Genomic DNA, 72,089 nt, shown 5'->3' with positions numbered 1-72,089 from the left:
TTTGCTCCACCTCCTTCCAGCCCCCATTGGTCAAATATTGCTGTCGGGCACACTAGCCTCCATACACATTTGTGGTTGAAACAGATCCTCACTGCATCTCACCATTCAGTATCAAGAAAGGAGCCTTAGCCGAGCGGTGGTGCTTGCCTTTAATCCCAGCACTCAGGAGGCACAGGGCAATGGATCTCTGTGAGTTCAAGGCCAGCCTGGTCTACAAGAGTTAGTTCTAGGACAGGCTCCAAAACCACAGAGAAACCCTGTCTCAAAGAAAAAAAGAAAGAAAAGAAGAAAAAGAGGAAAAGGAAAAGAAATAGAAAGGAGCCTTATACGAAAAAGTCTGCCCAGGTGAGCTTGTATTGGGCTACTATGTCTAGTGATCAGACACACTAACAAAAAGTGACTTGGGGAAAGAAAGGGGTTGGCTTACACTTCTGAGTCATAGTACATTACTGGGGTGTGGGGAAGGTCAAGGCAGGCACCCAAGCCAGGAACCATGAATGAATGCCACTTAACTGTTTTGTTCTCTGGCTCATGCCCTTATATAACCTTCCTTATATAACCTAAGCCAGCTGCATAAGGATAGTGCCTACCAGCATGGTCTGGGCCCTCCCACAATAATCAACCAAGACAACCTCTCACATACGTAGGCCATAGGCCAATCTGATTTTTAATTGAGGTTCCCTCTTCCCAGGTGACTCTAGCTGTGTCAAGTTAACAATAAGAACTAACCAGCGCAGTGACCTCTGAGTGTGAGCTGAGGTGCTCCTATGGACTGGTGGACTGATATGCCGAAAGAAGAAGCGCTCTTGCTCTCTTGTTCTGGCTCTTGCTTAGCATGAGAGAAGACCCAGGACGGCAGAGAGAGTGAGAGAGCGTGAGACCAGTGATGGCTTCAGCCTTTCTCTCTATTTGTGAGTTCGTCCCTTTTCGTTGCAAACCCTTAATAAATCAGCTTTATTTACCTCGGGGTGTTTATGCTACAGTGATCATCTCAGTGGAGTCTGGGGAAAAGCCAAAAAGCAACAGCCACCAAATCTACTTTGCAGCATAGAGAGGAATTCCCTTACCTATCCATTCCGGTCTCAGACTGAGGATATGAAGATTAAATGCCCTCTTCCTGCCTTTCAAGGAATTAAAATATGATAGAGTAGCAGAAATGTGATAACAAATTTGTCTAGTACTAAATGGGAAGCAGAAATAAAAGAAACCAATGAGTCTGCCTGCTTGGATGGGCCTTGAATTGAAGGAAAGTATTCACTGGCCAGAGAGGTCACCAAATGATTAAGGATAACCCTGGCATGGTGGTTGGGAAGAAAACCTTGCAGGACGACTTTGTAAAGAGACTATGACAAACATGGGACGAAGGAAGAGTAGTTGTTAGAACTGTATATGATGGGGGAAGGGACAGAAGATTAGATGAGGCGTGTTCATAGAGACATCTTTCACCTTATGAAGAAGGTGATGTTCATGTTAAATATAATGCAGGGCATTTGGGAAAATAACTGACCATGAATAGTATTAGTAAATATAAATGTTCAATAAAGTACTTTCCCAGAAGTTTGGAATATGAATCAGAGATGTGAACCAGAGGATAAATGAACTAAAATAAAAAAAGGCTATTAAAATTCTGGACCAATTATTCTCCTTCATATGACTGTTAGAAGGATTAAATGACAACACAGATGTAGATGCCAGAGAAAACTCCAGAACATCAGACAAACATTATAGAGAAGAGGAATGAGAGGGTCATGCTACCATTGAGCAGCAGCCATCCTCAGCCTATGGAGAATCCTCGCCGCCTCCAGAAGGTCTAGGATACACGTCTATATTTAGAGGACACTGCTTGATTGATTCTAGTGAACACAGCTTCCCTCTCTCTCACACACACACTCTGTGTGTGTGTTCGTGTGTGTAAGCAAGTCTACATGCATATGCAAGTCCTCTCATTCTCTCCCTCCATTTTATTGATATAAGGTTTCTCATTGATTTGGCTAGACTGGCGGAAGCAGTGTGAACTCCAGTGTGCCTCCCTTCTCTACCTCCCTGGTACTGGAATTAGAGGTGTACACTGCTATTCCCTACTTTTATGTGTGAGTTCCTGGGTTTCAAACTCACCTCTTCATGTTTGAGTATCAGGCACCTTGCCAACTGAGCCATCTCCCTAGCCCAATCACTCCTTTACTTCTTAGAGATTTGACATTCTTTACAACCAGTACAGAAACAAGGGATAGATTCTCTTCATAGAACTGGACCATCAAAGCTTAGGTGTTCTCTGTGCAGAATACAACAAGAAAAGATGGCCGAAAAATTTACTTGCATAAAGTGTCTGCTTCCTCTGGGAGCTGGCAGCAAGTATTGTACATGAGTTTCTCAATTGTTGTGGTTTAAAATCTTAAGTATGCTGAGAAATAATGTCATTTTCCCCAACCCAGATGGATTTTATTCCTGAGGAGAATGTTTATTTGCTTTTCTTCAAAGGCCCCAAGGAATGAAGAAGATTGGCAGGAAGCAAGCAATTAGTGCTGACATTCCCACTCAGGTGTGTCCTGTACCTTAGTGGAATGGCAGACCCAGCGCAGAGGAGAGCCAGATGGACTTCTCCCTCTCCCAGTTTCACTGCACTGCTTCAGGAATGCAAGGACCACTCTTTGGTATGTTTTCACGTTCATCCGTTAAGATTCCTGCAGGTTCAAAGCCACAGTTTCTGAATGACAATTAGAAATTCAAATTTAAATAGAGTTAAATGCGAAGCTTTATAAACTGCTCCATCTCTCCCTGAGTCTCTCTCTGTCTCTGTGTGTGTGTTGTGCCTATGTCCCTCTCTGTGTCTCTCTGTGTCTCTCTGTTCCTGTCTGTCTGTCTGTCTGTCTATCTATCTATCTATCTATCTATCTATCTATCTATCTATCTATCTATCCATATATATATATATATCATCTCTACCTCCCAGAGTAAAGGACACATTGAATCTATGGAAACTATAGTGCTCCCATTGCTTTTTCTCATCACTGTGACCAAAGGTACTAACATTTCTTTTTACTCTGTTCACAGTGCCCAGACCATGGCAGAGGGCATGGAAAAGCATTGAAGTTCATATCATGAGTCAAGAAAAGAAAGAAGAATGACAACATTGTGCTCAATTTCTTATTTTTCCCTTTTTATTCTGTTTCTGCCCCAGTTCTTGGATAGAGCTACCCACCTTCAGGGTAAAATATTTTGTCTCAGTCAATTAATGTCCCCACAAACACACCCAGAAGTATGCCACACCAATCACCTCGGTGAATTAAGTCCAGGCAGGTTGGCAGTGAAGATTAACCTTATTATAAATTCTCCACTGATCTTTAAAAATTGCATGGAGGATTGCCAATCTTTAAGAAAGTTATCCTCAAAAGTGATGACCCTGTCTCAAAAGAAAATGTGGAAAATGCTGAGGAAAGTCTGACCTTGACTTCCAGTTTCTATGTGCATAGACCCATGAACATGCTCACACACACACACACACACACACACACAAACACACATGCACATGCACACACACACGCACACAAAGGGATGCACCTGAATTATTGGTTTGATTAATTCTGTGTGTATCTTCCTATGCTTCAAAAGGGCCTTGAAAAGACAGAAAAGGGAAGCTGATCAGCTTTACTCCATTCCTTCTCTGCTGTGTGGCCACAACCTAGTTTCATTATAGCCCAAACCAGAAGTCATCTAAATGTTTGTTGAATCTAGTCACTCACCATAGAACAATGATATTATCAAAATTAAAAATCTCATATCAATTATCCATTCATCCATTGTTTGCTCTCTACTTAGTCATGCCAACAAATAATAAGTTCATGTCCACCAATACAGACTCATTCATTTATTTATTTAATCATCTCATATAGAACTAGACACAATTTTCTGATAAAAGTATTATTTTTTCTGTCTTCAGCCATTTATATTCTTATAAGTAATTTTTATTGAAGGCATTACTTCCCAAATTTAATAATTATTTTGAAGCATGCCTTTTCTGAGTACTACTGTGTTTGGGTATCCTTCTGCTTGCCCCTCTAGACCTGATCTTCCCTTTTCTCCAACAGCACACTTCCTGAGTACTGATGGGTGTGACTATAAAGCATTTCTCTGCTCTCTACTCTTTGATGGTTTGGTCAGTAGAAGCCCTAACAGTGGCTTGAAGAGAAAGAAACGTGAAACTGATCTACTTTTTTTCTATCTCTGCCAGTGGCCACAACTTAGTTTCATCACTTAACTAACTCAGTTCTATCCGTAAGTCCCTGAAGACTGATCGCTTGCTAGCACGATTTGTTCCACTCTCTCTAGTTCCTCTTTCTCTCATTGTCTCCTTCTGGATTTCGGTAGCCACACCCTCCTTTGGTCCCTCTTTCAGTACTTAGAGAGAAAAACCTCATCCCTCACGAGGACCCGCCAAGGTTCCTTGTTATCAGATTTCCCTCGTGTTGCCTTTTTCATTGTGAATACCTCCTTTATTCAACCTTCCTATATCATTCACTTTGAATATATTTTCTTCATGCCCTGCTTCTCACTGTGTACCCACCACAGAAAAGCAATGGATGGCCCAAAATACAATTAAAACTTAACAATTTATCCTTCTCTTAAGAAGTTTGTTTTTGGAGGGTTGGCCAAAACAAGCAGCTTAGTCTTCAGACTCAGAGATAGAGATGAAGAAAGCATGTGAGAGTTTCCCAGCACTTACAAAACACAAGAACTATGTTATAGTGAAAGAGCAGAACATAAGGGAAGGAAGAGTATTACCTTCCTATTGTTCCTGTAATAATTTACCGCTAGTTGAAACTTGGTGGCTTAAAACAATACCAATGAGTCATTGATTTGAAGTGGTGTCTCGAGAAGAAACCCTTGCCTTCTATGGCTCCTGGAAGCCACTTACACTCTGTGCTTCATGGCCCTGCTCATCTTCTTCCAAACCAACAGTGCAGCATCTTCAACTTGGTCTCTGATTCTGACCTCAGCCTTTTCTATATTTAAATATGTTGCACTTACCCACCTAATCTAGCATTCTCTCCTCATTCCCGACGTAGATATTTAATGGCCTTGATGTTGTCTTTTGTGTATGGAGACACATTTATAGACTCTGAAGTTTATGTGGATAATTGGGGAAGAGGGCTGCCATTATTTTGTCAACCAAAATTCAACTTAAATAATTAAACTATTGTCATGCTAGAACAAGACTTTAAAGGTATTAACACAATATCTATACAAACTACAACTGAAGAAAGAAGGTGATCATTCTTGAAGAGAAAAGACCTAACAAAACACTGCAGTGCCCAGTGCTCTATGAAAAAAAGAAGAGGGGAGGCAGGCACCTAAAATTTGGTACAAATAACCCATAATGTCATTAAAGGAAAGTAATTTTATATCTAGATTAGTATTCTGTAGCTCATAATCACGCAGCAATTTTCCTGAGGTCACACTGTTACAAAGAGACAGAAGTTGGGAAATTTCCAGATCTTTCTGGCTCCACAATCTACCAGAAGATGCAAATTTCTCCAAGGTGAGATGGCATATGGTACAGCTCTGTAATTATTTTAAACCTTTGTTTTAATAAATCTTCATTAAATTATGCCAGTCCCCTGAGAAGGTAGATACTGTTCGCATAGTCAGAGTTATGAAAGCCACTCTGTTACAGAAATCCTGCAGCAAGAAGCTAGGGCTAAAACATCAGCTGGACCACTCTGCAGATAACGCCTTGTATAATCCAGTCATTACTATATCCTGATAGTCCAAATGCCATAAGTGAAACAGGACAAAATATTAGAATGTTCCTAGCTTGATTTTTTTTAATATATATACACACACTGGCATACATCTCAATTAAAAGAGAAAAAACTGATGGATATCATAAGTTAAGACAGACACATTGTGTTGTAGTAAGAAACGTTGTCTAAAAGTTGAACAATATGGTTCAATCTTGGTATGAGAGACTCTGGACATGGCAGAAGAGGAGTTCTCAATAGAGAGATTTGTTGTAGCCAAATACCCTTGAAAGAATGGGATCTATCAAATCATTTTGTTTTTTTCTCTGTACCAACTGTGTTCTTATCTTAACTATACCTTTGGGCTGTCAGAAGAATTCTGCAATAACCTTAGGGCACACTTAATCTTGGGTTACGCAATTGTTCATGAATCTGAAAACACCACTTCTAGATGGCTCAGTACTTAATGCTCTTGCGAAGGATCCAGACTTGATTTCTAGCACCCACTTCAAGTGGCTCTTGTGGGCCTATAACCCCAGTTCATAAAAATCTAACAGCCTCTTCTAGCCTTTACAGGCATCTATGTGAACAAGGTACACATGAATTCCTAAAGGCAAACACACATATACACATGTAATTAATTAACTGATTGATTGATTGATTGATTGATTGATTAAGCCATAATTCCAGGAAATATGTAGGTGTTTAGCAGTTCACCCAGGCTAGTCCTATTCAAAAAGACCCACTCTCCCTGTCCAGACGAACTGTTCAGATCTCCAAGTCTGCTGTTCTGTCTTGAGATTCCACTTGCTCGATTGTCTTCCTGGATGCTATGTATGGGCTACCTCCCACATATCACACATATACAAGCCTTGGAAAATAGCTTTCATAGCTGACATATAAATCGTTTCAAACATTTTATTGGAATTGATCGTGATTCGCTGTTAAATTGTCCTTTTGAATAGAAAGAAAAAAAAGCATGATGCTCATTATAAAACTATTGACTAAATGTCATTGTTTTCAAAGTCTGAATTTCCTGTCAAATTTGTTTTTCTTAAGGCTGGCATATGTCCTGAAGGTGGCAATGAGAGATTTAGTTATAAACCAGCATCAAGTCAGAAAGGGACCTTCTCTGTATGCTGTCCTTTGAGTCCTTGTTGTCTTCCTCTGAGGTTTTTCTTTTTTATTTTGAACTCTTTATTTTTATTATTATTAATGCATATGAGTTGCAGGTTTGAATAAAAATGGCCTGGTTGGGTGCGACCTTGTTGAAGGAGGTGTGTCACTGGGGGTGGACCTTGATGTCTCACATGCATAAGGCATGCCCAGTGCGGCAGTCACTTCTTGCTGCCTCTGGATCCAGATGTAGAACTTTCAGCTACCTCTCTAGCACCATGCTGCCATGCTTACTGCCATGATGATAGTGGACTAAACCTCTGAATTGTAAGCCAGAAACAATTGTTTTCTTTTATAAGAGTTGCCATGGCTTTGATGTCTCTTTACAGCAATAAAGCCCTAACTGAGACATGTGTGCTTTGTCTGCATGTATGTTTGCATGTGTCATGTGCACGCCTGGTACCTGCAGATGACACAAGAAAGTAATAGATTCCCTTAGAACCGTAGTTACAGATGATTGTGAGGCTCCTGTGGGTACTGAAAATCCAGCCTAGGTTCTCCAGGAAAACATCCAGTGCTCTTGACTGATGAGCCACCTCTCTAGCCCCATTCAGCAAGATTGTATTCCCTGCTTACTGAGTGTTGCTGCCCTCTCAGGTCTCATCATTCTCATCTGGTCAGGTGGCTGTCTATTGGCCTCAGCTGCTGCAATATATAGACCAAGGAAAATTCTTCAGAGTTGAAGTCTCCAAACGAGACCTCATTATGTAACTCTAGAAACCTTTACCTACTGGCTTAAGAAATTCTGTAACGCCTTGAGATTCAAGGTGTTCTGGCTGTTGGAAAGAATAAAATTCTATGAAGCCAAATCCAGTACTATACATCTGGATGTCTTCTATGGGAAGAAATCAGGTTCCTACCAAGAAAAAGTATTTCTGAAAAGGTTTTCTAAATACTACTGAGTTAAAGCAATATTTGAAATAGTATCTGGTCTAATACTTAACAGAGTTCCTATCTCCTCCTTATTAAAAGAAAAAAGGTTGCACGCATCTCCGCTGAGGTCTCTAATTCTGTATTCATTGCTTACACATTCTGTGCCAATGTGTAACCTAAAAAAAATCCAGGTTTGTAAATGTCCATGTCAAGAACATTTCCATCAGAAAACACACACTAAGCACAGAAAAAAAAAATCATTAGTGTGAGAGGCCATGAAATCTAATGAAGAAAGCTCTTAGGAGAGCTATCAGAAAAGGCAGAAGTCAAATAGGAAGAGATGACCCTGGAGACAGAGAGAGTATGGGTCAAAAGTTCTGTTGAGGTGGAAGCAAGAACCCTCACAAGGATAGGACTTAGGTAAAAGATGTCCATCACTAAGGAAGCAAGGAAAGATGGGTCAGAGACAGGCTGAGTTCCAGGACCACAAAGAAAAGAATCTGTGACAAATCTCAGTCAGAAAGAAATTGAGGCCAAAAAATAAGTATAAAGTTTTCAGAACTGGGGCATGTGATCTGAGCAAGACTCTAAATCCCAATATATTAGATTCAGGCTCCTTAGAAAGTCAAGAGGCTTTGACAGACTATTATCAGAAAATAAAGTCAGGCAACCTAGCTGTGAGCAGAACAAGCTACCGTAGACTGGGATCCAGACAAGCTCTGATTTCAGTCTGAAATATATTTGGAAATACCCATTATTAACTTTAATAAAAGAGGTTAAGAAAGATCTTTGGCCTTATTTAGAGTAAGAAATGGAATTGAGGTTATAGTTCAATGGTAGAGCAACTACCTAACACATGTGAGGCCCTGAGCTCAATACTCAGTTGAGAAAATGGGAGCTAGGGTGGAGAGAACAAGAAGAAAAAAATATGGAAAAACACAATGGTACATGCTTATAATCTCCCCCATAACTGCAGGTAGCTATTTGGGGAGATTGCAGGTTCAAGGCTTTGCTGAATTGTGGAGTGGATCGAAGGCCAGTTTGTGTAGTTACTCTAATTACTTATTGCTGTGATAAATCACTGAAGAAAATCAACTTAGAGAGCAAAGGGTCTATCTGGCCTCCATCACAGTCTGTCATTGAGGGCTGGAGAGATGGCTCAGAGGTTAAGAGCACTGACTGCTCTTCCTAGATGTCCTGAGTTCAATTCCCAGGAACCATATGGTGGCTCACAACCATCTATAATAAGAGCCGGTGCCCTCTTCTGGCCTGTAGGCATATCACTGAGGGAAATCAGGGCAAGAACTTAAGCAGGAGCAGAGGGAGGAACTATGAAGGAAAGTGGCTTATTGTTTGGATCAACTGCTTTTTTGTATACTGTCCAGACCTTGTTGCTTAGAAATGGCATGACCCACAGTGGTCCAGGTCCTCCTACATCCATTAACAATAAAGGAAAATGCCTAAAGACCAATCTGATGGGGGTAAATTTCAGCTGATGTTCCCTCATTTCAGGTAACTCTAATTCATGTCAAGTTGTCAGAAATTAAGTGACACAGCAAATTTGTGAAACTCTTAAAATTAGTAGTACAAAAGAGATGGGGTTTGCAGTTCAGTAGTAAATCACTTGTCTAGCATGTGAGGCACGTGCACACAAAGAGAGAGACAGAGACACAGTCAGAGATAGACAAACAGATAGAAACAAAGAAAGACATGACATGTTTGTCAAAGCTCCAGGAGACTTATTTATATCATAGTCTGTATTATATAAAGTTTAAATAGTGTCATTCAAAATATGTTCTACTCAACATTTTTCCTTTATAAACTTTTGAAAGTTACAATGTATCATACATGTGAAAGATGAACGAACACATTACAAGTGAATTATTGCAATGTGATCATACCTAAGAAACTTTCACTCAGGTCAAGATTAAAACATGGTCAATAACCAGAAAACTTCCCTCCTGCATCCACCCACTCACGTTAAGGGCAATCATGAGGTGTGATTTGGAAAAGAGAATGCTTCCATTTAAGGTTTAGAAGCACATTTTAAAATGCTTGAAGAGCAGAAATCATTAAAGAGACTAATGTGAGGCCAATTATAAATTAACTGTTCTGCCAACTCCAGGCTTTCAAGGGAAAAAGCTGGATACAGAGTGGAGTGAAGGGAAAGAAAAATATTATCTTTCAGGTGTGCATAGGAGAGGCACAATATGGCATAATTTGAAGATGTACTTGGGTTAGTAAAAAATGTATATTGCAAACTTAGATCAACAATAAAAAATGAACAAACAGGGAAGCTAGCATAATTGTGCCCACAGTTCATGGAAGAGAAAAAAAAAAAACCTCACACATAGTAAGTAATGGCCAATGTTATACATTCTAGATATTATTACTCATTTATGTTCTTCAAATAAAATTCAAAGACTCTTCAGAGACTGAGCAGGCTATAAATAAATTAAGCAACTGGGTTGACTTGCAAAGAAACATACACACAACATGGCTACCCACTGTTGTCATGGGATGTAAATGTAACTAGGCTTTGTGTGAAACACAAACTTTCACATGTAAGTATAGGATGCAATCACATCAGGAGGGAACGTTCTTTGTCTGTAAAAGCAGGACTGTCTGCACAGTGTAAGTATAACCAGATAGGAACTCTACATTTGTAAGGCTCCATCTCAGTGTTGTATATTGTTTGTATGTATATAGTACTCTAAATTTTTATTCTTAAAATAAAACCCTCCAGTCTCAACCATAACTTCAAACAACAATTGCCCTAGACAGCATGCTGACCTAAAATACTTTGAGTAGACCATGAGTGACAATTCCTCATCATTGTTGACTTGCTTTCTTAGTATCTTATTGTGGGATATGTGTACAATATGTGAAAAGATGCTGCCGTGATTGTTGTAATAAAAAGATGAGTGGCCAATAGCTAGGCAGGAGAGAATAGGCAGAATTTGGGGGGGGGAGAAAAGGAGAAAGAATCTAGGCATGCAGGAGATGCCAGGAAGAATGTGAAAGCAGTTTGACATAGAGTATAGAGGAGACTTAACTGAGCCACATGATAGAAAGGAGATTGATTAGAAGCAGGCTAATTTGAGTTGTATGAGCTAGGTGGGAGAAACGCCTAAACTAAGGCCAAGTTTTTAAAACTAATGCTAAGTCTCCATGTCATTATTTGGGGGCTGCCAATGCAAAGACAGTCCAACAAGAAGCTTGCTACAGTATCTGTATGACAATAAATGTTCCTTGCTTTGAGATATTTGAGGTGTGGTATAATTTCTTGAGGAGAATTAATTTGCATCAGACATTATAAAAATAAGTGTTTAGACATGAGGGACTTCAAGGATTTATGTCATTAAACTACTGTCATCAGATGGATCCATCTCAAGAATGTAATGTGCAACATATATGAATAATAATATTATTTTTACTCTGAAAAATGGATTTTATTTATCTTGAAATTTTTTATTATTTATTTATTAAGGATTTCTGTCTCCTCCCCACCACCATTCCTCCTCCCCCATTCAACTCCCCCTCCCTCATCAGCCCGAAGAGCAGTCAGGGTTTCCTGCCCTGTGGGAAGTCCAAGGACCTCCCACCTCCTTCCAGGTCTAGTAAGGTGAGCATCCAAACAACCTAGGCTCCCACAAAGCCAGTACGTGCAGTAGGATCAAAACCCATTGCCATTGTTCTTGACTTCTCAGCAGTCCTCATTGTCTGCTATGTTCAGCGAGTCTGGTTTTATCCCATGCTTTTTCAGACCCAGTCCAGCTGGCCTTGGTGAGTTCCCGATAGAACATCCCCATTGTCAACCCAATTATAAAATGGGGCACTGAGCTGAACAGAGAATTCTCAAGAGAAGAAGTTCAAATGGCCAAAAGGCACTTAAGGTCATGCTCAACTTCCTTAGCGATCAGGGAAATGCAAATCAAGACAACTTTAAGATACCATCTTAGACCTGTCAGAATGGCTAAAACAAAAACACCAAATTTTGATAGCCTTTGCTGGAGAGGTTGTGGAGAATGGGGTACACTCATCCATTGCTGGTGGGAATGCAAACTTGTGCAACCACTTTGGAAAGCAATGTGGCGGTTTCTCAGGAAATTCGGGATTAACCTACCCCTGGACCCAGCAATACCACTCTTGGGAATATACCCAAGAGATGCCCTATCATACAACAAAAGTATATGCTCAACTATGTTCATAGCAGCATTGTTTGTAATAGCCAGAACCTGGAAATAAATAATAATATTAATTAAAACATCTCCATGGATTTTTGTCTTGAGAAGAGGAACTCTGTATTTTCTTACATACTATAGGAAATACTTAATATTCATAGCAAAATTTATTTATGTCATCAGTTATTACATCAGACCATCTTGAAGATAATGCCAAGGTCTTTGATAATTATTTCCTGTGTATACACATATGCATATGTGTGTACAGGTACATGGAGGCTTACACACTTATGTGTGTCAGCACATGTGAAGGCCAAATGTCAACACTTTTCCTCAGACACTGTCCACCTTATTTTTTGAGACAGAAGCTCTCACTGGCCCGGAATCTACCAAGTAGGATAGATTGTCTGGCCACCAATCTCCAGTTTTCATCCAATTTCTATTTCCCCACTGTTGAATATGCAAGTGTATGCCACCTTACCCAGTTTTTTCACATGGGTTCTGAGCACCAAACTTAGCTTCTTATGTTTGCACAGCCAAAGCACTGCCAACTCTACTATCTCTTCAGCCCAAAGTTAATATATTTCTTTGACCAGAATGCCTAGAACTTGGTGGGAAAACTTCAGTTTCCTAAGGGTTCTGTTCTAAATAACTAATTGTAAATTCTTCTTCTCTAGCCTAAGTAAGAAACTAGTACCTAAAACCTCTGATGGCCAAGCAATACATCTTACTAGAGGAATATGAGAAAACATCCTACCATGGATATTCTATATATCATAGTCTCAGTCAACCTGGAAGGTAAAAACAAGCTATTAGAACAATAAATAAATCCCAGAGGTTACAAGCTAAACTTTTAACTCCAAATTACCAACAGAACCCAAAGATTGCAGAAAATTATATATTTGACCTGTTGATTAATTAATATAGCCAGTAGCAAGTTCATATCACATACACTCACACACACACACACACACACACACACATGCACAAAGCAAATTATTGATACTTTACTACATATTCTGCCATCTAATAGAGAAAAATAATAATAAAGGGACCAAGCATGTAAAAGTAAAAGAAAAGGCAATGTTTTGAGAAACCCCTGGAGATTCTGGAAATCAGTGCTTCTGCTTTGAAATGTTTGAAAGCACCTGTTCCCAGTGCAATCTGTCCAGATGTAAGATGATGTTATAGTTCATTCTGGGACTAAAGAGATAATATCTGCTCATTCTATGTCTATGAAGTCTTGGTTTATGCTTCTGTCATTCAAAGTCACACAAAGAAAATATAATTTGTGTGCATCCATGCACTACTTAGGCAGATGGTGGCACAGCAGGTAGGTAAACACTGACATTCTCTTCCCAGAATGCCTTCAAAGGAGAGGTCAGACAGGATAGTAAGGAAAATGAATGCATATTAGACAGAACAGCTGCTTAAATGGGGAGACAGAAGAAATGGTCATGGCTTTTACAAACGGAATTTACTCTTGCAGGTTATCAACAAGCTTGTGGTTAATTCTCTATTCCTTGCAGCTTACCTCATTAAGCTTTCTGGTTAAAAATTAAGAGCTTGATATACAATTAACCACAAGGAATGATGTCTTTTTTTATTAGAATTTGCTAACCATGCAAGTATAGGAGAAGTCATCACTGTTATTAGAGAAGGCCTAATTCTAGAGCAGAGAAACTTGTGATTGAACTAGGGGCCTTGTGCAATGCTAGGTGCTTTCTCACCGCAATGCTAGGTGCTTCCTCACCACTGAGTTGTATACCCAGCAAAAGAGGAAGACATTGTAAGGAAAGTCTTCTCAAACTACCATAGTATTCTTTCTATCATAGTTAGGATTTCTGTTGCTGTATAATACATCATGACTAAAATCTACTTGGGGAGGAAAGTGTTTGTTTCATTTTACAACTTGTAATCATCACTCTGGGAATTCACAGTAGGGATTCAAGACAGGACCTGATGCAGTGGCCATGGCATGGAGCAGGGCTGTTTACTGGCTTGTGGTTCATGCCTTTGTCAGCCTGCTCTCTTATGGCACCCAGGACCCTGCCCAGGCGTGACACCAACCACAGTGATCTTGTATTAATCATTAATTAACAAACTCTTCTATTGGCTTGCCCATAGACCAATATGATGGGGTTGTTCTCTCAATTAAGGTTCCCTCTTCCGCAATGACTCAAGCTTGTGTCAAGTTGACATTAAACTAGCCAAAACACTTTCAAATATGCAACTGTGAAGCAGAACTCCCATAGCTGGTTCCAATGTTTGTCAACACATTGACCAAACGCCACTCCTATTTGTTTTTTTTTCAGCCTTTAGTAGGTTTAATTTAGTTTGTCTTCAGTCAGTTTTGTAACACAAGACACTATTATGAATCAAAAATTAATATACAAGCACAATACTCACACAAATAGATGTGTAACATTTAGATATAAAACAAGACATTCACATTCAACAAGGTAGCTCTGGAGAGATGTGAATTGATTTTTCCTGTGCAAGTTTCTATTTACGGGGTAAGGGGAGACAGTTGTCGTATTAGATCTCAAATCTTATGATTGTATGAACACTTGGACATTCCTCTGAAGCATAACCACTCCCTGAGAACATTTTGAATTTTGAATTTTGAATCTCAACAGAACTTGAAAAAACTTACTGCAGGAAAAAGCCATATTCAGACTCAGTGTCAGTTTCAAAGTAGATAAAAAAAATATGAGAACAAACATCTGGATCCAACATCTGGGGGTGCACAGCTGGATCGAACATCTGGAATGCACATCTGGATCGACCATCTGGAATGCACATCTGGATCGACCATCTGGAATGCACATCTGGATCGACCATCTGGAATGCACATCTGGATCCAACATCTGGATCCAACATCTGGATCGCGCATCTGCTGGACTCTCTCCTTTCTGCTATTTTCTTTCTTTTCTGTCACAGACTAACCATCCACTGCTGCAATCTTTCCCAAGCAGTACTTGTACACATTCAGATTTGGATAGTCTTGGTGGCAGCCAGGCACAAGTCTGTGTTTCTCCAAATGTCTTGCAATATTTTTATCCAGACAGAATAACCAGGCACTTCCCTCAGGTGTGACTCTCTCCGTTTTTATTAAGGACCCCATTCTTCCTTGCTCTCTCTTAAACTTGGTTAATGAAAACTTCCTTGTTGTTTTTTTCCAAAACATCATAGAAAAACACGATTTCTCTATTTGTTTTCTTCCTTGTTACCAGGGTAACAGTTCCTTTTTGCAATTGGAAGCAAAAATCTGTTCCTAACAAAGATGCTGATTCATCAACCTATGGACCTTACTTTGAGAAATCTAACTTAGAGTCATAACTAGATCTAGTTAGAGAGAAAACTAGGGATGCTTATATATTTGCCATAGCCTGAGGCATGTACATAAGCCAAGTAAGAAAGTTTTTCTTATGTAATCAAACTATTGGCGATCCCAGTTGTAGGAATCCTTGTCTATATCAGCTCTATCTGATACATTTTAAATTACCTCCAATTTTACTTTTTAAAGATTTATTTATGTCAGAGTATGGGTGTGTGTGTGTGTGTGTGAGAGAGAGAGAGAGAGAGAGAGAGAGAGAGAGAGAGAGAGAGAGAGAGAAAGCAGGTGTGTTAAAACAAAACTTGTTCTCAAAAAGTGCATTCCTTGTTTTCTCCCGGAAAGTTACATAGACATTGAGATTATTGTTTATGTATACATGAAAATACGCACTGTCTACAGCACTTCCTAGAACAATGAATATTCAACAAACGTGATCGTCGACTGTTGGTGATACTCTGACTCACCCCACTTGTTTTCATTCTGTTTCTTAACTTCCCCAGCTGTGACCTCCGCACATCCTCGCCAGAATTAATCATCCTTTTCATGTCTATGTTTTTAATTTAAGTATCTCATTCACTGTTTCTGCCTGTATTCTAAATTCCCAATTTAACTACGAAAATGTTCCCATGGTGGAGCCTCCAACTGTGTTTCTAGTTTCATTCTTTGCATGAACCTCGTGTCTCAATCAAACTAGAAGTAAATTCTCTTGGTTTCCGGCACTTAGGCCCTGGTCGTCCATCTCTAATCATTATGTATGGTGGAGGTTATCTCTTATTCATCGTCCTCTTACTGTAGAGCGAATCCCTGTGCACCCTTCAGTAGCCACTTCAAATGCCACTGCCACATCAAAACTGGACATGGTCCCTCACTCCTTATGCGTGCACCAAATGAAGCTTGCTCATCATCAGCTTAATTTTGTTTTGCAGCAGTAGCGGCTTGTTTTAGTAACTAGACTGTGAACTCACAGAGGACAGGAGCTCTGCTTACTCAGGCCTCTTCCATGTTTCTCTAACAATCTCATTGCACTCTGAAAGTAGCATGTATGATACAAATAATGCTTTTTAAACTGAAAACTTTACATTTGTAAAGATACCTCACTTATTTCATACACCATATTGGGCCGCAGAAAGCTTACTAAATTTGGGTGAATTTCATCAAATTTGAGCAAACCCAAGTATGAGATGCTAAAGTGACACCATGTTAAGAAAGCCTGGGCACGATTTAAATAAGAGAAAATAAGCCCCGCCATGTCTTACTGCTTCCCAGGTGATGTTTGAATTCACCACCCTGGAATGTTCCACTTTAATTCGGCTGTGAGTGAAATATTCTTAAAAGAGACAGTAGAGAGAAATTTTTATTCATGCTAATGAGTCCCTGGGGTATAAATGTAAAGTTTATAGAGGACTGATGTGGCTAGGTTATTTCAAAATTGACATTATTATGCAGCTATGCATCTTAAAGTAGTCATCACTTTTATATATTCTCATTCTAGTTCCTTCAGATAGTTTAAAAACATTAATTCACCCATTAAAATGAATGAAAAACTTGCATTCTGAATCCATTGTATAATATGCTGACCTGCTTCCATGCAGTCAGATGGTATTGTTCATGCAACAAAAGCTTGCATTTAGGTCTCTTTGAGGTCTTTCTTCAAGAAGTGTCAACGCTTTGTACAGGATGTGCAGAAGAAGCCAAAACGTGGCAAAGACTGGACAAATGGTGGGAAGCTGCTCATCACACAGCTTCCCTGTATATTTCTTGCCTTGTGGCAAATGTATCCATAAGGCCCACTTCAGAAGTAGAGCCTGTGAACAATGATAAATGATTTACCTCCAACTCTACTTTTTATTCAGCTACAGATGCTCTAAAGCTGTTCTTTTGTCTTGTACTGCAGCCTGGAATTCATCTGAGACAACCAAGACCAGCATAAAAGAAAAGGAAAAAAAAAAGGATCAATATCCCTGCTGAGTATCAGTTCCCTAATCACCTAGTCACTGCCAAGCTTCTCCTGGGTCAGCACATGCCTTTTCCAACAGGATGGATAACATGTATCACATGTTTATATGTGTATTCAAGGGCAAGCAGTATCTAGTTAGATATTAGATATCTGAATTAGATATATGAATTAGAATATTGGTGCTATCACTTTTGCGAAAGAGAATAAATATAGGTGTAGAAGGTATCATAAATCCCTAACTCTGATTAACTATTGACAACTGATAACTGGGGACATGGGGTTCAGTTTCCGTGGGACATGGCTTATAACAGGCTGCCTGTGTTCCAGTGGATGGCCTTACACCATTACACATATTGGCAGCACTAAATGGATTCAGTGGATTCACAAATGAGTACATGAAGTTGGGAGGGAAATTTGGTAAGGGTATTTTAAAGTGGGAAGTTGAAGGGAAGTTACTGGGGATAGATTTTATCAGAACATACTACATTTACGCACAAAATTCTCAATTAAAGAGAGAAAAAAATGAAAACATTACACTGAAAACATTAACAAGTTCTATTGCTGAAGACACCATGTGCATCAAACAAGGCCTAGAGGCCTTTGAGCTAGAACTGATCTGGTTGCTTCCTCCCTGAAGGCTAGCTTTCGTGGTACCAGAATGCACCATGCAAGATTCCAAAGGAGTGAGGCAACAAGAGTCCTACCCAGCTATGCTGCCTATGAACTGTATCAATGGCCACCATGGTACAATCACCCTACGTGTGTAGTAGTGGCACATATACCTTGGCTATCAGTAACCACTCCTCTCTAGTTTGATTTAAGAACTACTTAACAAGAGTGATACCTGGTGCTGGAAACCTAGGTAACTAACCAGTGCAAGTAAAGCCATGATTATTAGAGAAGACGATGCAATTATAATTAATAAACCAGCATAATCCCTATCAACAATCTCTTAACATTTGTCCTTGTATCCACAGGTAAATGTCATCTTCGTCTCTCATCAAGGAAATCTCTCTTTGCAACACGCAGAGATGACAAGAACACCCCCCAACCAATCAATATGCAGAATTGTGGAGTCCAGTCCCAATGAGTACATCTAGAAAATACTCCCAAGCCTAAGACTCGGGGGAACATTTGCACTAGAGGCAGGAAAAATTGTAAAGGCCAGAGAATCAGGGAGTTCTCTGTGAGACTGTGTCTCCTAGTAGTACCAGAACCTACACCCATAAAGTCTCTCCAAAATGACTATCAAAAAGTGAATTCAACAAGGATGATACCAGTAAGCATGCCAAGTTTCATGTGGAAAAACTCAGGAGGCGTCAAACCTACACAATGCACTACAATCCACTGAACAAAGGTGGGAGTAGAAGAGGCGGTCCTCACCAGGGATGAGCACACCAACTGGTTCACCAGTGCCAAATTGTTAGGTCTGAAGTCATATATGCAGGTAATATTATATGGACTCAGAAGATTGTTCCTTTCATCCAAATACAGAAAGGAGGTAAAAAAAAAAGCATTGATAAATTTAAGAAACTAAAATCATATCAAGTATTTTTCAATCACAGTTAAACAAAACCAGGAACCAATAAAACAGAAGAAAACTGTAAAAACAAACAAACAACAAAAACAAACAAGTATTTACAACTCAACACATTCCTGAACATATTCTTGGGCAACCAAGAAGCCAAGGGAGAAATATTTGTAAAAAGCTTGATATAAATGAAAATTGAAGAACATGGTAAACTGGTGGTATGCACCCCAAACAGTTCTTACACATTTTATTTATTTGTGCATTTATGTATTGATGTATTATTTATTTATATATTTAATGTATATGGGTGTTTGTGTTTTGATTTTATATCTGTGCATAGTTCCTGTGGATGAGAGAAGGTACCAGATCACCTGGAATTGGAGTGACAGGCAGTAGAAGTTGCCGTGTGTGTGCTTGGAATCAAACCCATATCCTTGGAAGATTAGCCAGTGCTCTAAACCAGGGAGCCATCTCTCCAGTCCAAAGAGTAGTTTTAAAAATAAAGCTTATAGCAATAAATATGATAAAAGAAAAATTTCCCACAAACACAGCCTAAGTCTTCTTAACTCAAGTAACTGGGGAAGGGAGCTCTTTTTTTTTTCCCTCAAGGAAAAAGAGAAGAAGAAACTCAGTGTTAACAGACAGCAGTGATGGAAAGGGCCATTACCAAGGGAAATGCTTGGGAAATCCTGCTACTGAGAAGCAGCTGTAGAGGAGTCCTCCTTCCCTGTCAGGCTAGTGCTCCCCTTCCTCACCTGGATCATAGGACAGCCTAGAAGCACCAGTAAGAGGACTCTGCCACCACAGGTCCCAATAAGTCCCATTATTGGCCTGAGTTTCATTGTGCACTGAAATACTGAAGTGGCCCTGAAACCCTGTCAGCATCTCAGCAGCAAGGAGAACCCAACAGGATCAGATAAACAAAGAGGCCAAAGCAATAATACAATGGCTGAACATTAAGTCTTCTCTGGAACCACAGGCCATGAGCAGAGTCAGCTCATGTGAAAACTACAGGGTGCTATCTGCAAGACCAAGTTAGATAGATCCTAAAGTAATTGAATATAATATGAGAGATGCCTGTAGTACAATCACAATACCTCGATAATTCCAAAACTATAAAATTCAGAACATCATTGAGAAGAGATAACCAACAGATATCAACATCAAGATGAAGAAGATACTAGAATTACAAGAATTTTGAACTTGCTGTGTCTGTGCACACATGGAATCCCAGTTACTCAGGACCTGAGGCAGGAGGATCACTCACTGAGCCCAAAAGTTCAAGGCCAATTTGAGCAGCCCACTTAGACTCTGTCTCAGTCAATCGTTCAGCCATTTTAGAATGGTCAGCATAAGAACTTTCATTGACAACTAGTTATAAAATTCTGCTGAATTAAATAAAAAGAGCAAATAACTAACAATAAATGAGTTTTTAAATGACCAAATGCAAATTAATGGAACTAGAACAGTGGAAACAGAATATTGAGCGATAGTGTAATGGAGGTGATCAAAGTCATAGCCCATGAACTGATGGCAGATCAAGAATTAATCCAAAGAGAAGACTGAGAGAAAAGGAAAGGTCAGAAACCTGTGGGGAAGTTTTGAAATACTAATGTAGTATTGTTGGAAGACCATGCTACTGAAGGTCACAGTTCACATGTCCTGAGAGCTCTCTGAGCTCGGGTAATATGGAGGACTCCCATCTACTCTAGGAGTAGGGTTGAGATGCCAAACACAAATTAGGAGAAAGCCCAGCTGCTCTCCCCATCCTAGATCTTCCTTTCACCTTGTAATAAAGAAGAACTGTCTCCTTGAAGCTAACTTCCGGAAGGCTATTTCCATCATACTCATAGGCCGGCCAAGCCCTGCCTGCTGCCTCTGTTCCCTTTGTCCCAAGCCTGGTGGTCAACAGAACACAAAGAAAAGAGACGCCCCACAAAGTATCATTGGAGATCCTTAAAGAATAGAAAAAGAATAAGACTGACAGAATAATTAAGTAAATAGTAGCTTTGAGTCCTTCCTTGTTTCCTGAGGAAAAAAGCGTTCAAACAGCCCAGTCTCCTTTACTCCTAGAAACACCTGGGAAGTAACAACAAAGAACAGGACTGGATTCTCTCTTCAGTACTGTGCTTAGTAAGGTATAACCCAGGTATAGCATAAGTCACCATGGCTTATGTGGCTTTCATTTTCTCACTTATAAACTTAACTTGGGAGTAGGACCAGTTACAATTCCTGAGCTCTCTCCACACTACAAGATCAATGTTACTTTTATTATTATTATTATTATTATTATTATTATTATTATTATTATTATTATTTATTAAATAGACAGTGTTCTGCCTGCATTTATGCCTACAGGCCAGGAAAGAGCAACAGATCTCATTACAAATGGTTGTGACCCATCAGGTCGTTGCTGGGAATTGAACTCAGAGCCTCTGGAAGAGCAGTCAGTGCTCTTAATCTCTGAGCGATCACTCCAGTCCCAATGTTACTTTTTAATTACATTACATTTGATTTATTTATTTATTATTTATTTATTGGTGTGTGTGCGTGTGTATGTGCATACGTTTATACCAGAGGATAACATGTAGAAGTCAGTTCTCTCCTTTCAGCATGTGTATCCTAGAGATGGAACTTGAGTTGGGAGGCTGGACTGCCTGGGGCTTTTACGTACTGAGCTATCTCAATAGTCTTGTTTTATATTTCATAGTTCTCAATGTCCTAGGGTGGGGACTAGATCTCTGAATTTTTTCTTCTTCATTTCTTGGCTCTTTTTTGACTATCCACTCAAACCTGACTTTAAAAAAAAAATAAGCCTATAAGATAAATGCTGCTGGTGAACCCGAGGCTTCAATATCAATACACACACACACACACACACACACACACACACACACACACTACTTCTTTTAATGCCCCACTAAACATTTCCACCTCAATTCGACTGTTCGTCTCTTACAGTACCCTATGTTACCGTGCCCAATTAATCTATACCTACAGGCGTTTTGACATTTATGACAGCATAAGTATCATCATAACTTCTTTAATTGAGGAGAAGAGGGCAAAAATATGGTAGGGTTCCTCCTGGGCAGCTTTATAAGTATAATGCCAGACTCTTCCATACATCCGGCTTACCAGAAGACAGTAGAAAATAACTTAACCTCTGCTGCTCCATTTTACTAATTTAAACAAGGAAGAATAGGGCAGCCTTTGGAAGCATTTTGAGGTCCTCAGATAAATGAAAACCCACTCAGCACGGAGGACTATTATTATCCCATTTGTGGAGCCTTTCATCTCCCTGTCTGAAGGAGAGCTGCAGCCTGCACTGAGTTTCAGCATGTCTACATGCTGCCAATGCTCTGAATTAAGTATTTCCTGTCATCTGGGCTTGCCAGAGATTAGTTTGCAGACATTTTGCAAAAACCATGCATAATACATATTGCTGAATACAATATTTATCATGAAACAGCTCCGGGAATTGAAAACCATGACCCAGCAGCATTGTCTATCCTGTGGTTTCTTTTCCATCAACGCCTCCTAAAGAGGCTGTACATCCCCCCCTCCCCAATCCCTCAGTCTCATCAAATCTAATTCCAAAGCCAAAGCTGGGTGTTGACACAACCTTTCAGGAAAATCATAGCTCTCTCTGAAGGTGTTTGTCTGTTATGAGATAAAGAGTGCCTGCGTGCTTGTGTGTGTGTGTGCATATATGTATATATACATGTATGTAGACTTCATTTACCCCATGAAGAAAGATCAAGAACTGAGAAAATTTTCAACTCAAAAAGTGCTTGCCGTGCAAATATAAGGACTGGGGTTTGCTCCCCAGAACCCATGTGCATAGGCAGGCACAGCAGTTGCTGCTGCAGCGCTGTGAAGGCAGAGGGTTTGATCCCCAGAACCCACGTGCACAGGCAGGCATGGCAGTGTACATTTGTTGCTGCAGCGCTGCAAAAGCAGAGACAAACAGACCCTGAGCTTGCTAGTTTAGTTAGCAATCCCAAGCCAGTGAGGATGACTTCAGGAGATAATTTTTGAGACAGAAAGTTATCCTCTGACTTCCAGATATGCACTGTGGCATGCATGTAAGCATATGCACACACATGCAGACACGCACACGTACACAGAAATGCACACGTCACCTTACTTACTCATTCATTTGAAAACCAGCTCCTTTCTTTTGGCCATGCGTTAGAATGAGACTGAGTTACAAGGAACATTAAGCAGCATCTCATCTTCTTCCCTGATATACATGCTCCTGGGATAATAAGATTTTGAATAAATTACGCTCTTTATTTCATGAGCACCATGAATCCTGGCAGGTTTACTTTGACAGCTATTTTAATGGCACTGTTAACTCAAATATCAGTCAGACCAAGTTTGTCTCTTCCCCTACTAGTGACATTCTTGCCAGGAGTCTAAGGAGATCCTGGGACCAGACCAACCTGGGAAGCTAGGGAGGGGCTCTGGAGAGAGATTGAGTTCTTCACTGGAGAGAACTCCTTAGATTGTTTTATTTTTCCTCAGGAAAAAAATGCTTCAAGCCAGTTTATCACCAAGCACCAGCCTCATTCCTTATTATACCCAAGACTCAAAGTGACAAACACAGGGTAAATCCTATCTCGGCTGTGACTTAAAGTCAGTGGTCACTTCTGTTAGCTTAGCAACATTGCTCTTGGTGTGGAGATCTTGAGTTCCTTTTTTATAATCCCTCTGAGGAGGCCAGTATGTGATGTAGGAGGGTCGGTCATCTGTCTGTTACTTTCATTGGTTAATAAAGAAACTGCCTTGGCCTTTTTATAGGCCAGACCTTAGGTGGGTTGAGTAGGCAGAACAGAATGCTGGGAGGAAGAATGCAGTGAGCCAGATGTCATGGAGCCAGCCACCAGGTCAGACATGCTGAATCTTCCCTGGTAAGCCACCACCTCATGGTGCTACACAGATTATTAGAAATGGGTTAATCAAGATGTGAGAATTAGACAATAAGAGGCTGAAACTAATGGGCCAAGCAGTGTTTAAATGAATACAGTTCCATGTTATTATTTCGGGTGTAAAGCTAGCCGGGTAGTGGGACGCAGCCCGCCGCTCCTACTACAAGTACATAACTACAGGAATACACTGCAGAGAGATTCCTGAGTGAAAATAAGACCCAAAACTTGATGTTAAAACAACAGGCATGAGTTGGTTGACACTGGGCAAGAAAAAATAGGAAGGAACCCAAGGAAAAGCTTTCTTTCCTAAAGTAATAGTAGAAGTTAAGTCTAAGTAAAAGTGAGTGAGGAGATTAGAATTATTCATACGATATGTGTAATATAGTCTCCTTCTAACCACTATTTGACACATACACAAAATATTTTGGAATTATATTCAGCTCAAAGATTTTAATATCTCAATCATATTTAATTGTAAGCATTCACTATAATTTATTTGAAAATATAACCTGGACATTTAGGTTGTGCACAGACATGAGGCAAAAGGACAGAAAGAATGAGAGGACTTAAAAATGTCACCAAACATCAGAAAAGGAACCAGACACTGTTATCAGTTTTTGATTTTCACTGGATGATTCAACATATTTTAACACAGTATTTTGCCTACTGTAGTCTAAGAAGAACTTTCCTAGTAAGGCAAATGCCCACTTAATTATTATTCCTCTTCAAAACTTAGAAGTTCTTTCATGTGTCTATTGAGGTTGTTACTATACACACACACACACACACACACACACAACAACAACAACAACATAGCCCAAATTGGTAAAAATCCTTCAGACATAACTAATTTATATTTAATGGGAGTGGTGTGTGTTTGTTGCAGGTGGGCCTTCTTGTTCATCCCGGCTGCCCAGAACTGAAATAACCACACAGAAACTGTATTAATCAATCAAATCATTGCTTAGCCCATTAGCTCTAGCTTCTTATTGGCTAACTCTTATATTAATTTAACCCATTTCTATTAATCTGTGTATCACCACATGGCAGTAAAATTCCCAGGGTCTGTCTCCAGTGGATCTATGGCATCTCTCCCTCCAACATCCTTCTTCCAGCATTTAGCTCCATCTTCCCTATCTACCCATGTTCTGCCCTATCAACAGGCCAAGGCAGTTTCTTTATTCATTAGCCAAGAAAAGCAACACACAGACAGAAGGACCTCCTACACCAGTGTGTGTGTGTGTGTGTGTGTGTGTGTGTATCCATGAAAGGTGTACGGTTGAGATTTAAAATATTGATCTTCTTACCTACTCTTATCAAATTTTATTATAATTGACTTTGAGCACAGATGATATCCAGCTTTGAAGTAGTCTCCACTGATTCTCATATCTTGGCACTGATTAAGTAGTATTTGACTACATTCTTTCATAATTGTTCTAAATTATCACCAGGAAACAAAAGTCACAACATATGACTTCAAGTCTATCTTTTATTCCTGACTTTTCTTGGAATAACTCATTGGGAGATGACAGTCACAATGTTAAAGAAACTCTGTCTCGCTTATGGAAAAGTCTAGCTAAAGAGTTGCTGTAGCATTTCATCAACAACCAAACTCACTTGTCAGTCATGAAAAATGTACCATCTTGAAATCTAATATTTTAGCACCAGTTAATTCTTCAAATAACTATGACCCTGACCAAAATCATAACTATAATCCCATAAGAAAATTCATGCTGGAAATACCAGCTAAATTTTTTCTAAGTTCTGGCCTTTAGAAAATGTGCTAAAACATAGATTTTTTTTTAGATGGCACACAACACACACACACACACACACACACACACACACGGACAACCTCAAGGACTACTAACAATGCCATAGAAAGGTGGATTTGGAGATAAGCGGAAGTGTAATACTTCTTGCTGTGAAATAATCCTTCTGTACACTGTGAATATGTATTACTCTCATTGGTTAATAAAGAACTGACTGTCAAACTGTCTGGTAGTCATGCAGGAAGTAATGGCAGGACAGCCAAACTGAGAATGCTGGGAGGAAGGAGGCCAGTGTCAGTGGAGTCACCAGGAGACACAGAGAGAGCAAGACATGCTGGAAGACAGGTAAAGCCAAGTGGCAATACAAATAGAAATGGGTTAAGTTTTAAGAGCTAGTTAATAATAAACTTGAGCTATGAACAGAGCATTATAGTTATATTAAATCTCTTGTGGTATTTGGGAGCGACTATTGTTACAGAAGGAAAGGCTTTCTACAATATTTTCTCTGAATCTCAATGATATGCCAATGGTTGAGAAATAGCAAACAAACCTTTAGAAAAACAAAAGTCAAACTGTAGTTTGCTGGAGTTCTACCTGAAATTGGAAATTCAGTATACTTCCTCTTAGTTCCCTCTTGCTATCCCTAATAAGTCTTCAGAACACTGATATATTCATTTCATGGACAAAGTGCCTAGCAGGTCCAAGAGTGTGTACACACCATTTTTTTTAACCAGCCTCCACAATCTGCAATGCTCTGACAGAGAGAAAGCAATGAAGTTCTAGGCTCTTAAGAGACTAAAATTCTCTGAAAATAAAGGCTCCCTTGAAAGACCAAATTATTTTTATTGCAAATTTTATTTTTCTTTCACTTCATTTGATCCTGACAAATTTAATACATTGGCATAGATGCAATAAAAAAAGGGGGGAATAATTGCAAATTTCTGACCCCTGGGGAGCAGCCTTAGGCCCCTCTATTTACACTCTGTAAACTGCTGACCTATCAGGAAAGAAATCCAAGCAATTTCTATTGCTAGTTAGAGAATGCACCCAGGATGTGTTTTTTACCTGCAGGGTATTAGAACTGCTTTAGGGGACACATTCTTACTTCTTTCTTACCACTACTTGAGTTTTCGGCATAATAAGCAATTTAATCAGCACAGCTCCACTAGAATGCTCCAGACATTTGCATATCAACATGGCTTCTCTTCTTTTGCTCCTTATTAAAATTGGCATCTACCATGTCACAGTACAAGACTAAAGAGCCAGGTCCATGTAGCTAATAATGGCACAAATATAGTCACATACTCAGCAGCCTTAGCTCAGAATTGGACTCTGAATCCCGTCCTTTAACAACTGCAGAATAAAAAAAAAAAAAAATCTGTTTTTTCCTCTCACAAAAATAAACCTGGAGAGAAAAGAGGTATATCCTGCTGTTGCTATTGGAACTGCTTAGATAAAAATTCGTCAACATCTCTTGCATGATAAACATATAAGCCAAGAAAAAGGTGAGAACATTTCCAGTAATTGCATCAGGGATGTGACACTTGGAGAATTTATGGGACTGTGTTTGTACATCATGTTCACACAGACAGTAAGAAACTTGCCTAACAATAGGTTAGAAGTTAGACTAGAAACTGCAGTATAGCTCCCACACAAGACACAGCAATCCAAGCGACTTAGTCATCACGCAGCCATCTCCCTTGGCGGCCCAGTTTCACTATACCTCAACCCAGCATAACTACTAAAATGCTGAATTAATGTTTAAAATATAGGAGTACGGTTCATGAAATTCAGCGTTTTCCTCACAGTCTGCCTTGCATTGAGGAAGGTAGATGCTGAGCAGCTCTTAATATTGTCTGTGGAATAAGGCCTAACTAAGTCTCTGTAACCTCCTTATTTTTTCCTCTTCTCTCCCCAGTTCTACAGAAGACTGCATAGTCTTTGAGTGGAAGCATCACACCAGCTCCTGGCATCCATATACCCAAAGAGTCTTGAATGTTTAGGTGTAAGTTCCATCCCAAGCCCCATCCCTGGGAGTTGCCTCAGTCCAGACTCCACCTCTGAGAAAGCCTGCCAAATGATGACCCCCTCACCCCAGGGATTCTTGGGACCACTCCCATGCGGTATTTGAATTGTACCCAAGAGAAAAAAACATGTGGTTTTCTCATCTACCTTCCCTGGCTTCTCTCTGGAGGGGGGTTGGAAGGCCCCCCGAGAGCGTTGGTATTCATTAAACCTGGGCTTTTTCTAATTTGGTTTGATTTGGATTATTGCATCAGTGGAGAGGTTTATCAGGGTGCAGAAACTTTTCATCTGGAGGTCCCATCGAGATGGGCTGTTTTTCTCACCAGCCCAGGGCCACAAGGTGGAAAAACACCCTCCCTTGCACCTGCTCTCTGCCAGGCTAAGATCAGCTTCAGCTGGGTAAGTTCTTAGTTCCAAGTAATTGCCTTAGAGGCTCAGGGCTTCATTCAATTTTTGTGCTGTCCTGCAGAAGACAAGGCCCCACCAGTCACCTGCCCTGAGCAGGAGAAGGACCTGCCTGTCCCATGGTACAAGAGTCTGCCTTGTCCCTGTGGGATTCCTTTTTCAGGAAACGTCTTGTTCTAGGTGTTTCTCACACCTCTCTGTTCTTTCTGACCCAAAGTCTACCACAATGGACACATCACGCCAGGCTATGGGTCCTGGCATAGACTTGCAAAACTGGTACCTACAATTTGAGGCCTAATCCTCAAACGCCCTTGGGCTGCCTTGTACAAAATCATTTTACATTGGAACTATCTGACACCATATGTCCCTAACGCCTAAAAATTTTTGCCAGCGTGAGAACAAGTAAACAAACCCCACATATGCCCATGTTTTCTGGATGCTGTGCTCCTGCTCCCCCTCCTCACTGCCCTCCCCACTTTTCCTCGCTGTTTGCTGTTTGTCTACATTCCTGGCATGTGATCTGGTCATACTGGGATTCTCCCTACAAAGGATCCATTTGCCCGTGTCCTCTCACTCTGAGCTGCATAGGTATTCCATCCTTAAGTTTCTGTTCTCTCTTACAGCATCTACTGAACTGGCCCTCAATGGAACCATCTGTATTCTTGCATAGGCTTCTACAGCCTATTCCAGGATTCTTAAGTTAGTCAGCTGACAGTTTCTTGAAAAAAAAAAAAAACACCTGTTCATCTGTCTGTTAATACAGTGTGTAAATAATGTGGCCACAGTATGCTTGTTTCATTCCTGTATGTTTGTTTTAAGATCTGTAAAACTTGTAACTCCAGATTATAACAGCTCTGAAAAAAATACAAACATGTGGATAGCTGCCATTAGGTTGAGGTCAAAATAAAAACCTCAGCACCATCGCCCTACCAAGAAGACATTCTGCCTCCAATATACTTTAGCTTACTAAAATATTCCTTTTAGTCTTCTTGCCTTTACTGACTTTGGTAAACTGTAACTGATTGGGTAATCTATATGTCTAAATTTAACCTATAATTCTAATTTAAATATACCTGACAGGTAATGGCACCCTGGTTCTCAAATGCCTTACAGATGCCTTTCCAGAGAGTATGACATTTAACAAAAGAGCTCCTTATGACAGAGAGACATGCCAGCTCCTGCGGCATCCTTTAGCTTCTTCAAGAAGATACATGGTTGCAGAAGACCTTCTGCCTGGAGGCTTGCCTTTGGGTATGGCAAAGCCACCCACACAGCAAAATACTCATCAGCTTCCTGGACACTATACGGGGGACCAATTGTCTCATTCCTGCCAAGACAGGTAGACTAAACCCTACTCGTACAGGAAAATCTGCCAGGCCTCCTGGGCTCAGCAGCTAAAGGCAAGTACTTAATCTAAGTAAGACTGGTATTCACCAAAGACCACGGAGAGCATAGGACTGCTTGTGTAGCTGAAAAAAGCTGCCTCGCTTCTGCTCATTTAACTTATCCCTCTTAGCTCTGTCTGATGGCATTGATGACTTAAGGTACTGGTAGCGCATCACTTCATTTGTTAAGTTTCCTGCTGAAAATACAGACAGGTGTGCCTCTTTTGCAGGCTTCATAGTTCAAAATTAACAGGTTTCAGTTGTATCTGTAGAGGCTCAGAGTTTCCAATTTCCTTTAATTGTTTTCTAAAATGTTCATGCCTTTTAACCTAAAGCCATGGTTTTTTGCTATGATACCAAGATGTAAATCTGTTCCAGTTGTCTTAAAGATACGTGCAAGCTTCTGGGAGAAGTTCTGCTTTTCTATCAAAAAATCTGGTCCAGTGAAAACAGTTTCCAGAGCCTATTTTGACCCCATCCATTTTCAATCATATTTTACAGGTGACTCCCACTGTCTGGGCCAAGACCAACTTGCAGAAGGCCATTCGGATAATGCTAGCACCTGCACCAGCTCTTGGGACTTCATCAATGGTACCACCTCTCCAGGCTCAAATGAACACCTACCCAGCAACTAAAATTTGTTTTTAATGGGCATATCTGCTTTCATCTTATTCATTTACCCTTGCCTCTCCTGCACAACCAGGACACTTCTGGCAATCAATCACCCTTCCCATGGCTAGTCCCATTCATAGTGCTGATAATAATAATCTGTTTTTTTTTGTTTGTTTGTTTTTCTCCTAGCAAACTGCCTTCTCATCTCTGTCAGGAACAGATGCCTGAGGTCTCCAGGATGGCAGTTAACTGGATGCCTCTCCATGCACACCTCCTGCTGAGCATGAGCCCACCAACTCCCTCCTCTCCCCTACCCCACATTGCCCCATGCCCGCAGGAAGTAGCCAGACTTGACCCAGTGCCCCATTCCAAAGAGTCTGGGGTGTTTGAGTAGAAGTGTCCCCCCAGCCTCTGGCATCCATATACCCAAAGAGTCTGGAATGTTTGGATTCAGGCTTCATGCCAGCCCTGGGCATCCATATATCCAAAAAGTCTGAAATGTTTGGGTAGAAGTTCCATCCCAAGTCCCATCCCTTGGGAGTTGCCTCAGTCCAGACTCCAACTCCGAGAAAGCCTGCCAAATGATGACCCCTCTCCCCAGAGATACTCGAGACCACTCTCACATGGTATTTAAGTTGTACCCCAGAGAAAAAACGTGTGGTATTTCAGTTTTCCTTCCCTGGCTCCTCTCTGCAAGGCTGGTAAGCCACCCAGGAGCATTGGTAACCACTAAACCTGGGCTTTTTCTAATTCGGTTTAATTTGGTCTGATTTGGATTGTTGCGTCGGCAGAGAGGTTCGGGCTGCAGAAACTTTTCACACAGGTTTGAGAGGTGCAGATAGAAAGAATCACAGTGTTAAAGCATCTTGGGTCCCTGATCAGGGTGTAAGAAAATGACCCCACTGGACAAGCTTACTTCCTTGAACCTGTTCAATGAGGTAAAACAGATAAACAGGTAATAGGTTTGAGCCATTATACATTTTAAGGTCTCTAAGTATGGTACATTTCTTTATAATTATCAAAATATAGGAATATTTTGAGGCCAATTAAAAGGTTTGAGTGGTAGCTCATGCCTGCAATCCCAGTATCCTGAAGGCTAAAACAGAAGGATCGCTGTGAATCTGAAGCAAGTCTGGGCTAACTAGTTAGTTCCAGTCCAGACTGAGCTACATAAAAAGATCCAGATTTAGAAAACAGATAGTCAATGCACAAAAAAGTTCAAGTGTATTTCTCTTATCAAATGCTATTTCATTCTAACCAAGACTTCCAGTCATTCTAGCCTTTATTTTGTTGCACAAGAATGTATGTTTATTAGACAGTTATGTAGAAAACACCTTATAAAACATTTAAAGTACATTTTAAAAATATGCCCAACACTTGTTGCAGTCAAAAAATAAATACTGCATGTTTTGAGGCCTTTTTAAGAGGCATTAGATGACATGGCTTTTATTATATTTGGGCTTTTGACACATTCTGATATTTATTGAAAGTGACTAGTGACCTACAAAGCAACCAAAATATCTGTCAGAAGCACCCAAACATTGTATTTTCAACTATAAACATTTTATAGTAACCTAGATGGCACGTTTACAACTCAGAACTTTCACAGCAGTGAACACCTCGTTTCAGACGCAGAACACACACACATTGATTGTAACTAGACACCTAAGATGGAGCTTCCTTTTCTCCTAACTTAGATGTGATTGCTTTACAGCCTTCCGTAGACAGATTTCATCTCCCTCTGCAGCTCAGCGGATTGTGCATCTTAGACATTCCTGCCACTGCAACCAATACTGGGATAAACTAAGCAGGGGAAGAAAGAGCCATTGTCATCAGTCTCAAAGGCATCAGTCCCCTACACACACCCTGGTTGGGAGTGCAGAGCTGAACAGAGCAGTGGGCAGGACACACAGAGAGAAGGCTAAAAGCTCAAGTGTTTCTTCCCTTTTTCCTTTCCCTCCATCTGCCCCAGGCTAAGGATGGCATTGCCCATATCCAGGTGGGTCTTGTGCTCTTGGTGAGTCTTCTCCGGAAACTGCTCCCACAGATATATCCAGACATATTTTTTGCTCATCCCTTATGCATGTCTCAATCAGCTCCTACTGCTTGACACTAAAGTCTAACCATTGTGCAATGAACCGTCATTATGCAAACCTATTTTATTCTTTTTTACCTACTCGCATGGGAGTTTAATTTCTTCTGGTTTTGAACCTAAAAAAACCTCTTTCTCAATTATATTTTCTTTTGATTATAGCTTCCTCCTTCCTATGATTTCACCTTCCTTTCCTTCCCTGGTCACTGTTGCCTCTCTTCTCTCCCGGCTTTTGTAGTCTACCCGAGCTGCTGTAACAAAATGCCACATACTGGGTGGATGATGAACAGCAGGGGTCTATTTTTCACCGGTCGTGTGACAGGAGATTCGAAATTAATACCTCTGCACATTTGAGGTGTAGTAAGAGCCTGCTTCCTTGGTGGTAATCTTATAGCTGTAACTTTACCTGGTAGAAAAGTAGAGATCTCTTTAGGGACTTGTGCGTGCATGTGTGTGTGAGAGAGTATGATCCCACCACGTCTTGCTTTTTGTATTGTTCTGGGAATCAAACTTGGGTCCTTGTGATTGCTTGGCAAGCACTTTCCTGACAGAGTCGTCTCTCCAGACCTCTTTAGGAGCTTCTATGAAATCACTAATACCCTTTACCAGGGCTTCACCCTCATGACCTAGTTATTTTCCACAGATTCCCAATTCCTCATAACATACCTCTGAAGAGCAGAATGTACGACTTTCAAAGGAACACACACACTGAAGTTTTTTTTTTCTTCTCTTTCTTTTGTATTTTATCTTTGGGGTGGTGATGTTATCACTTTCGTTCACAGCGATGACAACTTTCCTAAAGTCTCAAGTGCTGATCAGTCATCAGTTAGTGAGGATTGTGCATGTTTTTCTCACAATCACAGCAGTCCTATATATCCACATCTTTTCTTCCACTCACCCGCTTAACTGCCACCCTAGATGCTTTTGAAAGCCTTTGAATTCAGCTTATTCTTCACTCTTCCACGTCTCACTTGTTGACAAGCCTTTCCATGCTGCCTGTGAAGTGCATATTGAATTTACCACCTTTGGTTGCTCTCATCAACATCAAAAGTCAGGTGCTGAGTACCCAAGTATGGGCTCGATGATCGGGGCCTAAATGATTATAGATCAATGTGTTCCCCACTCCACTCCAAAGTGTAGCTACCAATGGTTTGCAAGTTTGGCTGCTCTTAAAATCTTAGCGAGCCTTTAAGAACGTGCTAATGGCAAAGCTCTGCCCTAGAAATTCCAAATTAACTTGTCTGTGATACAGTGTGGGCATCAGCATTTTTTAATTCTTCCTAATTTCATGCACATATAGATTGAATGTTGATCATTTTCACCCTACCCCCCATCACCTCCTATTACCAACTCTTGCCCGCTGAAGCCTGTCTTCTCCCAAAGCACCTACCCACTTTCATATCCTGTGTGCGTGTGAAAACCTGCTGAATTCGATTGGGATTTCTAATATGAGCATGGATGGGGCATTTTTCACTGCAACTCGGGCAGCTTACCAGTGGTTGTATGACTGAAGAGAATTATACCACCTCTTTCAGCAATTATTAACTGCCTGTAACTCCTCAGGGATGGGCAGGGTTTTGTGAGCCTCTCTACTATCCATGATAGAATGTTGACAGACCCACATCTTCTGTACATCTTCTGAGAGCAACCATAGATTCTGTGACACAGTTAACAAGTACAATGGTCACATCATATCCCTGAAGACATCAGTTACAGCACCCTTCTCTACCCTCTGACTTTTACATTCTGTCTACCCCTTCTTGCATAATATCCTCTAAGCATTGTGGAGATTGACATGGTTGTCCCACTTAGGCTGAGTACTCAACAGTCATTATTCTCACCACTTTTTTTAACTAGTTATGAATCTGACTATTCAGTGAAGTCCATTGCAGAATCAGCATTTCTCTGGCCAGGTCTGTGAGCATCATTAACCAATGCATGTAACAGTAGGTATTTAGGAAGTAGTTTGGCCATGTCTGTTTAAGAAAACAACAGTGGCAGATTGGTTCTCTGACTGTCCTGGTTTCATTCTGTTGCTGTGATAAAATGTTCTTATAGAATAAAATAATTGGAGGAGAAAAGCATTTGTTTGGATTACACTGCAGGTCACAATGAATCATTGAGGCAAATCAGGGTATTTGAAGTGTGACAAAATGAGAGGGGACAGAAAGGCAGGGCTTGTATTGTGTGGGCCTAGCAGGACACAGTAAGTAGTTTGTATTTTATTTTCAGAAAGATAAAAGTGTCACAGGTATTTTTAGCAGGAGAGCTCTGTGTTCTCACGTATGTTTTCAAGCATCACCATGGTTACCTTAGGTGGTTCTGCTGCAGTTTGATTAGGCTTTTTTCCACACATTCACACCAAAATTTAATCCCTGCTGTGAGACATTAGGGGACAGGGTGAATGAAGCCTTTAAGAGATGGCTAAGATTAGATTAGGTCTTCATGTTGAGAACTCCATGATTAAATATTGATGGGTTTAGATTTTCAAAAGATGAAAAGTGAAGAGCACACATTTGCTCTTCTTATCTCTCAGCCATACCAATGCCCTATAGCAGCCCAGGACTCGACTAGTGAAGGTCCATCATCAGATCCAGTCCCTTGACATTATTCCAGTATCATGAGCCAGTATCCTGTAAACATTTATTCTCTATAATTCACCAAGTTTATGGGAGTATAGTCTTAGGAAGTGTTGTATAACAGTTTCCTCTGAGACTGAAACATTCCATCCTGTAGGGAAGTGATGTGGGATTCCCCTCTGTGTGCTGTGAATACCAGTGGAAAATAAAGAAACTGCCTTGGCCTGTTGATAGAGCAGAACTTAGGTAGGTGGGGGGAGGGCGACTAAACTGAATTCTGGGAGAAAGGAGGAAGAGTCAGAGAGAAGCCATGGAGCCACTGCCTGAGCCAGACGCACGGAAACTTTGCTGGTAGGCCCAACTTCGTGGTAATACACAGACTTCTATAAATGGGTTAAATTAAGATGTAAAAAATTAGCCTGTAAAAAGCTAGAGCTAATGGGCCAAGCAGTGATTTAAATAATACGGTTTCTGTGTAATTATTTTGGGACTGAGCAGCCAGGAACCAACAAGCAGCCTCTTCCTCCAACAGGGAAGCTCCGTAAGTAGGAAAGTAAAGAACACAAAATAGTTCCTGAAATAGTTTCAGGAAGTCTCTGAAACTAATCATATTCACTAACCTCACCTCAGTCTTTGCCATAGTAAGCAATATAAACTGTGAAGAAGACTCTGAGACTAGACAAGCTACCTGCAAGAAACAGAAACAGCAGCTAGGAGGAAGACAAGAAGGAGGTGGAGCTGCCTAAAGAGGTTTAAACCAACTAAGGTTCCTGAAAATGACATTCTCCAACCCATTGAGCAGCATGTAGGCTGTGCAGTGTGCTCCAGGTTCCCAGCTTTGTGAGCTGTCACCCATGCTGGAGTGGACTTTGGTGATGCAGATATCTTTGAGTAATATCTGCTTTTGTAATTAATCCCTCACCCATATTCCTATAAATATCCCTAATGAAACTCTTTAGTTTTCCAAGCTGGACTTTGATGATATCTGTACTTTGATCTACAGTGAGTTTCCTTTATGGACTATGTAGACATGTGTTATATCTCCCCAGGAAAAGTTTTGTCACACAAGAATAGAACATAGATTTTAGGGACTGAGAAAGAATTGTAGGCAAAACAGGGGGGATATGGATAGAACTGATGTTACTATAAAATTCAAACAGGAGATGATGGCAGAATAGGGTAAGATAGGATCTGTGACATTCAAAAGAAGTAAATATATTAGATATGTTATCTTGGAGACAAAAAGAGGAGAGGATTGGAGAAGAAGGGAGGAGAGGGGATGAGAAGAGAGAGGGGGAGAAGGAAGGAGAGGGATGGGGAGGGGAAATTTTTTTCCAGAAGATTTTTGAGAATAATAAAAAAGAAATAAGAATGGTTGGCGATATGTTTGAGATCCAAGGCTATGGGATACAGTATTAGCATTAACCGCTCATGTGCTAACTGGACTTATCACAAAGCAAAGACATGTCGGAGGAAAAAGAAGAAACAGCTCTTGAATTCTTTAGCATTCTTCTGAGAAGACAGAAGTGACCCTTTTAGATAGAACAGAGTACAACTGGAGGAGCTGAATTTTCTGAGAGAGATTAGTAATAGATTAATTTAAAGTCGTCTCTAGACATACTTCCATGTGGGGTTGAGCACTACTTTTGAACTGCGTACCATATTTACCTGCTATATCTACTATTGACAAATATCCTTAATACTGAGTAAAAGTACTTCTTAATTTAACTGTGAATGAATATTAATGCTTTCTTTAACTTTTTATTGTTTCAAGTCAGCTGGCAGAAGAGAAGAAAGCGCTGACCTTCGTTTTCATTAATATTTGCATGAAAATCTCTTACTGGTTTCAAATAAAAATCTGCAGCCCTATTATTCAGCTTCATATTTTTCTCCAGAAACTTAATTGTTAAACACCTTTATTACTCAGACCTAATAGATTATGATTTCAGAATTCGAAGCATCCTCCTTTCAACCCTCTCCTTCACCTCCCTCTTTCTATCGCCCTCTAAGACATCTGGCTTGAAAGCCAAACAGTATTTCTCTTCTTGCAGTGTTTTCTCTCTCCTTGCTATGTTTTCTCTAAGGGCATGCTAGGATGGTGCTTTATTAGAAAGCATAATGATTTAAATGTTTAATTCCTTTAACTAGGTCCCAAACAGTATGACTATATTGGTGTAATTTATTTTTGACTATCATTTCTGAGCTCATTTTCCAATTAGTAGAACTGAGTCGAGATGTTATTGACTAATTAATGAAATTAACTTATTATTTTCATAATAATCTCACATAATCATCAATCACACTTGAATATGGGCTAGGAATTCTTATGTTGGTTTATTTACAGCAGCGCAGGGTGCCCTGTTAATTGAAGTAAAAAGCCAAGTGAACAGAGCTAAGTTGTGTGCCTGGGCTTCAGCTGGTGGATTCAAAGGTCTGACCCTGAGGGCTGGACAAGCAGGTTCTGTTATGTTTTAGAAAAGCCTCTTCATAGTCAAGAAGCATATTGATAGCATTCACTCAGCTTTTATCTTCGAATATAGAATAAATATTCAAAATTATAAAATGATTAAACCTGCATTTCGCCTAGATCTGTGTACTAAGAGCTTGGAATCATGGGCAAATCATGAATTCTCAACATTGCTAAGTCTTTTCATCTTGTCAAGTTATCATGGGACTTAAATGTGCAAACGCTTGTAAGAATATTTTAAACTATAAAGAATTATAAAAGATACTGACCTGCTGTGTTCATCCTCCTCATCTTCCTCATTACCTGAGAGCACAAATCCTTATTCGTGATCATTAGAAAAGTCTATGCTATAGTTACTGATATGCATATTTATAGGAACACAGATAGTTAACAGCATAAAAGCAAAGTAAAACCTGGTCTTATTTTAATTTTTATTCTCCCCCACATGCACATAAACGTGTTGAAATGTTTACTAAATGGTTTATAAGTTTGTTCCTGCATTTTAAAATGCCTCCCGGCAGCCAGGCTCTCCATTTTAAAGCAGCTCACACTTGAGGAGATATTGAGAAACAGAAATGGTCTTGAGCATCTTAAGTACAGGGTTTCCTCAGATCACCCAAAGTGCTGTGAGCCTAAGGCTCTCTGCCCATCTCCATGGTGAGATGAGGCATTCCTGCACTATACTAGACTATACAGCCTCATTATACAAAGACTGTGCTTATACCGTAAAAACCGAGAAAGACAAAGAACTGTATCGAGGTTCATTTCTAAGGGGTGCATTAGTCATAAGGAGAAATTCCTAGCAATTCAGTGTCACTCGTCATTTACTTGGGGAGCTTCAGCTTCTGTGCCTAACATCTTTGATGTGTTCCTCGTGGTTAACAGTGAGTCATCTGCTGACAATATGGACAATTTTTAAAATGAGAGGATGATTTCTATTGACCTCATGATCAACGATGCATAGTAGGGGCCTGAAGAATTCATATCTCACACAGAGCACAAGACAGTATGGTAAAGGAGGAAGCTCGTGAAACATTGGCTATGTTGGAGCAAATCAAAGTTGCCTAATTCAATGATGAGATAATAGCAGAAAGGTTAAAACAGCAAGTCATAATCATGTTGTCAGAAAAATGGAGTTAGCAAAAGGTTGTTCTCCAGCTCAGGATTAGATAGACATGCAGGAGATAGAGGTGAAATGTACCATCAATGTGAGTTTATCATGGGTCATATCAATTATTCTATCACTTACAAGAGAAGAAAAATATGCAGAAGTAGTAAGAACAATGTTGAACACAAAGCACATATCAAACATACTATGTTTTGTAAATAAGAAAGTTAGTTAAAATGCCTTGATTTTTTTAAGATCCAGAAACTGTAAAATATAAGATAATAGATTATAACATTTGACCACACACCTCTTCTCAATCACTCATTCCCTTAGAGCAATGGTTTTCAACCTTCCTAATGCTGCAACCCTTTAATACAGTTCTTGTTGTATTGATACCCAACCATAAAATTACTTTCATTGCTACTTCATAACTGTAATTTTGTTACTGCTATGAATCTCAATGTAAATATCTGTTTTCTGATGGTCTAAGGCTGCCTTAGAGAGTGAGAATCCATGGGGTGAGTGGGAAATACACAATATTTCAAGTCAGATTATCAAGCTCAAGTGCAATCATTTTTACTCTGGCCCTGAAAAAATTATCTATCCTCTCTACTGTTAGTTCTCAAACTTGAGATGGACAAAACTCACCAGAGATGACTGTTATATGTAGATTCCCATGTGCCAAATCCAGATTCTTGATTCATAGCTACAAGGCAAGTTCCAGGAATAAGTGTGCGTGTGTGTGTATGTGTGTGTGTGTGTGTGTGTCTTCAGTCCTTGGGAATCATATTATATACACAAAAACCTTATATATTATGCATATGCATACATATATCCACATATACTAATAATACTCTCATACATCAATTAACTATATATGTACAATAACTTGCCCTTTGATAAGCACCTCCAAACAGTTTAATGAAGAAAATCCAGGACTCTAACTTAACCAACAGCCTTTTAATCTGTAAATGTTTTATTTCTAAAAACAAAGTGGAAATTCCATGGGAATTAGTGGAAAGGTTAAATGCAGCATCATTAATGAACCCATGCTGTTCCCATTGCAAATTCAAAAGCTCCCAATCAATGCTGTCAGTAGTCATTCCCAAAAGTTTGCAGGGATCTTCTAGCAATGTTCACCAACTTCTGTCCCTCCCACACCTCAGCTTTCCTGAATTCTAATGCTGTTTGTGGCCATCAGCAGAAAATACACCAGGAAAGGCATCAAACACAGTGAATCAAATTTCAGATTCTTAAATACATCTCAGAGACAGCTCATAAAGAAAAATGTGAGGGATTAAACCTGAAGCCTTCTGCTCTGGGACTTCCAGTCCCCAAAGCCAAGGTTTATACAGATGCTTAAGCCTACAATCAGTGTCCACTAAAGGAAAACAACAGAGAAACGGCTTCAGGTATTTTAAGCAGAGACAATTTAATGCATCATTTCCAGAGTTTTAGGAGGAAAGGAGAGGGAGGGAAAGTTTAGTTTAGCTAGAGACATTAACAATAGGAAGCTGTTATATTTATAAAATTGCATTAACGCAGTCCCTAATGGATGGAACTGTGGTCCCTGAAGCACCCTCTGCTAGCATGCTCAGATCTTCCTCCTATCCCTGGCAGAAAGCTAGCATCTCATCCCTTGTGGAAGCCACTTTGAGTTTATAGACAGCCAGTGCCATCACCACTGTCATGGTGGGACCTCTAGGCCACCAAAGGCACTCTTGTGAGTCTACTGGCTCTTTGGTTGCTATGTCTGCTGTCCCCACCCAAGCCAGAGCAGAAAGACAATCTGCTGTGATTGCCTGTAGCCACCACATCTCATGCAGTCTGCCGTCTGAGCAGGACCTGAGACTTCTCATAAGACCATTAGAAGCAGTGGCATCTGGCTTCATCTTTTCTTATATTCTTCAGTTTCTTTCAGTGTCTCCCATTGGCAAAACCTTCCTCAGAAGTCAGCTGAATTGGCAAGGGGATCTATGAATGCAGCTTATAGTTGCTTCCTATGGTCCCTTGTGACACAGGGGGAAGCACAAACAGGGCAGACTGCTACTGAAACCAGCCCAATCTGTTATATATCTTCTAGACTGGAGATAAGTCCATTTGGGAGGGATGTCCAGATAACAACAGTGAAAATGGCTAGGTTTTTTCTATATTGATCTTTAGGCTTATTCCACATAAAAGAAATTGATTATAGTGATATAAACAAATGTTATGATTTCCCTGATGTGAAAAAGTCCCTAGACAGTCCAGAACTCTTGTAAAGCTCACTCTTTACTTCTATTTTTTAATCTGATGAAAAGGAGTAAAGTTGAAATGTTAGCAGACAAGAAAATAAGATTGTCAAATTAGAGCATCCTTATAATCCCAGATTTTTGTGAGGCTTAGGTAAGAGAACTGAAAGTTGGAGGACAGAATGGGATACATAAAAAGACTCTGCAGAGAGAGAGAAAGAGAGAGAGAGAGAGAGAGAAGAGAAGAGAAGAGAAGAGAAGAGAAGAGAAGAGAAGAGAAGAGAAGAGAAGAGGAGGGGAGGGAGGGATGGGGAATGGAAAAGAGAGGAAGGAAGGAGAGAGGAAGGAAAGGAAAAAGGAAGAAAGGAGGGAAGAAGAATAAAAAAGGAAAGAAGGAAGGAGGAATGGAGGTATTCAAGGAAGGAAAACTGATAAACAATCCAATTTTGGTTTGAGGAACTTAATAACATTGAAGAAGTAACTATGAATCTGTAGTAGGAATTTTGCAGTCTTTACATGGATATTTGGGATCTGAACTTAGGTCATCCCTGTATAGTAAGGATTTTACCTACTGAGCCATCTTCCCAGTCCCCCTAAAGCAGCTTCTTTATAAACCTTCATTATACCTTGGTTTTGGTATTTTTTGTATTTGTCACTATAGAATGATAATCTCACTGTGTCCTTGGCTCAATAAACATATGCTGACTTAAGTTGGAACCCAAGGAAAACTGAGAAAAAGCTAACCGAGCTCTAGAAAGCTTTGGCTATTTCCACTCACCAAATTTATGGACCTTCCTTCTTGTTTTTGTTTTGTCTTAACTGCTGTTATGAATCAGTTGCAAATCTTATCTATGTTATGATCCATATTCTCAATGAGAAAGATATTATGAAGAACCTATGAATGGAATCTCCTCAGTCTGATCAAGTGTCTGAGGAGTTTGTTTGTAGGAACAGTACATGCTGGAAGACAAATTCAAATTATGTCTCTATTGGAATAAAAATGTCTGGTAACAAGGTCCATATCTCATTCACCCATGTTCTCCATCTTGTCTACATTTAATTACAAATGGTATTAGTCATGGACTAAAGTATGTGTCTCAAAGTATATATAACTGTAATGCCCAATGTAATGATGGTACCTGAAGGTAGAACCTGCACTCAGTATGATAGCTGTCCTTATAAGAAGATAAAGACTGAGTATGGCAAGGTTGTTCAATTATTAGAGCATTTGCCAAGCAAGTGTGAAGATTCTGAGATCCTAGAATCCTCATAAATATAAGGTGGGCATGGAAGCCCACCTGTAATTCCATCCACAGAGCAAATTGGCTACTAGGCATAATGAGGGGCTCTAGGTTTGACTGAGATACCATGCTTCTAAGAATAAAGTGAAAAAAACAATTAAGAATAATTCCTGAGATCAAGCTCTGGCCTTCACTTGCATGCACACATAAGCACACATACTCCCGTACATATGAGCCCACACATGTACAAATAGGCATAAGCATGCACATGCATATCAAACCCACATATATGAAAACAGAAAAAGAAAAGAAAGAGAGGGGCCTATAGGCATCTCCATTCACATCTTTATCTTCCACACTCTTGGAAGTATTAACTTCTTAAGAAAGTCCCATATTCTTTTATTAGGTATTTAGACATCTAGTTTCTTAATGAAACCAGTTGTCTTAAGCTTGCCAAGCCTCATTCTCTTCACATAATTTAAAGATGATATTGATTTGAAAATCAAACCCTGACTGAATTGTTTTAAGATTAGCTGATATTTTCTGTTGAAATACGAGTGGCTGGGCTTCGTCCCCAGCACCCCGGCCTCCTGCTAGCTCATGCCCGAAATAACAACACACAAATTGTATTCTTTTAAACACTGCTTGCCCATTATATCTAGCCTCTTCTCAGCTAACTCTCGCACCTGGACTAGCCCATTTCTAATAATTCGTGTAAGCACCCCAAGGTGCGCTTACCGGGAAGATTCTAGCCTACATCCATCCTGGGTCGGAGCTTCATCGCGTGTGTCTGGGAGAGCAAAGCATGGCCTCTGCTCCAGAGAGCAGAGCTGTCGGGTCTGAGCTCACTTCCTCTTCCTCCCAGCATTCCATTCTGTTTACTCCTCCCATCTTCTTCCTGTTTACTCCTCCCACCTATGTTTTAACCTATCAGGGCAAGCAGTTTCTTTATTTAATTAACCAATGAAATCAACAGATTGATATGTGACACTCCCACATCAATTTTCAAATGTTCCTGGTCTGTGTTACAAAAGGCTAGCTGCCTAAATTTAAGGCATAAAAATAAATGTGTTACCTGAAAAGATATTATGAGTGGTTTCTCTCTGTCTAGTACTTCTGAAGTGTTTATCACATTGTGAATCATGTAAAGAAAATGAGTGGCCACCCTGATTTTTGCTCTTGTTTTCCCTAGATACACCTACGATATCCTTAGTCAAACTCTGTTCCATGTCTCCCATTCTCTCAGACCACTGTTTAAAACCAGGAATCATCAAAGTTTGTGAATTATCTTGGAATACAGAGAATAAATATATTAAGTTTTATCTGTTGCACAATCTCCATCACACACCCTCTATCTTCAGTCAAAGAGCAAAAGTCTGGCTGAAATAACTGAATAAACAGACATAGATATGTGTCTAATAAAACTTGACTTGTAAAAACAGAAATTGGGTGGTGCTTTGCCAGACCCTGTTATAACATAAACAAAATTAAGTAATGTTTTCCTGTGTTCTCATCTCATCTTTACTCTCTGCACAGACTTTAAATAATGATTTGTTTCTATGCATAAAACTTTTCTTAAACACTTTTCATGTAATATTTAGAAAACATTTTTACTTTCAGGCAATTTTTTTCTTAATCGCATTGCCTTCTCCTTTACATCTCTCTGTCACAACCCCCTCCACTGACAACCTCCCATATTAATCGTCTGCATCACTCTTTCCACTGAGAACCATGCAGACTCATTTGAGCTGTCAGTGTCTTCCCAGAATGCACTGGAGTCAGAGTTCCCATGGCAATTTTTATATAATGAGCTATCATAAAGGTTCCAGTTTCTTTGTTCTGCAATGTCCATTTTGACAACCATTACAGTTATACTTTGGACGTATTTTCTCCACTTTGTCTATACTGTCATTTTTCCTTTAAGTTTCTATGTAGTATGGTTTTAATTTTTATGATTTTTGTTCACTTCTTTTATCAGGCTATGGGGTTCTGATGATAACATCCTTTCTTAGATGTAATCAGAGACTGCTTGTTCATTTCCCAGCTGCCCAGACCCAAAATAATCACACAGAAACTATATTAATTGCAATATTGTTTGGCCAATATCTTAAGCATATTTCTAGCTAGCTTTTACACTTAAATTAACCAATTTCTAATGTTATATATTTTACGAGTGTATCTGTCTCCTGCGGTGACTACATGGTGTCCCCTGACTCTTTCTCTCTTCTATCTGCTTGGAATTCATGCCTTGACCTATTCTGCACTGCAATAGGCAACTTCTGTACTAACCAATAGTATTCACATCATACAAAGGGAATCCCACCTCACTGCCCCTTTTCTGTCTAAATAAAAAGGAAGGTTTTAACTTTATCACAGAAAAATTACATATCACAATATAGGTATCGGTCAAGAATTATAGTTACAATATTTATATCTACTTTATCTTTTATCTTAGTAAGAAAAACTGTAACTACAACTATATATTCTTCAACTCCATCAAGGATTCCAGAAGGATATAATATTACCTAAATAAACAGAAAGTACATTGTAAGCAACTCAAAAATTCTAGAATTGACAGAGACATCTCGCTGCCTGAACAGTCACCCAAAGTTCTTTTGTAATGTTGGAGCATCCATCTTTAGCCTACAGGCCCATAGTATACAGCAGACTTTTTCATGAAGCAGGAACTATCAAAGACAGTTCCACCTATACTGGCAGTTTGTCAGTCACTTTCTTCTGTGTCCTGCAGAATGTCTAGCAGACTCTTTCGTGAAGCAGGAATCCCAAAGGACTTTCTCACCTTTCACTTAGAAAATGGCTTTTCTATGTATTTTTTTATTTTTAATTTTTAATCAATTAAGTTTAAAAAAATGGAGTCAGATACAGTGGCACATGCCTATAATCCCAGCACATGCACAGCCAAGGCACAATGATTGCAAACTTGAGGCCAACCTTCATAGCTTGTCAAAAAAAAATATTAATCATGCAGAAGTGCTGACTTATGTTTATGCTTCCATCATTTTCAAATGTGTTGTCTATTAAGTTGACTTTCAACAGTTCCATTTTTTTTCTAGAAGTATCTCAGAAATGCTTTCCAGTTTTTACATATACATGCTATTTATTTATGATTATGATTATATCTCATTTTTATTTTTTATCATAGTTTTAAATTAAAGAGGTTTTTACCTCTGTAACAGTATGCAAATGGTTGGATGGCTCATAATAATTACTGACACTGTAGATTTACTTTGTACCTAGCTGAATTTCCATATTTGTTTGATTTGCATAAAAGTGCATCTGTGGAGTTGTGGTTTTGGGAGATGCTATTGGCCTACATAAAAACTGTGTACAAATTACTGCATTAAAAGTCATTGCTGTGATGTATTGTTGAGGTCATTCATGCCCACTTAAAAGCACATAATATTTTATGGTCTGCATTTAGTCACCCGCTTCCCTTAATAGTCTTAGTTTCTTCTAATGCTAAAATGCCAGTTTTCTGTATTTGATGACTTCCCCCATGTAATTTCCAAACTACACAATTCATGTATCCTTTAATATTCAGGGAATGCCAGCTAACCATGTGATGTTGATTCTTTCAACTTTGAAATCTACACAAGAACTACAATTAATTTCTCCTTTTAAACATAACACAAATAAAAAATGCAATTTTTTCTTTACAAAACATGATGTGAGATTCCCCTCTGTATGATATGAATATGTTTTATTACCATTGGTTATTAAAGAAGCTGTTTCAGCCAATGGCTTAGGTGTCTTTCTAGCTAGCTCTTATATCTTAAATTAACCTATTTCTATTAAGCTAAACATCACCAAGAGGTTTTGATCTACTGGTAGGGTCTGGTGTCTTTCTCCTTTCGCAGCTACATGGTGCCTCTCTGACTCCACCTACTTTCTTTCTGACATGGAAATTCCTTCTGTATATGTGTTGCTTTTATTGGTTATTGGATAAAGAAACTGCTTTAAGCTAATAGCAGGGCAGAACAGAGCTAGGCAGAGAAAACAAAATGGAATGCTGGGAGAAAGAAGTTAAGAGAGCTACCATGTAGCCACTTCCAGAGACAGATGCACTGGAACTTTCTCAGTAGGCCATGAGTCTCATGGTAAATATAAATTAATAGAAATGGGTTAATTTAAGATATAAGAGTAAGCCAGAAATATGCTTAAGTCGTTGGCCAAACAGTGATTTCAATAATATAGTTTCTGAGTGGTTATTTCAAGTCTAGGCAGCTGGGAACAAACAAGCAGCCTCCTAGTACGTCTCTTTATATCTCTGTTTGGATTTCCCACCTGGCTTTGTTCTGCTAAGCCGTTAACTGAAACAGTTTCTTTATTAACCAAAGCCAATAGAGGGAACTCCCACATCAAAAACATACTGCCAGGAGGTGCTTGTCATTTTCTCCACTATGGTGGTATTTCAATTTAGTTAATAATTGCTCTTAAAATAGGTTTTAAATATGCGTGTATTTATATCCATTAATTTTAAAGATATTTTTGTATTTTCATATATATATACTATCTTGGGCAGTAGGGATTTTATCTTTATAACCTACTATGTATTGTGTACAAATTACTTAACTTTTTGTGATATAAGTATCTCTGGAAATATAAAATTTGGTCACAGAACCACTGTCAAGGTGAAGATGCATACACTGACAGGAAGACCACATTTATGTTATTACTTTAGGCTAATTTTACTTCAGAGTTACTTTATTAAGTGTAATTTTTCTTAAATACCATCATTCCATATCTGTCTATGTAGGTTAAAATTTAGAACTATCAAAGACACAACTATTCTCAATGGGGACCAAAAGGAACCTCCATATTTCATCAAAGCTAATGTGCACCAATTACATATGTATGGCTAAAAAGAGAAAAATGCAGATTATTAATCTATGACATTCTCTTAATTAAAAATTGTATCTGTTCTTCAGAGAAGATAAAACCAGTGGCTGAGAGGAAATCGCATCTTAGAAATAATGAGATGTGGTCCACTTTTCATGTGCTTTCCAGTCTGCCAAGCTCCAGGCTACCACTCTCAACGTATCAACTGTTAAATCATTTCAAATCAACATTATTATACCCCTTTCAAAGTCGGGGAAATGGGGGTTCTTCAAAGTTAAGCTCTTCATTCACAGATTATCTTTTCAAAACTTACTAGTTTGCAAGCCACTCTGGTACTAAAGACGTCCCAGTGAGAACCAGGACCAAAACATTTGAGATATAAGACTAAGGAGCAATACTGAATGATGCTTCCCAGGACTGCAATTGGAAGAGAAAGCCAGAAAGGCACAGTGTTTATGATGAGATGGGTGGATGGACAGCCACCAACAAGAGGACTATAGCGGCAGAGTGCCTTGGCACTGGAAAATGAAGACAATTAGTCCAAGGGAGCAGGGAAGACCTGAGCTTAAACCTGCACTCACCAACAAACAGGCACACATTCACTACCATCTGAAGATGCCAATCATTCTGTTTGCCATGCCTGCCTGTTCGCACCTTGTTGAACATTTTCACACAGCAATTTGAGGTGATCCCAAAGGTTTTAAGACAGAAGAGAATCCAATGATTAAGACTACCTTCTAGTCTCATAGATGCCTCCTCATCTCCACCTGCAGCTGTCCTATGTGTGACTGGCTTCTAATACAGCAGGCACAATATAGATTATTTTCGCCTTGCAACTTTATACTTATGAAGCAATTCAGCATGATTGTTTTGTGTTTAACTTCAAATTCCATGTGTTTTAAAGTTTTGCATATGTTCTTGCGTTGGTGTAGGAACTTTATCATATTAATATCAAAAGTAAGCATTTCTTTCTCATTGTATATGTACTGTGGGTTAGGCGGCATGATTTGATTTGTTTCTTAGAAGTTGTAAGCTTGGTCACAGATTACCAGTATAACGCCAGATTGCAGGTCCTTTAGAAGATTTAGCTCAGGAGAGGCATTCTGGGTCTTGGTGTAATCACCCTTTCAGGAGATCCAATCTAAAACTGTGCGGTGTGACAGTTCTAACACAAATGGTTTTTACTCGACCAGGTTAAGGTAAAATTCCATTCTCTGGCTTACTGTCTATTCATGTGAGCTCTTCTGAATGCATTCCCGGCCAGGGGGATTTCATGTGACCCGAGGCCTTCTCTACAGATGGGCAGACACCGCTGTGATATCGTTCACATGCAAGCCTGAGATAAATTCCCTTGTTTTTTCAAATATCCGGCATCATGTAAATTCTGGCCATTACAATATGACAGATTGTCTGTCTGAAGAGAAATGATACATACTGCAACAACTGTTTCACAACACATTTGAAGTCTTGCATGAACTTCTTATGAATATACTTGTATGGGTTCCCTTAGTTGATCAATGTTTATACCTGCTGACCGATGGGAAATATTTCCAAAGAGAACCCAGAATGGTTGCTGAAACAACAAATGCCCTTGCTTTAAGAAGCGTCATTGGACATATTTGATCTCAGAGGTTTTGCTTTGTTATGTACTCTTACGGGGTGTCCTTCAAATTAGTGTAAAATGTGAATATATTCCTTTAAAAATCAGATCAGAAATTCATTCAAAATGAATGATTCAGGTGGTCCTTTGTGCCAGTAACCATGTAAGTCCTTTCCTTAAGCCATTGATATAGTTTTAATTGCAATGTGTACTGGGTTACACAAGGACACTTTCATGGAAGTATTAAATGTAAGAGATACATTGTTTTCCTATTTCTCGTCCTCCATACACATTAGTTTCCTTTTCTTTCCAGAAACGCCTTTGCATCTCCGTCATGCCTTCATACATATGTGTGTGTGTGTGTGTGTGTGTGTGTGTGTGTGTGTGTGTGTGTGTGATTTTAAGTATCTGTCTAAAATACAGGATCTCACAAAGAGTGAAAACCTGCCACATGTCTTTGTATGATTTACTTAATTTGCTTAATAATTTGTCTCTATTGATATCTACTTTTCTGAAAATGATATACTTTTCTTTGAAAAGTCTCTCATATAATAGACTCTCTGAAGACCGCCTCCCCACCCATGGTCACTGGTTATACTTCGTGTGTTATACAACAAAATAAAAAGACACGAACTTGGAGAAAAAAAATAGTACACTCTAAGAAGTCATGCTTACAGAAGAAAGGGTATTCCTCAGAGATGGGAAAGATAGTGGAGCTTTGAGCTTATATAGTCATGTAGAGAAAGGCTATGCCTGCTCACCAGCCACACCCTTGTGACATTCAGACTAAAAACCTAATCTCCTATTTGCCCAAATAAAAGAGCAATGGCATTAGAGACAGTGTGAGCAGACATGTTCACAGAGCCATCACAGTGTGAGCAGACATGTTCACACTGGTGTCAGAGATAGTGTGCACAAAAATGTTCACACCAGCATCAGTGACAGTGTAAGCAGACACGTTCACACAGGCATCAGTGACAGTGTGAGCAGACATGGTCACACAGCTATCAGAGACAGTGTGAGCAGACAGGTTCACACAGCCATCAGACACAATGTGAACAAGCATGTTCACACTGTCATCTACAGGCTCTTGCTTTGAATTAGAGAGTGAGATTCTGAGGCTCATAATTTGGAAATGTTTTAAATGGTTTTCCCTCTTCTTCCTAATTATGCTCACATTTCACCTTTCCTATTAAACTGACCATATTCTACACAGGTGCATTATGAAGCATGCCAAGCATAAGCCAAAAGATTCTGTAGAAGAAAAGCAAGAAAGAAAAATAAGAGCCTCACACTCTTCAAACACTAAATTCACATCCTCTTGTCTGAACAAGGTCATAAGAAGGTCTGAATATGGGATAACACATTGATATCTACTTGATATTATTTTCATGCTATCTCTCAGGGGTGGGGAAGTCTGTTGCTTTGGTTAAAAAAGAAGGGAGTGTTAGTCTATTTGACCAAGTGTGCCAATGATGGTGGTCCCTGTGGTAAGGAGGGGAGCATTAGTATATTCAACCAAGTGTGTCAACAGTGGAGGTGACCTCTGTGAAAGGTGCTACAGAAAGTACTATGTTCTTGCAGTATAATCCATATTTAAGAATGAAAACTGATGCCATGTGTGGTGGCACTTGCCTTTAATAACACCCCTGAGAGGCAGAGGCAGGGAACCTCTGTGTTTGAGATAAGTCTAGTATGACTCAAAACAAACAGACGAAAGGATACAAACTGTTTTACTTCATTTGATGAAATGCTCTTACACAAAACAACTTAGGAGAAAAATGGCTTATTTGGCTTACAATTCCAGTCCATCACTGCAGGATAGCCAAGACAGAAACTCAAGACAGCTAGTCACATCATGCCCAAGGGCAGAGAGAAATGATTGTATGTGTACTTCCTTGTTCATGATTTCTCCACTCTCAGAAAGTTCTAAATCTCTTGCCTAGGGACTGATACCACTTACAGTGAGCTAGGTCTTCCCATATCAGTTAACTGAATTGAGACAGTCCCCCACAGACACACCCATAGGCCAACTCAAAGTACACAATTTCTCACTGCAATTCACGTCCTAGGTCAATCTAGGTTGTATCAAGTTGACAATAAGAGGGACTGAAGAGATTATTCAGTAGTTAAGGATACTTGTTGCTCTTGAAAAGAACCCATGTTATCTCAATATACACATTGAAGATCACAACCATCATAACCTAGGTTTTAGGGAATCTGATGCTCTCTTTGGCCTCTGCAGGCAATAGACACACATGTGGTTCAATACATACATGTAGGCAAAGACTTATAAATATAAAAATAAATCCTTTTTATAAAAAATATGTTGAGAATTATAGTTGAGCATCACACAGACACATACTGAATAGTGAAGCCACGTATGATGGCTAGGTGGAAGAATGGAAAAACACAGCACCTGTGGCTTCAAAGACTTTCAAAGATGTGGTTGTATATGGATGGTATCAGCCATATAACATGAAGATAAATTGGATTTGCTTTATTATGCCCTATATTCAATATGTGATCTTTTATAATGCTGTCTAGGTCTACTATTGTGAAATATACAAGCTGAAAGTGTCTTGGAGATGCCTTCTTTTGGAGCATTTCTTCAGATACTATAAAATTTTCATATTATAAATAGAGCAATGCTTTCCATTTTTCTCTGGCAACTGTATTGTCACAATGCCTGATTATTTATTCACCAATTAGATGATCGCTTTTTTGTTTTACTTATTTTTGCTTTTTATTTTGCCATATTTGTGTATGAAATTCATTGCTAAATCATTACTCTGTATCTGTGTGCACATACATGTGTGGTACTATTGATTTGACAAAATTAGCTGTATTTATTATTCCTTCTTTTTTTAAGAAGACAAGATGGATTAGATGGAGGTATGAAATAGAACAAATAACTATATAAGTACTTCTTGGCTAACTGCTATCTGAAAAACTCACCTGGATTGAAAAAATAAAATTAATTAGAGGGGGATTTTTAGGAGTTGATTCAGTGGGTGTGGTAAATTCTACAGCCACACATTGAACCACATGGCCGACAATTAGTAAAAGACCGATTGCTTGTGCATGTGTGCCACATAGACTTCTTTCCAATCAGTTGTGAAACTGTTTTATTATTTTTCATTTTAAATCAATTCCATTTGTTTGCACCAAGAAGAAAAATAATGTATTATGTGTGAGTTGAAAACTAAAGGTTTCTTTCTCTCTTTTATCCCTCTGCTTATAAAGTTATATTGAGAATATTGATAAGGAAGAACATCTACCTTGCACTGTTTTGGATCATATGAATAGGCCATAGGGTTCCTAAAGACATGCAGAGACAGATACACCCATCTTCTATGGACAGTGTTTCTGGTAGTGTTTGCATTACTCTGGTCATCTTAAAGAAATCCAATCATAATTACTAGGCTCTAATACATTATTGATAGAGGCTTGGATGGATTTTTGTTATTTCTGTTAATTTTATTCTTTTTCATTCTGTATTTTTTAAGAACATGGATTTCTAGACACAAGGAGCAAAATATAATGATTATATAAATCATTTTGATTCTTATATCTTTAAAAATTCATGAGAAAGGTAAATTTTATGTTGACTCAGAAAATTATGTAGTAAAAAGAATTTTGTAAAATAATTGAGATTATTACATGATTAACTTGACCCAGTTTTTACACAAATGCACACTTGGCCCATTTCTTTTGGTTGAATTTTCTGAAGAAAGCACATTTCTAATTTCCTTTTATACACCTTGATAATCACAGCATCAGTGAGTTGTTTGAACTCAGCAGGTACTGTGTACAAACAGATCTCTGGAACTCTGTAGAAATGTATCCCTTTGCATTCCAGAAGATGGTGGACACCCTTCTACTGTCTACATTCATTATTGCAGTGAGATGAAGCTGGGATGCATTAAACAACTGCTTTGATCAGCACTCACCCTAGCTGTAGGAATCGTGGAGCAAGCTCAACAATTGTTCCTTCTAACTTATCCATTGCAGATGTGTAGAGCATTAAATTACAGACTCCACATAGCAATTTTATTGCAGTCTGGTTGCATTCATTATTTGCAGTATAATAGTGCTCTCTGCAGGATTTCATTTCCAAATGCAAGATGTGTTAATTATGCTGTTGAGAGAGACAGAGAAACAGGGAAGAAAAATGAGAGAAAGAATACAATTGAGATGAGAGGGGCCAAGGGAAAGTTCAGTCAGGAAATGATTTGTAGAACAATGCTCTAATGGCCCTGAATTATACCTGGTCATGACAACCAGGACAGGAAACTTCTAATTTGAGAGAGAAATGGAATGACTTTGACTATAAAATAACCTACACCATGTTCTTTAAGGACTTGAATTATGCAAAGATGGTTCCATTCCATCAGAAGGAAATGATCAATGACTTTTACTGTTTATTTCCTCAAAAGACAATATGGGTCATTACAGGGACTTCGTATCAGTTTCATTTTGAGCTTCAAACTTAATCAGTTGCTGCTGCCTACAAGACATACATTATGGAACAGCGGCATCACAAGTGCCACAGATTTGTCATGATACAGTTAAAAGATCAGTGATCAAGATCCAATCTCATTACTTCATTGGATATAACCCTATGCCTTGTCCTTGTCAAAACTCTCTTGATGCACCAACTGAGAGAATTGTGACATTATATGACACAGTCAAACTTGTAGAATGCTTTCCCTTCGTCAGTTTCTAGCAGTTCTAATAATGCTATGGAGCAGAAGTTTCCACTGCTTTGTTCCTTATCTTGTCACTATGACAAAGTCCTTGACATTAAAGAGGTGGGTCTTAGTTCAAGTCATGATTTCAGAAGTTTCAGTCTGTCTGATATGTGAGGGAGGGTGTAGAAAAGCAAAGATGTTTAATTTTTGGCAACCAGCAAGCAGACTCAAGACAGGAAAGAGCTAGGGGCAATATTCTCTAGAGATGGAGATCACTTCCTTCTCATCCTCGGTTTCTACCACATCTCCATAATCCGTTCATATTGATGCTGTTTGGTCGTCTAGCATTTGTCTGCCTCCCATAGTCATTGTGTGAATGCCAGGTACTGGCTTGTCTGACAGTTGTATCCAAGCCTCTAACAGCACAGCCTTATATTCTAAACCCGCTACAATGAACCTGTGATCCAACCACCAATAGCAAAGCCTTAGACATTATCAGTGTCTAATAAACACTGCTTATCGGAGTGAACTCACATCATAAGAAGCCTGAGACCAAACTCACTTTTAAGGTGTCCAACATTCTCTGTAGAAGTTGATGAATCAACAGTTATGTGCTTGGCTTCCTCATTCTCAGGCTGATGTAGGAAGTCCTTCTGTATATGTCTTGCTTTTATTGATTAATGAATAAATAAACTGGTTTGGCCTGATAGGGTAGAACAGAGCTAGGTGGGGAAAATTAAACTTAATGCTGAGAGAAAGGAGGTGGAGTCAGAGAGAAGCCATGGAGCTGCCAGAGACAGACATGCCAGAACCTTGCCAGTAGGCCATGGCCTTTGTGGTAAAATATAAAATAATTGAAATGGGTTAACTTAAGACGCAAAAGCTAGCCAATAAGAAGTTAGAGCTAATAGGCCAAGCTGTGATTTAATTTAAAAAAAAAATCAGTTCAAATTTTTGAGTCCATCAATTGGTCAACCAACTAATTAGAGCAGATCTCTTTTAAGCTATTCATCCCCTGGAAATGTTCTCACATATACACAAAGATATTCCTTGCCTGTCTTTTAGTGGTCTTTCAAGCCCACTAAGCTGGCAGTCAAGATTAATCATCATGACCAGGAACACAGTAGAATAGGAGGAGGAGAGAGGAGGCCATCACCAAGCTTGATTTTAATTCTGTTGCTCAGCTTCTAAATGCAATGTGTACAGCGACATGTTGTCGTGTGGCAGTGCTTCTCTTCTCCTCAGGGCTGGAGGACATAGGAAGTATCAAGTTTTCAGATGCCTATATCCACTTTCCCTAGCATAAAGTCCTGAGTCTGCCGTGCTACAATATAATCAGTTTATTCTAGTAAATGTTGAGAGACCACAGATATGATATCTAAAGAGTTTCAGTCTACAACTCTACATCAATCTCCAGAAAGATGACAGAGACCTCTTTAGAAACCTGTAGCCCTGATGTAGCCATAACATGGCAATGGCTATAAATGATACTATATTAGTCCAGGAAAAGAATCACCCAATTGTCAATCTACAGAATTATGAAAATTAATGAACTATATTGTTCCATATCACTTACATTTTGCTGCATTTTGTTATACTGTAGTAAATAACACAAAGGAAATGCCTACCTTGTAGTATTATAATACAAACTAAATAATATAATATGTAACATGACAAAACTATAGAAAATCAAGGATATAAATTCTTACAGATGTGAAATACTCAGGCTTTCCACAATTGAATGAATTACTCAAGGACACAAAGCTTTGAATTATGAAGAAAAAAAAGTTACAAAATTTAAAGCAAGAGCAGAACTTCCAACATTACTTTTCTTGGTCCCACCATTCATTGTGAGACCTCTGATAAATAGTAGCTTTCGAATTATCTGTAATATAAGGCAGTGATCATATTTACCTGATAGGACCACTGTAAGAATTGATAGAGATAAGGCATGCTTAACAATCAGCATGGTGCCGAGAACATAGTAATCCCTTTAGACTATGGTAAAGATGTTGGTGAAGCTTTCCAATTTAAAGGATCAAATTAAATCCCCCGTTGACAGCTGCTATCACTGAGTAAAGATTCCATGGGCCCTGGGGCTAACTTCAGGCTGCACTTGAAGTTGGAGTCATAGCCAAGATTAAGAGTTTGTGACGGTTTAGAGCATGATACGTGGATCAATGGCTAGAGGTCTCAGCACACAGATGTGGCAGATGGGGCTTTCCAGTGGAGCAAAAAGAAATGAGATTAAACTATGAAAAGGTCAGTCTCACTAGGAGTGTCACCAACACTGCTCTATTTGAGGTCATTGGCACCAGGCCATCATTTTTTATAAGAACTCTTGGAATGCGCCACTAACAAAATGTCATTATTGGTTCTTACGCTAGGTGTCCAACAAGCAGACACCAGAATGGAAATAGATCTACACAGGTATTACCACATATTTCCAGGGATGCCCTGGAAACCCCAGCCTATGATACAAGTCTGATGCCACAGAAACAGATGAGTTTGGGTAGGAACATTTATGTAAAGTAGATCTCTAATGAATATATTTAGAAAAATTTTTAAGCTAAAATTGTTCATTGGGTAGAGACAGCGTGTATCCCCTAGGAAGAATACTGACTTATCCTTGCCTAACTCAGTTATTTGTGGGTATGAAGTATTGCCTCATTGGTGGTAATATGGTTCATTTGCTAGGCAAAAGTATTTGCTACTAAGTCAAATGTTCTGAATATAATCCATAAGACCTATATAGTGGAAGAAGACAATGGAACCCCACAAGTTATCTATCCTCTGGCCACCAAACATTTGCCATGACAGACATGCATGTGAACACATATATGCGTGTGCACACATACATACATACATACATACATACATACACACATACATAAATACATAAATGAAGTAAAAATATTTTTTAAAAGTGTTGCCTTGGTACAAATTTACCCACTAGGTTTTAAACCACAAATGTAGAGGCTCTTTCAATTACAGCAAGCAGCATTTTCATGGTTGCCACGAATCTTATTAGAGACAAGCTGGGTTGAACAGGTGCTGTGTCCACTAGGACATCGTTGATATTCTGGCAAAGTTACTGGTGTGTTTCAATTTTGAAAAGAAGGATGATAAATAACTGATAAAGCTACTCAGAAACCTGTCCTTATTCTTACTAGATGGAAGTGTTTGAAAGAATAAGGAGTTGATTTCTCTTCTGAGACACTGACTTGGTTGCAACGACATCTCTTTGCACATAATTGACAAACAAGGATTTGTCCTGCATTGGGGGAGTGGAGTGTTTTAAGAATACAGTAAAATTCAAATAGATGGTCTGTCCTACCTCCTAACAAGATTAACTGCTTCTCCACAGAGACACACACACAAAGCAGCTGAATACATGTCGGAAATTAAAGCATGATTTATCATTCATATTTCAAAGAATGCTATCATATGTAAGGAAATATATATCTTAAGGTAATCATAGAGCTAACAAAATTTTCACTGAAATTATACAATTATATACTATGTCAATATTTGAAAAATAATTTTGTAATTTGATTCATAGAGCAAGAATACTTGGATACTTGTCCCCAACACACACACAATTTTCTGTTTTCCTTCTATTTTAGATTTCTCCCTAAGCCCACCAGCCAGAGAACAAAAAACAAAAAATGTTGTTGAAAAAAAAAAATAACGCTGTTGAAAACACATGCATTCATTTCTATACTATGGTATCTAAATATTTCTAAGTTGGGCTCTTCATTCCCAATAAGTATTTACCAGGAATTTTCCATGAATTCTGGTCCTTTCTCTGGCTACAAAGAATAAATTAAAAAATATCAACAGTGCTGAGGTCCTTGGGGGCAGAGGTAAATGCCTTTCTACAGATACCATGAACATGTGCAGGTCATTCACTGCCCAAAGCTTCCCCGTCAGAAGAGTGAATGCAAGTCTGGAATGATCCATGCTCCTCTCATCCAGCCATGGAACCTGATGATATAATGCAGTTTTCCCTGAAAGAATGCTGCCTTTGTCTAAATAGCATGGTTGATATGGAGACCAAAGGGACGGAGAGTGATGTATGGAAGGCATTGCACAAAGCCTTCAGATTAGCATTTGAAAAATACCCTGGGACACCCCTTCCTCAAACCTCACCCTCTCTACCTTCTCCAGTCAGGAAGCAAATTTATCCATCCAATGGCACAGGCATAAAGGTTCTCCCTCACTAGAGAGTCAAGATGTTAATGAGACATACCACAAATGAACTTACATGTAGAACCACATGTAACAGACAGAGCATGCACTAGAAAAAGTCCATGTTATGCAAATGAGACAAAATTCTTTGAACACTGGGAGTATTCTAAGATACTGAACTTTCTTTTTGCTTCCACCTGCTCCTCCTTTCCTTAATAAATTTTCTTGCTTTGTTTGCAATGCCCCACATATGAGACACAAGAATTTGAAGCCCCCAGGGGCCCCACTTAACCCCAGTATCAGTCAAAAGCCACACGATAACTGGTGGTACCCTAAAAATAGCTCCTGTTCTGAAGTATGTTCAGCATGTAGCACCTACATGGAAGTTAATACTGAATAATATATCTTTTATATAGAAAATGCAGAGTATATTATCTATATTATCTATGTATTATCTCAATACAAGGCATAGAAAATAGCTTCTCCTAGAGATCAGGATATGAGAGATTGCCACTGTCTATGTCACTCTTGAAAGACTATTTTTGTAGCAAAATCAATTCTCTAATGTACACATGGATGATTCACAATAGTGAATAGTGATAATTGGAAAGGTTGAAACAAACAACATTGTGGGCTTTGAATGGAAATTGGATGGTGCCTGTGACTCAGTAAAATTACATTGTAATTCAATTTTCTCATAATCATATTCAAACAGGTCTATGTTTCTCTAATGCTCATTGACTGAGAGCCAGAAAGGCAAGTCCTACTTTAGGCAGATGAAAATCTATCTGGAAACAAGCTCTGGTTAAAAAGTAATCCACTAAAGGAATAAATTACTGGCTAATAATTATGTGTGACAGAATTGAGAAGAAAGTGTACTTTCTATAACTCCAGCAGTAAGCTGAGTCACCAAATGGAGTATGTCTCCAAAGATAAGCCAGTGGTGCTGAAATGTGGATGGGCTGGATCTCATGGTACCATAGATACAAGACAGCAAAGCATGAGATGTAAGACTGACAATCTTACATGGCAGGTAGGGCAATGGCAACATCGGGTTGGAATTTCTGCTAAATCAAAGACTTTGGAATGAAACTGAAGCAATGTGACTGGTCACCGTGGTATCATACTCCTATCTGTACAATCTAGAAGAAAATCAACATGAATGACTGTGCCAAGGTTTAGATTTTAAGGTAGTGAGAATAGAAGACATTGGGGAAAATAGTCTAAATATGTAGAACAAGTTGTCTGGTGCTGTGCTAACGTTTAACTTTCATATAAAATGGGCATGCATTATTTGAAAGATGCTTCATTAAACCAGGGGAGATACTGGGGTTTGGACAAAGGTAGCAACAATGGAGATGTCCAGAAGTATCATAGATAAGGACTGGAAACTCAATGCAGGGTTGCTGGGAGGCCCTGCTGGTCAGAGGTTGCAGTCTACCATATAGCCTGGCAGCTCCCTCTGAGCTCAGCAACATAAAGGACTCATTCTCCCTGGCAGAAGGCAGCCTGTTTACTACCTGACCTTATTCAGAGATTGCCTCTAGGTCCAGATGCCTGATTTATTTCTAATATGACCCTTGACACAGTTCTCTGCAGATGCTTCCCCACTACTGCCCATATGGTCATTAGACATTGTGCTAGGAGCTTTCCAATAGGGGACCATGCTTCCACAGATGATAACTAAGACGTGCACTAGGAAGCTTATATTAGGAGCATGCTGTTTAATGCAATCTAGGTGATTCCCCAGCTACTGTTCCCAATCCTATCTCTCTCCTTTACAATGGAGTAAAGCTGTCTCACTGAATCAGTCTCCCAGAAGGCTATTTCTGTCATGTTCACAGGTTGTATACAGAGCAGTATCCACTCCTTTATCCATATGGACTCGTAGTCAAGAGATCATGAGGAGAAAAGAGACCCCACACTGGCACATTGGGTAAGAGTACTTGTGCATATATGAGGACCTGAATTCAAATCCCCAGCACCCATGTAAAAAGCTGGGCTCAGCTGGGGACACCCCCTTGGACACCTTGGGCAGTAGAGGATAGGGTGCCTGAACTGGCCTTGTTTCATAGCCACACTGACGAATATCTCAAATATCACCATAGAACCTTCGTCTGGCAATGGATGGAGGTAGAGACAGAGACCCACACTGGAGCACTGGACTGAGCTCCCAAGGTCCAGTTGAAGAGCAGAAATATGGAGAAGAGCAAGGAAGTCAGGACCGCGAGGGGTTCGTCCACCCACTGAGACGGTGGGACTGATCTAACAGGAGATCACCAAGGACAGCTGGACTGGGACTGAACAAGCATGTGATCAAACCAGATTCTCTGAATGTGACTGACAATGGGGGCTGACTGAGAAGCCAATGATAATGGCACTGGGTTTTGACCCTACTGCATGTACTGGCTTTTTGGGATCCTAGTCTGTTGGAATGCACACCTTCCTAGACCTGGATTGGGGGGGGGGCGCCTGGGACTTCCCAAAGGGCAGGGTACCCTGTCCTCTCTTAGGACTTGAGGGGGAGGGGAAAGTGGAAGGGAAATGGGAGGAGGTGGAAATTTTAAATGGTATTATTTATAAAGCAAAATGAAATAAAATATTTTAATAAAAAAAAAAAGCTGGGCTTGACTGGAAATGCCTATAAGCCCAACCCTAACAGAGAGTAACATGCAGACAGATCCTGGGTGCTCGATTTCCCAACAACATAACCAAACTGGTAAGCTTCCAGTTCAGTGGGGGGGGGGGGCTCCTTTTCAAGGGAATTGGGAGGAAAGAAGGCTCAGTACACCGTCGTCTTCTTATATATTTACACACATTCTCAAAATCTTATGTGTGTGAACCACATACACAATATGGTCTGAATAGGCAAGAACTAAAAGGCAGACGAAGTTTGAAAATCAAGCAGAGCCAAAGTTTATTCAAAGAGAACTGTTTTATTAGCATTTAAAAAGGAAGAAACTCCCAATACAGGCAAGCTGTGAATCTCAGCAGCTGTCCAGAAAAGGGGAATGAAAAATCCATGTCAGCCAGGCAGTGTTGGCACAAGGCTTTAATTCCAGCACTAGGAAGGCAGAGGCAGGTGAGTTTGAGGCCAGCCTGGTCTACAGAGTGAGTTCTAGGACAGCTAGGACTGTTACACAGAGAAACCCTGTCTCAAAAAAAAATTAAAATTAAAATTAAATAAGTAAGAAAGTAAAGAAAGAAAGAAAGAAAGAAAGAAAGAAAGAAAGAAAGAAAGAAAGAAAGAAAGAAAGAAAGAAAAGCCATGTCATTTTGTCATTTGAGTTAAGGCAGCAAGGAGGTCTGCCACATGGCCATCAGGCAGCCACATGGCACAGAAGGGAGTTTTGGAGGAGTAAAGAAATTCAAAGAACTTGAAAAGCATACTTAGGCTCTGGGCAGCATCAGAAAGAAAGAAACAAGAAATAAAACATAGTTCTGACTCGGAAAGATGGATAGACCAGCCAAACTTCGTGGCAGAGAAGCTCATAGAGACTTGGCTAGAAAGATGAATTCTGGAAAAGAAAGTATATTATCTCCTTAAAGGTTTATTATTCTCCGTTATTTCTTCACCATGTCCTAAGATGAGACCACTTGCCCAGGGATGGTGCTGCCTTACTGAGGGTCGGGCCCTTGGTCAGATGATTGACAAGCCCAGCATATTAATTCATTTGTTTTTTGGTATCTTGGGATGTTATGTCTTCACTCAGGCCAAAGTGACTCCATTTTCTTGACCAGAAGGAACTAATCTTCCCTTAATGGACATCTACTATACTGTTGTGTGACCCTCTCCTCCATACCCCTGTCTTTCTCTTTCTCTAGAGAGAACAAAACCAAAGGAAGTACTACACATGTAAGCTGAACATAACAAAATAGAGAAATTTATCTAAAATAAAGCAAGGAATTAAAATATTAAATCCTCTCTCATTCTGGAATTAAGGGAGTGCACCACTACTGCCTGGTTTCTATGGCAAGCTAGTATGGCTACTGGGATTAAAAGTGTGTGTCAGTGTGGCTACTGGGATTAAAGGTGTATGTCATTGCTGCCTGGTCTGTAAGACTGGTCGGTATGGCTATTTTACTTTTCTGATTCTTAGGCAAGCTTTATTTTAAAAATGTTGGAGGGAGGCCGCTTGTCCTTCCAGGCCACCCAGAATGGAATTAATCACACAGAAACTGTATTATTTAAATCACTGCTTAGCCCATTAGCTCTAGCTTCTTATTGGCTAACTCTTACATCTTAATTTAACCCATTTCTATTAATCTGTATATCACTACAAGGTCATGCCCTACCAGCAAAGTTTTAGCACATCTATCTCTGGTGACTTATCCATGGCATCTCCTGACTCTGCCTTTCTTTCCTCCCAGCATTCAGTCCAATCCTTCCAGCCTACCTAAATTCTGCCCTATCAACAGGCCAAAGCAGTTTCTTTATTCATTAATGATAATCACAGCACACAGAGGGGACTCCCACATCCAAAAAACACAAATGAAATACCACTACAATTGGAATGAAATCTCCACTAAATCAAACATCCGAGCAGCTGAGCCTTCCAACTGGTCTATAAAAATGACCCTCAGCCCCATTCTACACCTATGAGCTGATCCTAGAGCTGAGCCAAACTACAGCTTGGAGGACAAACATTGTTTGCTGACTGCTGCTTCTATCCAAAGGACTCCCTGCTCTAAACTATCCAGCTCCATACTCATAAGAAATTGTGACTTTTTGACAGTACCAATTTAAAATTCGTAGTTAAAAAAAATAGCGTGGTTTCCAAATTCCCCATCATTTAAAAATATACATATAGCCGCCATTTTGAAAAACATCTGAGCATATTTTCAAGGCTGCTTAAATCTGTTTCCCACACTGTAATCATAATTAGCCCCAAAGAAATGCAATTTTCTTTGTTATTGCTCAGTTGATTTTTGCTCTCAGTTGATGATTTTGATTATTACAGAACTTAATGCTATTAATTTATAAGCAAAAATAATTAGAATAACTGATTTAACATAAATTAATTATTAGGCCTCAGTCATGTCTATACCTAACAATTTGTTACTAGCTTTTGGCAGAATTCTTAAGTAAAACTGCACAATTACCTTCAGAGTTGTGATATATATTTAATAGATTCAGACTTATTTATCCTTTCATATGGCTTCTGTATTCCATGGTTTTTATTTGACAAAAAATCTTTCTCTAAATCAGTTGTGGTATTGTTTGCTTAGCTCTGTCTTCACTGCTCAGTCTGAGTTTTTATATCATTGATATGTAAATATCTCAGAGAAAACATTTTCATGAATATTGTACTCTTGCTTCTACTAGTAATTTTTCAATTATCATCACATTCCCATCTTGCTTATTATTATATTTTATCCTTTATGATAATGTTCTATGCTTGCCAAATTTAGATGTTTTTACTTCATAGATTTTTTTTAATTTCCTGTCTCTCTGGCAGAGAAAATATGTTTTCCAATTAGTAAGAAAGAATATACCAAAGTATTCTTCCCATGTGGCAAGACATCTCAAAGTATAATTGACACATTTGTAAATGAAATCTCTTATACCAGTGATGCTTAAATGTTAATGTGAATACAAATGCTCCACGAATCGTATGAAAATAAAGATTCTGATCACTCTTTGTGGCATAGATGAAACTGTACTTCCAACACATTCCCACGTAATACCAATGTTCCCTGTGACCACACTGAAAATAGCAAAGCTATAATTTGGATGTCTGTTATTCTTCGTATTTTTATTTCCCACCTCCTTTCATGGAAACCATTTTAAGTACCATATGCAGGCCCAAAGCTTTAGGGGTTGGAAATTCATGTTAAATAAATTATATTAAATATTTTCAAAACTGATGTTAAAACAAACACAATCATAAAGTAGAATACCAAATTTTATAAATAATCGGCACCACTGTCCTACTTAGCATCAGTTCTCAACTTGTCACAGCCTAGAGTCACCTGAAAAGAGTCCCAGCTTAGAGATTGTCTCTATCAGGTTGATCTAGGGACATGTCTATGAGTGATGATGTCTTAATTGACTTATCTGATGTAGGAGGATTCAGCCCACTGTTGGCAGCATTTCCTATGCTGGTATGGAAGGTCCTTCTGTTTATGTGTTGCTTTTACCTTTAATGAATAAAGAAACTGCCTGGGCCTGTTGATAGGGCAGACCTTAGGGAGGTGACGAAAACTAAACAAATGCTGAGAGAAAGGAGCCTTAAATCAGGGAGAAGCCATGAAGCCGCTGGAGACAGATGCTGGGAATCTTTGCCTGTAAGCCACTGCCACGTGGCAATATACAGATTAGGAGAAATGGGTTAAATTAATATAAGAGCTAGACAATAAGAAGCTAGAGCTAATGGACCAAGCAGTGTTTTAATTAATATAGTTTATGTGTGGTTATTCTGGTTCTAGGCGGCTGGGACGACCAAGAGGCATCCTCCAACACTGTGCATGTAGTCCTGGGGCATTTATTTACTTATTTATTGGTTTTTTTGAGACAGGGTTTCTCTGTAGTTTTGGGGCCTGTCCTGGAACTAGCTCTTGTAAACCAGGCTGGCCTCGAACTCACAGCTATCTTCCTGCCTCTGCCTCCCAAGTGCTAGGATTAAAGGCATGGGCCACCACTGCCCAGCAATCCTGAGCTGTTTAAGAAAGCTTTTATAAAATATAAGCCTTGAGTGAGCAAGAGAGCAGGACAGCAAGCAGGATTTATCCATGGTTCCTGTCTCAGGTTTCTGCCTTAAGTTCTGGCCCTGACTTCCTTCAACCTTCGATGAACTGTCTATTAGTTACCATTTTGTTTCTGTGATAAAAACAGTATGATTAAGGCAACTGGCTTACATACATGTCCACCAGAGCATGATGGGAAAGCATGATGGCAAATGCCAGGAGTGGTGGCAGGAACAGTAAACTTTGGGTTCACAGCTTGCCAAGCAGGAAGCCAAGAAAACAAACCGTCATATGAGATTTTAATTTTAAAACCTGCCTCCAGTGATGTTCTTCCTTCAGCAAGGCCACAGCACCACCCAAACCTCCCCAGACAGCACGGCCAACTAGGGACCAGGTGTTCAAGTAGCCAAGACTGTAGCAGAGCCTTTCTCATTCAAACCAGTATAGATTATGTCCAGGAAGCATGGGAAATACAATGAGATGAATGAATAAGTGAAATATACCCTTTCCTGTCCTAAGTTGCTTTTGGTCCAAGTGTTTTATCATAGCAACAGAATGAAAATAGAATTATCACCATCATAAATATTTAACTTATTTTTAAGGTGGCTTCCACAAATTCAAAGGTTTCAAAAACTCCATTAAGTGCTGTGTATTCTACCTGCAGGGTCACATTGATTTTTTAAAATTAATACCATCTTTATAATTTAAATGTAATTTTATTCTAAATGGATATATATGCATACACATATATAGATATATAATAAAAACATTTGATATTTTTAAAACTATAGTTTTAATTTTGGGGTAGAATACCATCTACATTAAGCTGGTGGAACTATAAATTATGCATACATTACAACTAATTATGTATACATTTTTATTCCTTAGACTCTGAATTGGACAAAATTGCTGTTTTTACCACCACATAGCACTTTACTTGCTACAATTTGTATGTGCAAATTCTCCATACTACAGAATATGTTTCTTCATATTTAATGTTGGCATATTTAATTAAATTTATAATAGTATTCACAATACTGACAGATGCTAAGTTACCTCTTTAATGGAATGATTCTGAATCTATTTATTGAGACTTCAAAGTGGGAAATATTGTTAAACTTACCTTAATTCATTTTCTACTTGAAGCATTTGTCAGTATTGATGGGGAAAATGGCATTATTTCAATCCTTATAAAGTTGTTCAGATGAAGCTACCAAGAGTATTGCTTGACTTTCAGTATGCTCTCTGAGAATGTTGAAGCCAGCAATGGAATAAATTAACTTCGAGCAACCATCATATTTAAATGCAAACTCGTGCTGTTACAGAGATACCCACACGCTGATGCGTATTGCTACACAATTCACAATAGCCAAGTTATATAATCAGTCTAGGAGCCCATCAACAAACAAATGGGTATAGAAAATGTGTTACATATACACAAGGGAGATTTTAGGGGAAAAAAAAAGCTTCTTTCTTCAGCCATAAAGAAGAAAAAGAATACATCATTTTCAAGAGCATGAATAAAGCTGAAAATCGTATTAAGTAAAATAACTCAGCCCCAGAAAGGCAAATATTGCACATTTTCTCTCATATGTATTTTTTAAATACATAAAAGTAGAACTGTTTGAGAAGAGGCCAGAAACAAGCAGAAGGTGATGGGAAGAAGAGGGGACAGAAGGGGAATAAATATGATGAAATACAGACCCATATGAAAATGTCTTTTTGAAGAACCCATTATTTTTTTTACACTAATAATGAAAAGTTAAATGGAAAAAGATGGTTAAACATTAAGGCTGGAGTGGAAATGAGAGGCAAAGAAGCGTAGGGTTTGCGGGCCACTGAATCTAACCCATGTGACAAGCTCCATGAGGAAAATAGCTGTGTCAATAAGTGGTTTGCACATGGGCCTGTTCAGGTAGATCACACACACACACACACACACACACACACACACACACACACACACTGGGGGGCGGGCAGTAATCCTTTGCAATTCCACTGAATAAAAGACAGCTCTCAGCTTGAATTTCCAATGTCAAGATCAGCTATAATGTCACAGGCTACACTCTTCTAAGCTCAAAAGGCATCGTTTGTTATCCCACATCAAATTAACATAATAGATGAATGCATACTATTATATACAATAGTATTATATGTAATACAATTGTGCTGGTCCTCAACTTAGAAAACCTGAGACCCTGATGTCTAGGAATTCACCTTTCAGGAGAAACAGGTGGTTCTCAACTTGTCATTTTTCCTACCAACCTTGTCAATGATTGTATTGTCTGCTCATGGAAGCAACTGTTTGACTCTTCTTATTTAGACCATCTTCCTCCTCTAAGAGTTGTTTCCTTTCAAAAGCTGTTATTACTCCCTGACCTATTGTATAGTTAGTTATAGGATAACTGAAATAACAGGAATGAATCTGCAGTTCCAACTGGGGAAACACCCAAAGGGTATTGCATTATTCCATCCAGCACAGCTGTGTAGGTTATGAGTATAAGCCGTCCTAACCCATTATTTTTGTTACTTTATTCTGTGTAACTGAAGAAGCAGAGGTCATAGGCTTTTTTGCTGAAGGCCACAGAACCATTATTGCGAATATTACTTTAAACCAAATAACCAAAATATTGGCTTATGTTCCTTATGGGTAGGGAAGAGCAGGGACAGCCTGGAGCAGAAGGCTATTGGGAGAAAGTAGCAAGAGCTAGAAAGAGTTGTTGTATGAAGACAGGAAGGTGGAGTTAGGATTAAAACATATTCCAGAGGAAAATCCTCCACCTAAAATCAAACTTCACCTTTTAAGTGGAGATTTTTCGTTCATTTCCTGGCTGCCCAGACCCAAATAATCACACAGAACAGTTTGGCCAATAGCTTCAGTATATTCCTAGCTAGCTCTTACATCTTAAATAAATCCATTTATATTATATTATATTATATTACATTATATTTTACAAACAAATAGACTTGTGGTTTGTTACCTCTTGCTTCTTGGGTGGCTCCATGGCATCTGCTTCCTTTAGCAGCTACGTGGCATCTCTCTGACTCTGCCTACTCTCTCTATCTCTCTATCTCTATCTTTGTGCTGATTTCCTGCCTGCCTTTACTCTGCTAAGTCATTGGCCCAAACAGCTTTATTCATCAACCAATAAAAGCAACACATATACAGAAGGACATCCCACATCAACACCTCAAAGAGGGAATGTCCTGGATATTTTCCATTGTGGGAAAAATTGGCTTCCTCCCTTTTTTCATTGTATGTTTTTATTTTATTAAGTTCATCTAATATTTTCACGAAGTTGGCTACACCCATGGAGACATGCACAGAAGTATGCTGAACAGGAAAAGACTGGTATGATGCTGTGATACCCAAGAGTATATCATGAATCCTACTGCACATAAGATATCCAGGTAGTATCGAATAGGGTATATGACAGACATGTGATTCTAAGAAGAAGCAATCCCATGAATAATGCACGACCTGAAAAGAATATAAAGTAAACTTTTCCCCAGTGAGTGTAAGAGAGACACCGAGATACAATACATAGGAAAACACATATACATAAATAGATATGCAAGAAAAATATACATGTACATATATATGTAGAGAGAGGAGAAGAAATCAAGAAAGAGTTTTTAGAAATTATTTATTTAATGGATTAAAAGCGGCTGGGGCCTTTATGTTTTCCTTGCGAAGTTTATGGAGGTTAAAAATCCGCATCTTGCATTTTCCTGACACCTACGTAGCCCATGAGTGACATTGTATCCTCAAGTTTTGACACCTTAAACATTCTAGTAGTCATTCCATTGCCATTTTAAATGTACACCTTGTTTGGATGGCTGGAACTCATCTTGGTAGATAAGGTGTATTGAATAATGTCAATACACAGCTTGTTAGAGCTGACAACGGAAGCTCAGGAAGTGTCACACAGAAGCAGAACACAGCCTTCATCCAGCCCCAGGTTGTTTAAAGCTGAAGTGCTGTAAATTGGGCATGTCTAAAATGGAACTGTCAAGCTTAGAAGGTTTAACATTGAATCTTTCCCTGCAAATCTCAAACAGACTAATGGATTAAGGCACTGGAACTTCCTTGGGTCAGAAACACTTGAAAAATAATCCTTGTTAAAGCCACAAAAATGCCCTGTGAGATAAAGAAATGAGGAGAATTATCACACGATCGATTATTTCCTTCTTCAAATGTCCACATGATTCCAAGCAGAGTTTCTCTCCATGGTTTCTTTCTAAAGAGGCAAAGACTCCTGAGACTGTTTTTAAAAGTCAAGAGCTATTTCTAAGCTTAAACTAATCCTCTGTGGACAGTAATACAACTCATGATCCCCAGGAATGTAGGGGTAGAAGATCAACTTAAATATCATATTTTGACTGTGAGCGGAGTGAACTTGAGATATGGTATAATCTCTATTTTAGCTCTCCCTATTTGTGGTCCTCTACAGCACAGCCAATGTCATGATGCTGTAGTATTGATCATAGTATGAAATTCTTATCAATTTGCATAAAAGGATTTACAATTAAACCAAATTCACCTTCCTGTATGATGATATTATAAACTTGAATGAAAGCAGAATAATTAGTATGTGTCAAAGGTAACTCATTGCAGGGCTCCAAAAATAACAAGAGTCTGAAGTCAGAATCAGGAGAATTTCTATGATACACCGACAGTCAGGAAAAGGAAGTCCTTCATCCCTGACTCAAGTTGAATTTGTGAGTAGATATGAATCTTCTAAAGGTATAAGACCAAGTCAGATATGTCAAATCAATAAAGACGAGATGTAGAATTGACTGGCAGTCATAGAGAAGGATCTACGGCCATAAGAACCACATTATTAAAAAAAAAAGACATTGTGTAGGTATGCTACATTCCACAAAATATTTAAGAGTTTACATAATTTGTAATTTTATATAAAAATAAATTATCTATAAGTAAAAAGACACCCATGACTTATTTCCTTTGTCTAGTCTCAGATATGTCTACCACAGGAGCTCTGCAGAGCAAATGGGTTGGAAATCTTATGTTGTAACTCAATAATGTACTTCCATGCTCACTATGTGCTCCTGAAATAGCTGTATTCGAGTCCTTGAAATCTACAAACATCTCAGTCACCAGTCAAAAATAACTTTGCATATGTGGTAAATTTAAAATGAAGGATCTTGAGTTGCAGTTTCTGTGGTTAGGTGTTCGATGTCCCATAGATGCTCATGTGTTTAATCACTTGATTCCCAACTGGTGGTACTGTTTGGGAAGTATGTGGAACCTTTAAGAGGTGTAGCTTTGCTGAAGGAAGTGGGACACTGGGAGTTGGCCTTGTAGTGTTATAGCCCAGACCCATTTCTTGTCCACACTCTGCCTCACCACTATGGATGCAATGTACAATAAACTCCCCTCTCTGTTACCATGCTTTCCCTGACATAATGGGCTCCATCTGCTAAATCCATAAACCAAATAAATCTTTCTTCCCTTACCTTAATGGAATGAGGGAGAGATGGATTTTTCTTTCTCTAATGGCTTTGAAGACTACTAGGAAGGGGTAGGAAAGCAGTCTTTAGGAGGTGGGAAAGACAGAAAATAGATTCTCCAGGTCTTTGAGAAAGTACAACCCTGCCAGTAACTTGATTATGGTTCAGTGGCTTAATCATTTGTGTCTGACTTCCCAAATTGAGAAATAATAAATGTCTTACTCTTGTGGTGATTTGTTATAACAAAAATAAGAAACTAATACAGCATACAAATTAATAGCATTATTGTTGGTTGAATGTAATGTGTTTACACGACAAGAATCAAAGGCTTTGAAAGAAGTTCCTCTCTTTCTAGAGGCAGACAGCAGGTAGCAGAAACTTCTTTTTATTTTGTTTTGATTTTTCTAGAGGTTGAAAAATAAGAGAATTTATGTTTGTTTATCTCACACAGACAGAGGTTCTGAATGCACTCTTAAAATAGTTTGCAGAGTATGATACTAAAAACTTAAGAAATTAGTGAGAAGGTGCCTTAGAGTTTTATTTATTCAGTTTTATTTATTCACTAATTCAATCATTTTTGAGTTCAGGTGACATTATGCCACATGAGCTAACCTAGAACTCTATATAGATTAGGCTGGCATTGAACCCACAAAGATTTGCCTGCTTTTCCTTTCCATGAACTATGTTTAATGGTTTACAACACAATAACTGGTTTTGTTTTTGAAATTTTAAAGGCTAAGAGTACTGACCCCCCCCAAAAAAAAGAGGTATACAAAAGAGTTCTGTTTTATGACTGAGCACCAAGGTGCACAAAGATGCTAGGAAGGAGAAATGAAATTTCTAAAACAGAAAAAATAAAGAGACTCTAATTTTTAAGAGCATTTTTAAAGTCTTCATGGCAAAATAGTGATATCTAAGAATGATTTGTATCCAAATTCCTTTGCACTTCCAAGGTTCTCCTTCTCAATAAGATCTTTCTTCTAAATTTGGCAAGCCTTCCTTTATAAAGAAAAAGCAGGTCTCCCTACATCCTGAGAAAAGAGTTTTAGATGTCAACTTCGGTTTTCAACCAAATAGAGACATTTTTATGAGTTCAATAGAAAGAACAATGAGTAGTTGGACATCAACTCTCCAAAACAAGTGGAGAGAGAATTACAAAGGTGATGTATTGTGCTATAGATCAGGACAAAGATGGGTTTCTCCATGTGTGATAGAGGAGGTTGAGTAATGAGAACTGTCTGGAAAAGACTGAACTTCTTTAAATGGGCTCTGTGTGTTTTTCCTGGCAGACACAATTTTGGTTGAAGGGGACACATTCTTCTGCATGGAGGCATAATCACCTTTCCCAAGTAGCCTAACATCATCCTCTCCTCTCTCACTATAGCACTTACACACACGCACACACACACACACACACACACACACACACACACACATGCGCGCATCAAAATCGAGCATTCCTGTTACATCATGGGTCTTCAGTAGCATCTCTGGCTATCCTTAAATATCCCATACATCACTAACTGACTTGAGACAGTCAGTAGTTGATTTATGAAATGATTCACGTCCAGATGTGAGAAGTTAGAGATGACTGGAAATCACACTGCTGTGACCAATATAGAGTACCAAATGTCTAAGTCTGGCAATACATCTAAACTCCCACCACACCTAGCTCTCATAATCTCATCATGGAGCCGTGGTGGGACAGAGCTGTAAGATGAAAGAAAGGATGATTCTGAGACATCATTTCATAAATGTCAGCAATTCTTGAGATGCTGTCGTCATTTGAACCAAAGACACACACCATTTGTCCAACTATTCATATGTGTCGTATGGTCTTGTAAACTGTCTCACTGTTTTTACTTGGTTTCATCCTAAAAATACCCGTCAGATAGCAGAGATTTTAAGGGATGAATAACATTTTCAGTGTTCACTAAAATATATCTATAATTGATGCAATAATAAAAGCTTGTCCACACAGTCTAAATTCATCTCTCATGCTGCCTCATAAAACACACTCTGGGAAAGGTTCAGCTGTGATAAATCTCAGCTTAGAGCTTGGGAGTTTTCAGACAAGTTCCTAATCCCGCAGCTGCTGTGGATAAAAAGTCAAGAGGTAAAGGGTGAATTCTCATCCATCCTTCTCATCCAAAAAGGCAGATGTTTTGTCCCCCTTGCCTACACCCTCTCTAGCGTATTCCATTCCAGTTCTGGCAGCTGTTAGAAGAAACCTAAATGGAGAAGAGAGAGGAAGGAAAAAGAAAAACAAATCATAAATCTGACAAGCAAGATAAGAACCAGCATGGTTGTCTGCTGCTCTCCCTTTTGCGGGCTGAAAGGCTAATATCAAAATATTGTGGTTTGAAAAGCATCATAATCATGGGATCTTAAGTCATGTTTGTCATCACTCTGGGCCTCTGCCTTTGTCTCTCTTTTTATCTCTGTAATATAGCATAATTATGTCTTCTGTGAGGGTCAATTATCTTTGAACTAGAAAACAAATTACCATCATTACCTCCGATTATTCTTCCCTTTTCTTTGATCGCATTTTGTGCAGCAAGCCAAAATGGCGTGTTCATTCAGCCTTTCTCGTCCCTGGTTGCCTTGCTGGTAGAATTGATATTCTGAAGGAGGTCATTTCCCTGCTGATCCCAACGTTATCTTCCCCCCCCCACTCCCCTTTTTCAATATCTCTTAGGCCTCATATTAGAAAAATACGTTCAAATGATCGTGTTATCAACACAGCCCTTGGCAAACCTGGCTCTTCATTCATAGTTTCCGTTTATCCCTTCGCTTTCCCACTCTGACTGTATTTATAAAATTCAAATTGTTGCGCACAACGACCTGTTCTAACTGCAGTAATATCTTAGAAAGCTGCTGCACCCTAGTGTCAATACTATCGAGATCAGTGCACCCGGAGACCTATGTGACACCT

Source organism: Alexandromys fortis, unplaced genomic scaffold (assembly GCF_014885135.2).
Source record: "Alexandromys fortis isolate MF-2015 unplaced genomic scaffold, M_Fortis_MF-2015_v1.1 scaffold_31, whole genome shotgun sequence".
NCBI lineage: Eukaryota > Metazoa > Chordata > Mammalia > Rodentia > Cricetidae > Alexandromys > Alexandromys fortis.
This window is presented reverse-complemented; position numbering follows the sequence as displayed.